At 38.4% G+C, this 72,089-nt stretch overlaps 1 protein-coding gene across 1 annotated transcript; it reads left to right on the top strand.

Moving 5' to 3' along the window:
- Positions 1–40,289: 40,289 nt before the first annotated feature.
- LOC139737032 (mediator of RNA polymerase II transcription subunit 24-like) lies at positions 40,290–63,257 on the top strand. Its single transcript, XM_071647711.1, has 23 exons — positions 40,290–40,428; positions 42,028–42,110; positions 42,917–43,035; positions 44,262–44,689; positions 44,750–44,806; positions 45,222–45,317; positions 45,912–46,029; positions 47,171–47,342; positions 47,795–47,908; positions 48,698–48,915; positions 51,055–51,154; positions 52,021–52,151; positions 53,384–53,504; positions 54,500–54,663; positions 55,621–55,720; positions 56,355–56,536; positions 57,368–57,666; positions 58,776–58,967; positions 59,676–59,749; positions 60,321–60,414; positions 60,960–61,046; positions 61,882–62,027; positions 63,132–63,257. Exons 1-23 carry the CDS (start codon positions 40,290–40,292, stop codon positions 63,255–63,257), a joined length of 3,360 nt encoding a protein of 1,119 aa, XP_071503812.1.
- The last annotated feature ends 8,832 nt before the right edge of the window (positions 63,258–72,089 follow it).

The raw sequence follows: 72,089 nt of genomic DNA, 5'->3' as shown, positions 1-72,089 counted from the left end.
GAAAGTTCTAATTTATTGTTTAGAGAAATTAAATACCATAGAAAAAAGAAAAAACAGCAAAAGGAATATTTTTTATGAGGCATTGAAATAATGATACGTATGGGACAAATGCGTTACGTATGGGACATCCTCATACATAATGCATGTGAATGCATGTAGCTAGCTGGGAAGGTCTCTCAGTACACAAATGGTCAATCATCCTGAAGAAAGCATCCCATTATTGCAACTACTTTTTGAGTTATAGACACTTTAAACAATACATGTACTTGACTGAACAATTTTCAGAAAGGGGGAGTGGAAAATGGCAAAATACACAATGAAAAATCAGCATTAAAGGGATGGTATAGTTTTTTTGTAGAAACAGGGATTCAGTTTTCAACATTTAATGAGATGACTGGAAACCAATAATATGAATTACTAAAGAGCATACAATCCTAAGACAAGAGGAATTCAAAGTTTAGTGATGGAGATCCAATTTGAAATGGTTGTGATATAAATATTAAAAAAAAATATAAAGTAAAACTATCTTTTTTTAAATTGCAAGTGATACAAAAATTGTCCTTATTCAGGTTTCAATAATAGCCACGACAAAATTTGTGGGTATACATACTGAGGTGTGACTCGAATCAATGACCTGACTGCTAGACAGACATCATATATCTACTCGATCACTGAGGTTCCACGCAGCAGGTATTGCTTATTTATAAAAATTAATATTTCTTGTGTCAAGTTGTTTTTTATTGAAACGAAATGGCAAACTGCCCATCATCAATGGAAGTAAACACTTTAAACTATTCAATTTTTCAGTATTAACTATCCTGATAGAAATAGGGCATACACGTGTACATACTCCGGTTGGTCATAAAAATATAGAATAATGATTAAATATGATTATGATGGTAAATATTTGGGGAATATTGTTCCCTTGTCAATCTGAATCAGTATTTGAGTAGTTTCAACTGATTCCATTTCAATAATTATGCAAAAAGATTTTATATGGGTATTTTGCAAAATTATTTTGCAAAATACCCATAAACATGTCTCTCCACACACTAAACGAATGGGGGACAAAGGGCATGCATACTCAGGTTGGTCATAAAAGTATAAAAATATGATTGAATATGATTAGGATGGTGAATATTTGGGGAATATTGTTTCCTTGACACTCTGGATCAGTATTTGAGTAGTTTCAACTGATTTTACTTCAATAATTATGCAAAATACCCATAAACATGGTTCTTCACACACTAAATGAATGGGGGACAAACTGTCCCATACGTAACTGTCCCATACGTAACACGTCATGTCTGTCTTTAATTAGAACATGTAATTAGAGCTTTTTACCTAATGACACGAAACTTACCTGTGATAATCTTGAGTGTTGTGACTTTCATCACAGTGAGTTACAAGTTGTAGAATGAAATACTTTCAGAGAGTTTTGAGGTTGAAAAAAATGTTCAAAAAAACAAAATTTTTCTGGTCCCATACGTAACGGCACTTATTTTCTCTTCTAGAATATAATTGTGAAGGTCATTTTTCTCCATTTTTTGCATGATTATACTTCTCCTAGATATCAATCACCATGATAAAGTTTAATATGATCAAAAGCCATTAACACTATTTTTCAGGTCATAAAAGTCTCTGAATGTCCCATACGTAACGCGCGTGTTATCTTGGACTTGCCCCTATTCTAAATGACAAGCACAATATGTACCCCACTACAGCATAAAAATCGTATAAGAATCTATATTCCAGGCAGCACCACAAAAAGCGAAAAAATCAATCATGACCTATAGACCTCATCCCAAATGACATGCACAATGCAACCCATTTCAGCATGTGTGACAAAATGATACTACATGTAAATAATAGAACATGCTGCAGACATGTTTTACTTTAGATGCATTACATCACAGATGAACAAATCAGCTGTCAAAGTGTACCAAATGAAAAAGATTACCCGAAAGAGATGGACACATGCATATCATATTACTTGTACAATATATCTCTTTGTGGTGTACAGCAGCAACAGCTACCAGGCAATAAATCACTCTTCACTCTGGAGGACCTTCTTACTTTGACACACACATGTCATACTGGTGCTCATCCCATGCTTTCTACCTCCCATCATTCCCGAGATAAGAATCTAAATATCCCAAGCAGCTTTGCACACGAGTAATCCAATAATCAGCACCAAACACAGGTAGCACAAAAAAAAAAAAAAATAGATTAATCATGATCAGCAGACCACATCCCAAATGACACACAAAATGCACCCCATTTCAGCATTAAATTACAAGATGATGTCACTAAATAATAGAAAATGCTGTAGACATGTTTTACTATATATAGTTTAATATACAGATGAACAAATCAGTTGTCAAAATTGCATGCGTGGTGCACAAAATAAGAAGGACTACATAGAAGAAAAGGACACATACATTTGTACATACGTGTATGCATATATATTACAATATCACTTTGTGGTGTACAGCAGCTACCCGGTAATAAATCACTCTCTACTCTGGAGGACCTTCTTGCTTCGACACACACATGTCATACTGGTGCTCATCCCATGCTTTCTACCTGCCATTAGTCCTTGGATATATCTCACCATCACACACACACACACGTACTACGGTACAAGTACGAGCTACTCAAACACTCTGACAGACTGAAATGATCGTAGCATGTGAAGCATTTTACAGCAGCAAAACTAGGTACACCATGTAGGAGAGAAGCAGGAAGGAGACAGAGGATTGCTATCAGAACCACAGTCAGTCTTGTTTACACTGTTCAGCCCACACCCATCTGATTTTAAATATCATAATTTTTTTCCTCACCATCATTCTCCAAACATAGCCTCGCTTCGTAAAGTCTCTTTAAACAACAAAGGATATTTAAACAGTTCTAATGCAGCGATGTCAGTACAAATTTGCAGTTTTAATCATTAAGATCAAATTCATTGACATTTCGAGCCCATTAAAGCCACAAAAATATTTTCAAAAAATGGTGATGTTGCCAAAAATAAGATTTTGTTCATTGTCAAATGTTAACAATGCAAAACTTTTATTTTGATTAAAGGTACTGTTTCCCATTGGGAACAGTGATTTCAAAAATTTTCAAGTTATCACATATGATGAATGTGTAGGTCAGTTGTACAGTTATCACAAAACATCCTCCCATAATATTTGTAATAAAGCCTAAAATATAAGGAGATTGTATCACTATTTTCTCAATATAAACGAGGTGTAGACGGTTAAGTCGAGACACAACGTTATTATAACTATTGCTCACATTTTTAACATTTTTTTACTTTCTTTTTAGGCTGTCCCAGGTACACATGTATGTTGTTGTTTGTTTTTTTTTTTCATTTCCACTGCCATCAAATTTGTTAAAACTTCTGGCAGCAGTATTATGTTACACTGTATAAGGCTGCTCTGCTTCACGTGTGAGTGTAGCACTGGCTCACTGATGAAATTTTATGGCAGCATGAATATTAAGATGAAAATAAGATGAAAAGATGAAAAAAACAAAACAAAGACAAAATAAAACTAAATGTCTCTGACGACATTTCACAGCAAAGCATTACGAAAAATGTTGTTGGCTTAAATACAGAATGTTGGCTTGCATAATGTACATCTTCAATCCTACAGTTGTGTATCTTTACCTTCACTGTGCTTTGTTAGTCAACTGGCAGAGGGACACTACAGTGCATTCTTCACTGATTTGCTGGATTCCAAGACTGTCAATTAATAAAGATTTACATATTACCTACAATGTACCCCCCAATCACTACCACGGCACTACATAGTCTTCCTGCTGAACTGAGGCACACTTCTACAGTATGCCCGAGTAAGCTTGCTAACTTTCAAAACCACATCGAGTTAAGATGCATGACCAGTATTGCATCTGATGAAAGGCTTGGCAAGTAATCCTACAGAAAGTGCCTTTGCACATGTAATGGGCTTAACCAAGCTTTTGAAAGCGTTTCCACACTACTGTATTCACCACATCAATAAGATGCAAAATAAGTGCAATTTTCAAAAATTGAGGCACAAGGCCACAACAATCTTCACACTGCCAATTTTAACTATAAGTGCGCAGATTCTGCCTAGACCCTCCATTATAAATACAGTATTGGTACATGATTTTGAATGCACTACATGCACAACTAATGCATACTGGTACCAGTAATTACACCTACAGTGTAGCACAAGTGCACTTTTAGGGAACACCGAGGCCGAAGGCCTAGCTATTAAAAGTAGAATTGCATGAGGGCTAATTATGAATTTAGAGTGTACTAAATACCTACAATTGTATCCTTGCAGAGTTTTGGATGGATGAGCGTGAATTGCATTAATACCAGAAGTTCATCAAGTGTACAACCTTAAACTCGATGAGGAGGATCGAGTCCTCAGTATACTCCGGCAGGTGGCTATGAAAACTGAGTGTCGTAACAAAATCAGTCTGTCCTCATAGGGTTAATTATTGATTTCTATTAAACATACATGCATACCAGTACTGTTGATGCGATACTCACATAGGATTCCTTGTACAAGCATAAAAAAGTGTGGTTCATCTCCAATCTGAACTGTAACAAAATCAATGAATGTCACTCACTTGATTACAACTGAAGCTATCACCAATCGTGAAGTAGGTGTACCGTGGATACTATATGATGAACAACACATTACACATCGTATGCAATGGTACCAGTACCCTCTGAGGGTCTTTTGGCATAAAATCATGTCCTGATCTAAATCTTCACACAATTATGTATTTTAAATAAACTTTAAACTCATAACATTCCAGCATTTATCACTTGCAGACATGTTTTATAACATGGTTGATTCCATAAAACATGCAAAAGGCCTGCTTAGATCTCATTTCAATCACAAACTTTACAATCACATGCCTTAATACAGGAACACACTTTGTACATTCCATACCAGCCTAACTCATATTCATCGTAAATATCAGAATTGCTTGCTATGCAAAATTTCAATACTTTTCTTTTTCACTCATTTTGTGGGTTTGTCTTTTTGATGCATGTCATCATCTCTTTGGCATTCTCATACTAGTGAGGGGTAAACAGAAAGAACTGCATGCAACCCTCACGCATTGTTTGAACAGCTCTCACTCAGCCGATGTGTTGACACAACATTTGCATGACAGTCGTTGCCCAGTCTGATGTGTCTGCATTCTCTTCCATGCAGTCTCAACATTTGTCACTGGACTGTTACCTCCTTCAGTTACACCAAGGAAGTTTTATACATTGTACATGGAGTTCCAACTGGCTGTTATTATTCAAACAGTAGTCAGATTTCTATTGATGTACAAAAGAATTCCACAGGTGCACTTATGGGTCATTTCACGTTAAGTGTACACTTTTTTCTCACGGGGGGGTCAAAAATGAAAGTTGTTGTTCGGGGAAAAAACATACAGATTCTAAAACCTTAGGGTATATTCCATCTATATCTAAAATTAAAGAGCGTCAAGTCCATGTTTACATCTTTAAATAGTTTCCTAAAATATAGTCACAAAAACAGGCGTCTGGAGAGGACATTTTGTTTAACAAGAAACACATCAGCTTTATCAAGCCTGTAACTGCCACAAAAATGGTTCTCTGTGTATCTACATGTTGTATATGTATCTGTATTACTGATCCAATGTCAATGTACTCATTTAAACTTCAGTCTAGCCATATTTTGCCACAAAACTGATGTATCATGTGGCAAACTGAGATATGGAGGGGTAAATTGTATTTAGTGACATAAAAAAATTATAATTTTTCTTCGTATATAACTTCAAATTTGATGCACAGTGTTTTATTTAAGTCTAAATTATTTGTTGTTGTGTATAATGATTAAGTAATTGCAAGAACCAATCAGCTGTGAGCTTATAAACCTTAGTATATTCAGGGGTGTTGGAGAGGACAATTATTTAACAACAACCTCTACAATTATGAACACCAACTATATGAGCTCAGTGAATTTATACGATGCATCAATCAGTTTTAACATTTCTGCATAAATACTCCAGATGTTATTGCAATGCTCAAGAGCCAAATCACATTAAACAGTAAAATACTTCAGAGTGGACACCCAAGTACAGCTCCAATTACTTATAAGAAAATATTGCCTGAAAATTTTGAAGTTAACGCACAATAACACGTTTATTACGCAATGTTTTATTATAAAAGGAATGCTGTTGTTGTTCATTGATACATCATTGTTAATATTGTGGTCTTATTATCTACCCAATGGGAACTCTCAAAGAATGAATAACTGATAAGTTCTGGAGAGGACATTTTGTTTAACACTAAAATTTGGAAGCAAGACTGCTGAAAGACCATGAAACTTGTTTGATCTCTCTATGGTCTTTCAGTGCACTTCTCTGAGGTCTTTCACAATTCCTGATTGATCTGTCAGGGGTCTTTGTGGTCTCCAAAATTTCTTGAAATGGTTCAAAGCAGTCTTTTAGTAGTCATTCACGAAAATGGTCTGCTGGTGATTTGTCAGGGATCTCTCAATTAAATTGCAAAGGTGTTATTATTGTCTCTCCATGATCTTGTGACAGTCTCTCTTTTCTTTTCTTTTTTTTTTTTGTTTTGTTGTTGAGATCATTGAAAGACTGCTGAGAGATCATTGAGAAATCATTGGAAGACCAGTGAAAGTCCATAGAAACCAGTGATAGACATGCATGGAGATTGCGAAAAGATCTTTTTTGAATCCAAGATCCCTTAAAGACTGTTTAAAGACTGTTGTAGGACTAGTGTAAGTTCCGCAAGACAACAAATATCGTCATAAACATAAATGCACTGCAATATTCCGATTCATATTACAGGGATTTGTTATCTTGTTCTTTCACAATTCTTGCAGTAGTCTCAGTCTTTCTATTAGAATTCTCTCCGTGGTCTGCGGCAGTGCTTTAGATATCTTGATTGATCTTTCAAAGATCTCTGGCACTGTAAGATATCTCTCAATAGTCTTATTGGTCTCGATAAACTTTTAGCTGTCTGCAAGATCGGAGCAGGGATCTTGCTGGAAAAGTTGTTTTTGGTCTTTTGATGGTCTTGCAGGGGTTTCAGGAACCACTCCAAAGAGACAGCAAATTTCACTGATCCTGAAGCATTACTGAAACAGCTTGGCAATTTTCAGTCTTTCAGTGGTCTTTCAATGGTTTCCATTCTGTGGAACAGGGGCTAATGGCAGTCTTGACTTTCGATTTTCATGTAAAGTTATTATTAGGCAAGACAAATCTGGCTTTGCTTTTTCTGCTGTTGTTTAAAACTCAGTCAATACATTTCAGAACTAATGCTGGTAGCATAGTTAGCATCCAAGAATATTAACCCATTGAAAACAAACATGAAACACTAGACTGGGTAGCCTGTAATAAGAGGTTATACTGATTAGAGTTCTCTGTCAAATCACAAATGAAAAAGACAAATTCGAAGCTGAGATTTTTAAATTTCACAAATGTAACAGAATGCTTTAAACCATTATGTACATGATATTGTGAATTAGAATGTTTCAAGTGATATGACACTGTAAACAACAAATTTTGAATGACACACATGGCGTGCAATTGATGGACCAAGAAATTCATGCCACGGGGAATCACCATGTACTTGCATAATTATATATACCTGCACATAAAGGCCTTCAAGAGAAAGGAAAGGAAATCAAACCGAAGGTGCAAATCAGGAAAGCATGGGTAGCAGGGGTAGCATGGGTAGCAGGGGTAGCATGGGTAGCAGGGTAGCATGGAGGAGAGCCATCAAGGAAATACATACTGTCTCATCCTACAATAACACTGGCAGAAAATGGTCTTTAAATGATGAATACCCCATCAATTTGTTGCAAAACTCTCTTAAGGGAGCATACTTCTAAGTGGAGTACAGCATATTAAAAAAAAATGAATAGGCCAACTTATTTTGTACACAAAATGAAAATGGGGAGTGAAACAGTGATGTATAGTGTTCCGGATTCGATTACCTGCACAAAAATCATTTATCTCTTGATTAAAGTGACCAAATTGTAAATGCAATCATGTGTTCAAATATGTGTCCTCTCCAGAACAACATGAAGGCATGCAGTATATTGTTTTCCAGGCTAGTAAATAATTGCCATGATCAGTAGATTTTGTCAGTTACACAGTTACAAACAGTATCACATTAATTTTTCTTGACTATCAAAATATGGTGTGAGAGTATTGCCGCCACTGACTTCCGATATTGCTCAATTACATAGATGAACTAATGAAAATCAATTCTAGAATAAAATTCTAGCAGTTGAAATGTTAGTTTATGATTTCTGTTACAGTATGCAACAACAGACCATTATTTTCTTACATAAAAGAAGGAGTTTTTCTGTTAAAATTTTTGTTTCTGTACATTGTTAAAAGATGAACTACCTTTGTTCTGGAGAGGACATGCTGTTTAACGCTGCATTAATGTACATTGTAAGATACTGACCATCTATAAGAATTTAGACAGAAAATCATATTTCATTATGTTGAATTGAAGTACACAATTATTTCTATACCAGAATAATAGATATCAAAATCCTTTATAGTGCTTCAAAATATGAAAAATGTACCTGTTCTGCAGAGGACACACTTTTAACGGAAAATTTATATATCAAAATAACCAAGCAGTAAAATAAATCCAACACATTATGTTCATTGATGTGTCATATGTTTTCACTTACAAACATTCTGAAGATTAAATCAGCAGCATTTTGGCACATCTTTATCGCTTTCATTCACTGCTAGTGACTTATATGTTCAGAGACTCCAACTCTCCCGTTTTCGACGGGAGATCTCCCGCCGAAAACCCATTTTTTGCAAAATCTCCCGTTCTCCCGTTTGAGATTTAATTTCTCCCGCCCTGGCTCTTTGTCTCCCGTTGGAAAGGATTTCTTACATATTTCTATCGTATGTTGAAAAAATAAGCCTTAGATAGCACCAGAGAGCATCTAGAACCCTGGGAATTTCGCGCTTCGCACATATCAACTTTGAGTCTCCCGTTTGCTAGGGGTTTCAGGCGGGAGAATCTCCGGATCAGAAGGTACTTTGGGTTGGAGTCTCTGTATGTTCTGGAGAGGACACAATTTTTTTGTTTAACGGAAAAGATACCTTTTACAAAAACATTCATAAGTTCCACATTTATGGGTCAAATTTCATCAAATAAGCTTCAAAATGCTGAATAATGGTTGTACTTATATAATAAGAGGAATATTCAGCACAACTTTCATTAAATTCATTTAAGATATCAATGAACTTTATCAAAAATGTCGAATGAGAATCCATTTTCCGTTAAAAATACACAAAAAATCCAAAATTTAAGAGAAATAATACTTGAACTGTCCTGAAATTGCAACTAGTAAGTAGTAGGTTGGTGTTGATAAGGTCCATCAAACAATACCGCCAGTACAATAATGGAAATTCTAAAAATGGGCCAAAATAGGGAAAAATCAGTTTTTACAAAATTGTACACTTAATGTGAAATAGCCCTTATGTTTTTGATGATCGATGTTCGATGCCGCCACCTTGCTGAGCACTCTGAAGATTCATTTTGAACGTTATCATATAATGCTGGCCATAACATAACGTTTTGTGAGTAACAATATTGAAGGGATTATCAGATTAAACTGAAATTGAACATGCCTAATTAACACAGACACATTCTGTCCATAATCATTGCCAACTTTCAAAGCAGTCACCCTGTCAAGAGTATGAGAGTTGAAAGTGAAGAGTGTGTATGAGGTCTTTAAGAAAAGAAAAGGGGCCTCAACAGAAACACCTAATCACAATATTCTTCCAAAAAAATGTTCGAGATAAACTGCTTAAAAACGCACTTTCCTGCCTGTTTTATGATCCCAAATTTTAGCATAACGTAGAGGAAGACCTGCTCTTTCAGCAAATATGAAAAACTCAATATTGGCCAGGTTGACCCGTTTCGCCTATTTTCAGTCCTCACACAAAATCAGTGTGTGCGACTTTTTGTTCGTTTTGTGATGCACAGTCACATATAATATCCTTTGAAAGTGGCTGGTGATATATATATGCAATGAGAAATGAGTCAATTGTCTTCGTATCTGCACGGCAGATCCTGTTTGGCACATCCTTCAAATATTTTTGAGCAGCAGCTTCGAACATCTAGCAAAGGAAATAAGACGGTTGTGACTCCATTCTCTAGAACCTCCTTGGTTACACAGAAACAAAACCTGTACAGTGTGGGAAATCAAGAAGGCACTGGAGCACCCAGTGCCTTTACTGAATACTTCCTTGGTAGGAAGGGATAAATATAATCAACACAATATTTTCGTGGCATGAGATTTTTGCGAATTGGAGCGGACGGCCTTTTTCGCGGCATGAAATTTTCGCGAGTTACCTCTTACAATCATTCAATGCGTATAGTGCAGACAAGAATTGTATGCATTTTAGTTCCGCGAATCTTGGCTCTGGCAAAATTTGCAAAATTAAAATGCATACGAACATTCCTCATTTTACAGTACTATGTAGGGTGTGTTTAATACAGACACTTTCAGTACAGTTTGTGGAATCAACTGTCTATTTAAAAGGAAATTTTTAGATGACTTGAAAATACACATGAGCTTGCAATTAATACAACCATAATATTCTGGAGTTATAGAGCAATCAGAAGCAAATTTTCAAGTAGACAGCATACTTTACTGAAAAAAAAGGCAGTGCTGCATTTTTGTTATTATACATATCATGTACCACTGCACGCAATAATTTTGTTGATTTTTGGGGGGAGCAGTGATGCGAAGCAAACGCATTTAAGCAGCTGCACTGAGATGAGCAATGCATTGCGAAATCTGAGTACAGTACTCTACATTGCATCATAGACAAGTACAATGTATTCAATGGCACTCCCATTGAATCCGAATCCGCATAGAGCGTATCGATGAATGGTTTGCCCTCTGGCACAGTGTCATGCTTGGCTCTTAAAGACTAATTTTATTTTTCGACTGTGAGATTCTTTGTGTCTGCAATGTCATGGACGCTTTCTGCGATGACAATGAAAGGGCACCGGTGATTCTCCGATAACGAATACCCCACCAATACACACTGTCATTCCCTGCAAAATATGACTGCATACAATGAAGCACAGGTGGCCTACAGGGTTGTACATGCATGACTCAGCACATCAACTCTGGCGTACTCTGCCCTAGTTTACGTACAGTACACGTGTACGTAGGTGATAATGGAATGAAACCAACAAATTGCCATCGGAATTAATTGAAAGAATTCATTGAATATGGTGGACCTCATACATGTACATGCAGAACAAAAGGTGGTTTCCTTTTATTCGATCAATTGCACTTTTATCTTCACAGTTGCCAAAAGGTCAAGTTCTGTGCGTATTCTTGTTCTTCTTTTATTACAGATATATTGTATATTTGTTGAAAATGATGATAATTGTTGAAAGTATTTATACTATTACTACTGTTATTTTGTACTACGTTAATGAAACTGCAGGAAATTGATGTATTCAAATGAATGGCATACACACAATAAATCAAATCAAATCAAATCAAATCAAATCAAACATTTCAACAGTGATCTTCTTCCTCTTGTTTTGCAAGTAATCAGTTAAATTTATGCAAGATCTACATAATCTGCATACATCAATCACAGTTTCATTTCTTAAAAGATGTTTATGACAGCATTTCTCTCTAGAATGGATCATTCTCATAGAAACAGAGCTCTGATGGTTATGAGGAAGCAGGATTCTTGTCACTTTTTATCGCTGTGACATTGGCCATTACAGCAAGAGTTGGAGTTACAGCAACTTCCTGTGAAATGGAGCCCAGAATGGACAATTGACAAAAGGAGTGTCACAAGTCTGGGAGAGAAGACTACAAGAAATTTTCTCGCGACAATTAAAGGGGTCGTACAGTTTTCGCTGAGACCTAAATTCAGGTTTCTAACATTTTTTGGCGAGATAATGATAAACCTCTTACGAAATATAAAAAAGAGCATGTAATTCTAAAAGGAATTCAATGTTTACTTGATAAAAATTGGTTTTGAAATGGCTGAGATATCCAAGAAAGAGTGATTCCAATAAAGTGTGGGACCTACACTTTATAACAATTGCTTTGTTTTTCTTAGTTATTGGATGTTTCAGTCATTCTAAACCCGATTTTCATCAAATAAACTTTCAATCCCTCTTAAAATGGTATGCTCTGTACCATATCATACAAGTTGTAAGTGTTTTCTTGGCTCTCGCAAAAAGTTTAAAGCCCAATTCTCATCTCCACCACCAATACTGTTTGTCTGTACCATCCCTTTAAAGCTGCCATGTACAAAGTGTGTCTCTGAATTGAAAACACAAGTTTTCTGTGGTTTTTAATTTATCTGTCTTTAAATAGCAATGACAGCTCATTATGCACAAACATGTTTATAAAAAGCAGAGGTGTATCCTATACATAATATGTAGGTTATTTGTATGCTCTTGAGCTGACACCTTCAGTGGCGTAGTATTGAAATCTCTCTGGATTCATAAAAGCTCTACAAACTTCACACAATCTGATCTGGGTCTACAGTATACATGTATATTCACTATAAACTCTCTTTGCACACAGTTAGTGCATCTCCACACACACATACCGACAGCAACTTCAAAAGCACCTACAGTGTATTGTTAAATCCAAAGGGGGGATTAAACCTGTCATTCCTGAGCCAGGTGGATCCAAAGCAGAGAAAACTGGGGAAAGTTTCTCACATGAACAAGCTGAGGGGTTTAGAACCATGCAAAACAGAGAATCATTAGCCCCGGTCAGACTGGCAAAAGATCAACAACAGACCCTGGGGTCATGCGCTCACCTGAGTATCGCAATTGCACCTTCCCATGCATTCTTGCACACTCTTACCTGAGAACATTGGAAACTTACCGGTCTGCATTTATGGCAGCCCTGGATCTGCAATGAACAAACTTGGAACTAAAGTCATCAGTGTACAAACTCATGGTACAGTATTATTAAACTTTGCTTTATCATTTCTGGTTCTAGAGTAGAAGATTTTAAATATTTCTTAATGTGGGGGGGGGGGGGGGGGGTTGGGCCCCCTAGGGGCCCCCAAGAGGGAAATGGTGCCCATTTAAAGGAATTGAGATTCTATTCCCCTAGGGATGCTATCTGCTAAGTTTGGTCAAAATTCATCATGAGGTTTTCAAAAAAAAGAAGATGAACATGTACAATTCAGGCTCGCAATAGCTCACTTAAAGGGGATGGCTAGTAACTGATCAGTGGGAATCGGTGGGAATGCTGGAGGATGATTGTTCCAGTCCTTGTGGGATTCATTTAAGAGTACATTATATATCTACTGTTGTGTGAAAATTATTTGCTTCAGAATGGTCTCATATTCACGTAATGTGCAGTTTAATGTTTCCAGCTTAGCGTGCCTGGTCAGTGACGGGGCATTAATCTGCACATTACTTGAATATGAGACCGTTCTGAAGCAAATAATTTTCACACAACAGTAGATATATAATGTACTCTTAAATGAATCCCAAAAGGATTGGAACAATCATCCCTCAGCATTCCCACTGATTCCCACTGATCGGTTACTAGCCATCCCCTGTAAGCCTTCGGCTCAGGTGAGCTACATGTAAAAAGCTAGGCAGGGGTGGGGAAATATCTGTGGTTGGAGTGGGAAGTTTTGAGAGAAGTTTGCGGTCACACTGGCAAAACTTCGAGATTTTAAAGATCACAATCTTAAACTTCTTGATGTTTTTGCTTATCTGTGATCGTGCATGACTATTGTGATATCAGAGCAACAACAGCAGCAAAATGAAACTGAAGTTTTATTCATAAAAGGCACTATCAAGGCTGGACATAATGTGGATAAAATCAGCTTAACCTGCCACAACCTACACGTACACTAACAATATGACAACATAATTTTGTAAATTCAATATCTAGTATTCCTGTGGGAATGGAAAACTGGCGTCTTACTCTGATTCTAATCATTCATATTCCATTGATATGATCAGTCAATACTGAAAGGTCACAATCTAATTTTGCCTCACAAAGCAACAGCCAGGTGAATCTTGCATCCAGTTTCAAAAGATCTATAAAGAGACACAGGGCTGTCACACTATGAGTGTCCAACATGCAGCAACTTTAAAATGTCAATTCTCTCTACTCGTTTTCTCTCTGGAATGTTCAGCTAGCAATAGTGTATACACAGTATATTTTGCGAGGTTTTTATTTTTGTGAATCTAACCACAAAAAAAAAAAATGCATAATCGTGAAACTCACAAAATTGTTGGGAAGTCCTGATTCACAGAAAAAATCTAGACCTACACCAGTACAATCAAATTTCATTTCCATCCCCCTCCCCCCCCCCCCCCCCCCCCACATGTACACGTACAATTTTGTACATCTCATTTTCATGACTAGTATCATCAAAGTCAAGACGGAATGGCGCCTCAGTTTTCAGTCCTGGCAGAATCTTTGTCAGAAGCAAGAATCAGCAAGAGATGCTTTGCGCCACACTTGAATAAATTGCCTTTAACCAATGATTGATGGTAGTGGAGTGTGCATTCACTACTATCTAAAAAAAAAAAAAAAAAAAAAAACTCCCTCCTAGTATTTAGGCAGCCACCTATTGCTGAGAAGAAAAGTACAGTCTTGCTCTGTGCATGGAATTAATTCTTGTTATTACCTCACCAGATCATCAAAATTCTTGTTATTCTCTCCAAGACTGAAAAAAAGGTACAACTTGTGTAAAGCAAGATAAAAAGAAGTCATTCAAACAGTTGGCAAAGACTCAAGCTCTTCTTTATACCTCTTTTTTTTTCCCCTGGGCTCATCCAGGGGTCTATTATGCCGTGTATGTTGTAGTCAGAGCATGCAGACAAGCAGCCACACTCATAAGGGTATTAACAGCCAGTTTGAGTTAGCTCACGGGCAAAACGGTATAAATGACAGTATTTTTCTTTTCCATTTTTTTCTCAGGTCCGGTTAGGGGCACTTCACTACAATCAGAACGACATAATGCATCAAAGCTTTACATGACAATTTATTGGCTTCATCAATCCTGTTCAAACAAAAAATTAACTGGAAGTATAATTTGCTGGGCACTTCTATACCCCATGTCTTGACTTTCTTGTTTTGTATTGCTTTATTTTGTTTACTTGTCTGTTGGTTGGTTGGTTGTTTGGTTGGTTGGTTGGTTGGTTGGTTGGTTGGATGGTTAACAGTTGATCATTGGTGTTTGGTTTTGTTTTTTGTTGTTTTTTTAAGAGAAGGAGTTGAGGGGAAGATGATCTCATTACAAACTGAAAACTTCTGAACTGAAAAACAGCCAAAATGGGGCTGACTTGAAAAATCGCATAGCACCTCTTGGGGCTCTAAGCACAATTCATGCAGCTACACTTTCCATACTGCACACTGCCAGAGATCCCCAAAAATCTGTGGTGTCACCCATTACAAACACCCATCAACATCTCTTTATGGAAGTCTGCCTGGTGACGTACAATTGTATTACACATGACAGAAGAGAGTCTTTATTACGCAGTCCAGCAAGAAATGACAAAAGGTTTTAGCCACGGGGTACCCTTCGAGGGAAAGTGGAAGGATAATTTATAATGGGCTTTCACTGGGTCTGAATACTCTGCAAGCCGATCAGACCTTCCAAGATTTGCTTACCCGACTGCTTCTTCAATAGGTAAATTGTCAGTCCTCTTAATATCCACAAGGATAGCAGATTCCATTATTTGAGCCCCCTCAAGCTCTGGTTAGATCTGATTTTAAACATTGCATTTGGTACCACCATAGACATGGTTCATGGTACCACAAAGGGACGTTTACAACTTTTATAGCAAATTCTTGTCTGTTTTTGAAAGTGGCATTGCTTGCTACAGTTGTACTGGTATATTAAAGATTGGGTCACTTCCTGTTATTAGCTTGTTTATTTTCATGCCAGCCTTTTTCTGTATTTTTAACCCACCACCGGATACATGTACACTGTATGGGTCTTAATAGCCTTTACAAAATGGTGTATCATTGTAGTCTATGACTATCCAATCAGCGGATTGAACCAATGAGTTACCATACAATGTAGGCTACAATGAACTATCAAATTTGTTAATAACCCATTGAGGACGAGTTACGAGTACACTCGGGCAGGTGTCTATGGGAAATGCGTGTTGTAGCAAAGTCAAGCTGCATGTCCTCAACGGGTTATAAAGGACTGTCAGTCAATACTGTTCAGTCAAACCTCTGCAGGGGATATAATGTTTGAGGGGCAAGTGTGATGAACCATATAAACTGTCAAATCAAACTCAACAAACTACTTAGCACAAAGTTCTTCGGTGCTTAGTGGTATATATGCAAAGCATTTCCCATGAAATGACCCAGTCTATAACAGCCTCCTGTCTACAGCAGCTATGTTTTTTTTGTCTCCCTTGGGTGGCCACTATGGACAGGTTTGACAGGACTACAATGTACAGTTTCCAGTCTGCTCTGTTACTTCTTCTATTTGAAGTAAAATAACCATAATTCTAGGATCATACAGTTTGTAGTTCTGACATTACAATTTGTTTTTCTCCTGAAGTTGTTTATCAATATTAAAAATATCACAGTTATCAAATGATGTCTCTGGTGACGCTTAGGCCCGAATTCACAAAGGTTGTACAAATGAAACCATGGTGTCAACCATGGACAAAACCATGGAGCGCCAAGTGTCGCACCGAATATTTCGTTATAAAATTGGTCATTTCGTCGACAAAATAACCGTTTCGTTAACGAAGTTATCATTTCGTGGACGAAATGTTCATTTAGTTTTAAAAAATGTCATTTCGTTACAAAATAATCATTTCATCGACATCAATGACTGATTTCGTAACAAAATATTCCATGTGGCACTTGGCGCTCCATGGTTTTTGTCCATGGTTTAAACCATGGTTTCATTTGTACCACCTTCGTGAATTCGGGCCTTAGTGGGGGAGGCACAAAAACTTTGCACTCCAATCCTTGAAGTTCAAATTTGAACTGTTTATCGAGCTTGAAAAGTGCCCTGTATTAGCATGTAACTGAACAGTGTATTTTTGCAAGATATCTTTACAAATGCTGGGATTACTATGCAGGGTGCAAATGTCAATAAAAGTCTTTCCACAAGGTACAATTCAATCATGCGAGCACATCAAATATCATAGTTGTGGCTTCCCAGAACAATCACTTTGGATTTCAAAGAAGAAGCAAAATGTACGAACAGAGGTCAACCATTATGCACAGTCTTCCCGCACACAACACATTATGGCTTTTCAAAACAAGCACTCTGGACCAAATACAAGTTTAGTGTATCTAAACTAAGTTTTGGTTCATTTGACATATCATGTGACCACTCAGCTCAAAACCCATAAAAAGTCATGCAAATCAGAATATTTTATAATGGACCTGAAAATGTCATGTGGGCTGACACACTCAAGTTTTTTAAGGCTGTCTTGAAAACCAGAGGGAGGAATATCATTTTCAACAATAACTAGAGAGGGGCCGTCAAAGGCGGCAGACCCACGCCTAAGTACAAAGTCGGGGTAAACATAATGTGCATTCGGTCATCTACCAGAATTCGGCCACTTAATTGCCAGTGTGCTTTATCACCAGCCAGTGAGTTCTACCAAAGATCGTACACTGAAGTGTACGATCTTTGGTTCTACAGTCACATCACACGCAAATCACATCATTACACATACGGTATTAACACTCATTCACGTACAGGAAAGTCCTTAAGTCTCCTCCAAAAATCCATCGAAAATCCCAAATTCCACCGTCAAAAGTGCAGAATCGGAACTTTTCCAAGCGCGCGCGAATTAAGTCCAGTTTTAAGAGTATTGTCTACGCGACGGGTCGCGGAAAAAGCGCTAAAAATCGAGAAATACGCCGTTTTCTTGCGGGATATTTTGATTATAGCAAGCCGAGAGTGTGATGATATCAAAGGTCGTATGAGTGTACGATCTTTGATGGTATCCACAAAAGCAAAAAAGAAAAACAAAATTTACGTACCCACTAGGCAATTACCCCTATGATTAGTGTCTACGGGAATTATTCAATGCAAGGGTTGAATGCAAATGTCTACTGCACCAGTATTCGGCCACCAACGAGCGCCGCAACGTCCCCGGTGCAATTTTGCACCAACAGTGTAGAGCGCGATGCATTTTCAGCGGCCTTGCACACGCATTGACATTGAGCACGCATATCGTGCAGTGTGACTGCGACCGAGCAAAATGCTCCTCCAACGAAAAAAACAATCAATGTTAATTTGAAAAATCATCAAATATCAAAGGTCGTATGAGTGTACGATCTTTGATGGTATCCACAAAAGCAAAAAAGAAAAACAAAATTTACGTACCCCCTAGGCAATTACCCCTATGATTAGTGTCTACGGGAATTATTCAATGCATGGGTTGAATGCAAATGTCTACTGCACCAGTATTCGGCCACCAACGAGCGCCGCAACGTCCCCGGTGCAATTTTGCACCAACAGTGTAGAGCGCGATGCATTTTCAGCGGCCTTGCACACGCATTGATATTGAGCACGCATATCGTGCAGTGTGACTGCGACCGAGCAAAATGCTCCTCCAACGAAAAAAACAATCAATGTTACTTTGAAAAATCATCAAAATACGGGCCAGTTTGTGATGACGGAGAACGAACTTTCATAAATCTAGAAGGACATAGTCCCTCAAATAGGCCTAAACGTAAATTTCGGAATTCTTACGAACATTTGAGCAGCGAAGTCGGATCGTTGGGGAGTTTATGTGTTCGTATGGTAGCGGAAAATCGCAAAGTGAGAAACGGGAAATTTTCGGAATGGTCACTATACCATGGGGTCAAAACTTCAAGGTCACACAGAATTTGCAAGGGTCAACCGATTATCACCAAAATCTAATCGATTCTTTCCTGTCATTATCCAAACATTCCCTGAACATTTCGTGCAAATCCGTTTACCCGTTCTCTTGTTATCTTGTACACAAACAAACAAACAAACAAACAAACAAACAAAAAAACAAACAAACAAACAAACAAACAAACAAACAAACAAACATACGGAACCCTTTACATAACCCCCTGCCGATTTTCATCGGCGTGGGTAATTATCTACATTAACCTGTAATAATTTGGTGGCTTAAAGCAAGAACACAATTTAGATGTTAGCAGTTTTTTTCTGAACCATATTTTTTTAGGCAGGTTGCAGTGAGACATATAAAGATAATTACAAATAGTGTATCTTACAGGAAACCGAAACTCAAAGAGAATGTGGAGTGAGTGAAAGCAGCAACATTAGTAGAACACATCAGTGAAAGTTTTGGGGAAATCAGACAATTGATGCAAAAGTTGTGAATTTTTAAAGTTTTGGTGTTGGAACCACTGGATGAGGAGACTACCAGAGGTTATGACATCATGTGTGGACAACAATATAAACAAAATATAAAGGGAATTCAACAAAACAAAACAAAAAAATCACTTTTCATGAAAATTACACATTCCATCAACTTGATACTGACATATGTTTTAATAAGGGTACAATGTACATGTACATTGTAGTAATTATTCCCCCTGTTTTCTGAAAGCGGTTAGTCAAGTGCTCTTTGTACTATGCCAGAAAAGTGAAAGCATGCTGAATTTTCTTCATATTTTCTTTATAATTGTTGTCCAAACATGATACATCGTAAACTCAAGTAGTCTCCTCATCCAGTGATTCCAACACCAAAACTTTAAAAATCCATAACATTTGCATTGATTGTCCGATTTGCCTCAAACTTTCACTAATGTGTTCTACTAATGTTGCTGCTTTCACTCAATCCACAGACCTCTCTTGGTTCTGGTTTCCCTAATAACCTGTTAATAAAGACTCCATTGTAGTCCCAAGTACTGTAAAACGAGAAATTTTCGCGTGCATTTTAATTTCGCGAATTTTGCGAGCGCCAAAATTCGCGAAATTAAAATGCACGCGAAAGTTTTTGTCTACACTACATGCATTGAACGCCAGTGGCAATTCGCGAAAATTTCATGCCGCGAAAAAGGCTGTCAGCTCCAATTCGCGAAAATTTCATGCCGCGAATATTTCATGTTTTACAGTATACTTGGGCAGGAGTATGGGAAATGACTGTTGTATCAAAATCAGCTTGTCCTCAACAGGTTTAAAACTGATACTTCTACACAGCACACCTGAGTGACTCTCATCTTTAAACCCTCTTTTCTTCCTTTCCTTCAAAACTGCATCTCCTATTACTCTCTATCTGATTTTGATCACTTTTTGATATAGGCTAGGATGGTCCATCAAAAAGTTAAATACATTACATAACTTTGGGAATTCAGTTTGGCTAACCTTTGGAAGGGTTTTGAGCTGGGCAGGTCACAGATTACACATCTAAAGAAGATCTATACACCTTGAAACACACTATCCTGCTAAACTCTATAATGGGTAATACAGAGAAAACAATAATATAATACAACACAATATTTGCAATATTATGCTTTAGAGAAAACTGTCAACTCACTTTATATGGCATTCAGCAAGATAATGAGGTCTGTTTGCTGTTTTCCCTTGCCAGTACATTTGGTTCCTTCTCCTTCACACACTCGTGATCAAATGACAAATTCTTGCAAATACCTCTTGCAGACGTTTTGTACAAATTTGTGCACCCATAACAGAGGTCGTGAAAGGTTGCGTGCCACACTTCTAAGGCAGCCTGAATAAACACAACAGTGTGCTAGTTTCTCAAGGTAAAGTGATCGTCATACAGAGGGAGAGGAAGCTTTTGAATACTTGCAATGACATCACAAAGAAAACCAACAGAATATTCAAAGCATATTTGTCATCATCTCACTACACGTGTCATACAGTGGGGCTGACAGACTAAAAGACTTTCTGGGCCGGTGGGGCATAATCACTTCCTGGCATTTCGCAATTCCCTGATGCAATGGTTCACCCACTTTTGATGCATGAATGGATAATTCTAATAGCACACCACCACACTGAACCTGAGCCCTGAATGTTTACACACACTTATTTTACTACTGGTACACAGGTATTTCATAATGCATAAACTTGAAAATAGGTCACAACTATTTACTGCTTGTATGACTGAAATGACCAAAAATGGGTCTCTCTATCAGCATGACCTCATATTGTTACAATAAAGAAGTAACCAATGACATTCTCAGTGTAAAGCAAAATTCTACCACCATTTCATATTGCTGTCCTCTATTTAACTCTTTATGTGCCATGGTGGAAACCCCCTATGTGCCATATTATTCTGACATATCCAACATTGTCATGCTTTGGGAAAACATTCTGTCTTTCAAGTCCATGTAACCTTTACATGTATAGATTTCTGTTTAGCTGTACACGTAGTGAGCAAAGTTGTAAAGAAAATGCCAAGCTCTGTTTTGATGTAAATTGTATGACAAATCTGTTATTACTTTTCTTTCAAATGACATGGAACTACATTTTTGTAAAAACGCATGATTTCTGCACACAAAATAGTGACAAAAACTTAGAATTTACACACAAATTATTCAAGTAGGGAACACTGCTTGCTAGTCAATCACCACATGAAATGCAAGGTACATGTGAGAGGAAGGAAATCGCAAGAAATGCTTTCATTGTACTTTGGCATAACCACGGTGATATATCAATCAGTTTGGGCTGGTTTGTGCCTTTGAGCAGAATATGCGAAGTTGGCACACCATCGACTGAGTCAGGCCTGTGAACATGGCACATAAAGAGTTAAAAAGGGGACAAAATAAACTCCTCAAACAAGTCCTGCAATCCTAGTATGATGTATCATTTCTCTTAAAACTACATCATTTAATTCAAATGTAACATCATAAGGAGAGCATGATTCCTTTTCGTTACTACAGCAACTTACTTGTTTACATTACCGGTATGCATTCTGGGAATACACAGTATGACTGAGTATGAGGAAAGGTCAAATGTGAAATGTTGAGCAAAAACATGTTTGTTACACAGTAAAAATCCTCATTTGGTTTTTCTTTTCAGGAAAGGCATACAATTTGTAATATGCTTTAAAAGAATGCATCAGAGATTATCACTAGATTCCACGCTTCATCCATGAATTAAAAACTGCAGTAGTTATCTGCAGATTAGAATTAAACATACAACGTGTAAAGGTTGGCCAAATAATCATAAAATGTTTAGGAAATGAGTGTCATAAAGTGCTCACATTTCAACATTGCTTCTTGTAGTGGCATTTTTCATTGACGCAATACATTATCGATATCAAGCAGAATTGTCACGACTTTTCACTTTTGATCTGTCCCCATGCTCAGCCATTTTGCACATTCTAGGAACACCCAATCATAGCAAGTGAGATGTCATTTTAAAGATAATCTATCAGGCTTTCTTATTCATATGATGTCATATTTAATGAAGATTATGTCAGAATATTCAAAGAGAAACATGATATATCACACCTTAATTGCAGAACTTATTTTGAGGGGAACCTGTAATGTGGCAATATAAGTATTACTACAAACACTTGTCTTCCTATCCTTCTTTTAGGGGTGTATCAGTTTATACTTCACTTCTATTCTGTGTTTTATTTTGTTACGGAGATCTCTATGCCTTGGAAGTAGCCATCTAGGGGTACATTCTATATTGTCCAATACCGAAGGCAAGTGGGACAGCTGTAGCAGTTCCTCGGTGAAGCTGTTGGGCCCGTGGATCCTGGATGTATCAAAGCCTACCAGTAATAGTATTTTATAACAAAGGGCTGTCCTCAAGCTTTGGGCAGATTGGGGTGGATTTTAGGCAATGATTCAAGTCATGCTATTTCCTTTTTTTCCTCTGTGATTAAAAACCAAAAATAATCACTACAAAATGTCAGTGCTGCAGCTCTCTTCATTACCTCAGTGTACAGCAAGCGGCTGCATTTCAGCTCTTGCCTGTACAATGCACGTCCCATTTGATGTTGTACATTGCATTACTTGTCCTTTTTTCCAGCTCATGCACGGATAGCCTTCCCTTACCTACAGGGTAATGGCAGATTGTATGTGTTTAAATACAGTGTAAATCACCTCCAGAAAATAGATCACTGCATTGTAGAGCTACTCGGGACTGAGGGCTATTCATTGTGTGTGCTGCCATACTGTGGCTAGAACCACTGTGGAAGCTGGCCACTGTTTCATGACTAGGAATGTTCCAAATTGAATCTTTTGCTACCCTGTTCAGGTTTCAAAGTCCATTGATCCCCTAGATACTTTTATTTGACATGTGGTACATGTATATCTGCATGGTAAGCTATACCGCATAATATCATGTTTTTTACACGGTTTATTTCAATGTGAAGTATTTCTGTTTGTGAATAATAAAGTTTTCATCCAAATACTTCTCGTTACATAGTTTGCACATACATTTTTGTATGCTTGCTCAGTTGAGCAACTGAATTGCGAATTAACTTGTAAAACAAATATCCACATGCCCATAATTGAGAAAGAGAAAGAGAGAGAGAGAGAGAGAGAGAAAAAAAGAAGACCTTTAATATGGTACACTGTTTACCTGTCCTTCATTGTGTACATTGTCTAGGGCATGAAATTAAGGAGGTTCAAGAGAATGGAGTCACAACTGTCGTATTTCCTTTGAAGTCACGTTCGATGCCGCTACTCGAAAGTATTTAAAGCATGTGGCAAACTGGACCTGCCCCGCAGATAGGAAGACAATTGACTCATGTCTCATTGCGTAATCATCAGCCACTTTCTATTAAAGGAAGATACAACATCTTTGTGATGGTAATTACTTTTCGCCATCCCTACTTATGAAAGATAGGTGATACAATCTAGCAAAGACATGGGAATGCATGAATAGAAATTGAGAAATAGAGAAAGAGATTATTCCATATTAGTTTTATATGTCGGAATTAAGTGGAAAAGTGATTAAACCAGATTTCCAGGAGGGTACAGTTTTATAAACACTTTCACATGATACAGCTCTGATTTACACTTTTGCACATTACAGTATTTCTGGAAGGGATTGACCTTTGTTTAATGTGCTTTATCATTAAGTGAGATTTAGTTTTATTAAATAGATAAACAAGCAAAATATAGCCAACATTAAGTTAACATTCAAAAATGAATCTTCAGATTGCTCAGCAAGACGGCAGCATCAAACCCCATCGTCGAAGGAGCAGATGCACCTGTGGAATTCTTTTGTACACAATAGAAAAGTGACAACTGTTTGAATAATTACAGCCAATTGGAACTCTATCTATTAAACCTCCTTGATGAAATCAAGTGCATTTGTAGCACCCTGCATTCTCCTTCTTGTCATATTTTATGGTACATATCACAGAATGCTTTGATGTGTCAATTCATGAAATGGTGCATTATTGGAAGAAACACTTGCCCATCTTTTCTGGTTCTTTCTTGTTTGTTTGTTTGTTTGTTTGTTTGTTTGTTTGTTTGTTTGTTCATTTTCATATTCATAAGAGTAACAATACCTTACAAACTGTAGTTACATTTTCAGAGCATGCATGCTCAATACTATAATGTTAATAATATGCTGATAACTTTGACAGTCATTAATTTAAATGTGTCATAATTTGCCCAATATGTAAAAAAAAAATTTAAAAAATTAACATTTTACATATGAATGAAATCAACTGGAAATTGCAAATTTGCAAATTTGAATTCTTCATACACTTGTATTTGTCTTTTTCCTTTTTTTTTTTTTTTTTTTTGTTGCTGTTGCATAGTCCTTGATTGCACATGTATGTCTATAATCAAACACAGAATTACAGGTCTGTGAAATGAATTTGATCCTTCATTTTTATCAGTTTGAAATGGGAGTAATGAGAGTGTTCCTGAAAGATTTATGGTCACTGTTTCATTTATCCTACAAGTTATGAACCTATTAATCAAAATGGATTTAGAAATAAAAGGGAATACGACTTTATTTCAATCCAACTGAACTTAACAGTAGATTGAAAAAAAAAGAACTTTACAACTCCTTCAAGACCATTAAAAAACTAACTAAATAAATGAATAACCAGAATGATTTGAAACAAATCAAAAGGTTCTATTTTTAGCCTTTCTGGATTTATCACCTTTTAATCTAACAAAAGTTACACTGTACATGTAATTCTTAAACATGATCATCTGGTCACTAACCTCAGATGGGGGTAGGTTTAAAAGTTGACCAAATAGATTTAGATTTTAAATCCTTATAATCTAAAGACATACATAGTACAAAAATGTTACAGTCTCATATCCATCAAACACACTTTGTCATCTAGTGGACCATCAAATTATTGTTCATTAAGTCTAGAGTTTTTGTCTGCAGATCATACAGGTATAAAGCTATTTAACTGTAGGCAAAACAACAAATATAACATGATGTACATGTATTTTTAGTACATGACAGACATGAAAGATACAGATTGTACAGGGGTTCTGTTGTTGTTGTTGTGTGTGCATGCTTGTGCATGTACCGGTACTGTATGTTTTTTGTTCTGTAGCAGACATCCATATTACGAATTATACTGTAAAAGTGGAAATTTTCACGTTGTTGAAATTTTAGAACATTTTGCGCACCCAGAAACTATTATAAAAATATTAGCACACAAATACTTTTGTTTGCCATATTACGTTCAAGAAGTTGATGTCCAGTTTCCACAGAATTAAAAACAAGCGAAACTCTTCTCACCCAGCTGAGCTCAAATTATAAGTCACGCAGAAATATACCCAATACTTGATCACAGCACTTTACAGAATAAGATCTAGCCATCAAAAGGCCTAAAGGATCAGACATTGTGTTAATCACACCCATGGCAACCAGACCTTCTCATTACACCAAACCCTTTCACTGGTGGAAAGAGTAAATATTAGCATGGCTCATGCCACATTGTCTGCCTCTTATCACACTCTCGCCCAAGTGGTCAGCATGCAAATTATCTCACATGCGCAGCATGAAAACTGGCCATCATCATTATACATAGATGGAAGGAATGGCTGAAGAAGGTTGAAAAGGACAAGAACAATACAAAGAAAGAGGAAGAAGTAGAGGGAGGAAGATGCGAGGAAGAGAAGATATCCATCGAATAGAGTAGCTACTCCACTACAAATTTGGTGGATGATGTACAGGCAACTCCAGAAGGGGTCTGATCTTTGGGTGTTGTGCATTACAGTTGCTATGAATGGACTGTGCCTCGTCAAAAGAAAACCACAATGCACTTCTGACAATCAATGATGAATGACAAAAGAATACTGCGGAGGGGTCATTATTGAGGCAAGACCTTTTATGGACAGTCACTCTGTGCTACAACTGCACACTTGTACCGTTATAAATATTTGTACAGAACCTTTTGATTTATAAATTTAGAAGCACAATGTGCTCTGGTTTGGGTCATAAATTGCATTTAATCATTCATGTTTCATACTCATCCAAATGAATATCACTTGTGTCAATTCACACACACACACACACACACACACACACTCACAAATGTCCAAGAAACTGTCTTTGAAGTTGTATGAATGGAGAACAGGCTACATACTATTTATTAAAACTAATTATAGTGCTTCTTTTCAATGTCCAAGACAGCAAAGATAACCCTATTGGTGAAGTGAAATTCCTTTGTTTGGCGAGACAACCAAAAAGTTGTCCCTCTTCCAAACACACTTGGCACATATGTGTTGAACGCCACACAAGTTGTCATTTAGCACAATTTATAGATCCACAAGAAAGGTTTGGAATAGTATCCTATTTGCTACATCACACATACAAAATATTTACAAATGTAATAAAATTATGGAATAAAAAAGTTTCATGCATTCACCAAATACTTACATGTACTCTAGTATAGTACCGTAGTAACCTTGTCTGAAACCATCTATAGCTATACGTTTGGTAGGTGAACTCGGTGAACTCCTTCATTGATTTAGTGCATACAAGTCAAACATCAATGAATAAAAGTGAGTTCTTGGTTGAAGATTTCACAAAACAACAATTACCCCTTGATGTCATTGTGGTATCATAAAACAACAAATATTTGATCCCAAGGATGCAAATTTTGTGTATATTTTCAAAATTTCAAATATGCACATAAATGCACACTGAGTATGTATGTAGTTAAAAACTTGTTTATGTACGTGTACATAATCACTCAGCATGATTCAATAGAGTTAATACTTAAAGACTATGTAGGTACATAGCTCTTTAAAAAAGATAATTTCAAACAATCTCAAAAGTAAAAACTGCAATTTTGTTGCTCATGATTATAATCATACTGTAATTTAGTACTAGGGCGTGTAAAAAAAATTAGTGTATACTGTATATATATATTTTTTTTTTTTGCTTTCCATAAAGATTGCATCAATTGCTGAGATGTTACATTTCAACACTTATCATGCTTGAATATTTTTTCTCAATTCTACAAGGTATCTACCATTAGAACCTCAACGATTGTATCTTTTACCTCAAGACTACACGTAAATTACATATGTCATGTTATGTTATCAAAACCTAATCTAACACTAACAGCGCGTTTACCTGTACATTCGTCGTCTGCACAACATTGCACATAGAATATGCATCAATTTGTAGATCTATCTATTCTACTTTGTGTTACTTAATATACCTTGGAAATATACCTTGGAAGTAGGCATTTAAAGTTAATAACTTATTTGCCTCTCGTTGACGTTATCATCAGGACGAAGAATCCACATTAGGACACAAGTCTAGTGGCGCTGTACAGCAGTTGATGAACTTCTGTGCCACTGTGGAATTTTTTTAATTTCGTTACCACTGACATGTAAACCGTAGCATCCAGAGAAAATGACTGAACTTGTGTAGATCAAAATACTTCATCGACGAATATAAACACAGGTTTAGACAAAAATACTTGAGTCGAGCACACGACATACTGTACGTTACCCGCTACGTGCATAGCAACGGGAAAACCGCATCATCGCCCGCTGCGCTGGCTGCTACATCCGAAGACGGAGCGACGTATGAACGCCGCCGGGCCGTGCCGCCTCGCCGGTACGTAGAAGAAGGGAAAGGAAATCTCGCGCTTTATCGGCACGGCTCTTCTTCGTGGCTAAACATGCCCCGGGCCCCGCGTGATGATTAACATAAGCATTCTATTTTATTTCAAACTGATACTTACAAAATATCCTGGTCCAGCACTGGGGAATCAGCACTGTCCACTGCAAAGACGTTCGGGATGGGAATTTATTGTCCACCTTTTCGTATGAGTTTTTCGATCACTTTCACGTTCCGGTTTTTCACTGCTTCCACGCGCAAGAAAACCTCACTCACCATGAAGAAATAATGCACACAGCTAACAGCATGATATGCATAACATGCACAGCCAGCTGATCTACTGATCATCCATCCAATCAAAGCTCGCATAGGTCCGACAACACACCGCCGACACACAAAAAACACATCGTACCATCAAGTGAAAAGACCGGTATCGATCACTATGCAAGTCAACATTGCGTAACATGCACGCCATATAATGATTCATCAAACCCATTAATTTTGTCTATCTGAAGGAAGTGGTGCGGAGACATGATACAGTATATTCTGCTTTGTGTTTTAAAGATTAAACGAAAGAAGTGTTTCGTACTGCGAAAAACACAACGAGAAATTGCATCACTTGACTACTGTACTAATGCTTATCTGATGACGTCAGAGCAGGGAGGTGGGAAGAGATTAACTTGGTTTGTAATCCCTATTAATAAACAAGGGCCGGATTTTTTTCTTTTCTTTTCAGAAATTCCCTCCTAAATGTTGGTATCGTCGTTGATAGATACCTTTCCTTTTGTATACAAAAGGTAGAATCATTTTCTCTTATTTCAATATCTTGTAAAATTTGTCAAAACTTTGTGACGTCCCTACGCTACAGAAATTGTGAGATGTAAGATTTCGTACAACTTGAAAGTTGACAGAAATTCTCGAAGAGAGTACCGGATTATGCCAGGAAAACCAAAATGAATGCACTAATCCTATTATTTGTAGAGATACAAGTGGTACTTTTTATTATGAAGAAGTGCCCGGAGGGGAGACTAGTGACCTCGTCCCGAAGCTGGAGTGGTAATTTTTTGTGATTCATTAAGTGCTTTACAGGCTATTAATTCAAATAAACCGGAATGTTTTGTAAGTGAAATTGTTATAAGATGTACGGAATTGAAATATAGAGGAATAAATGTAAATTTTGAATGGATACCCAGTCATTGTGGAATTAATGGAAATGAGGTTGCGGACAGAGAGGCAAAAGCTGCTTTACGTCGAAATGTTATTGATATTGAAAATGGTCTGAATATGGCAGAATGTAAACATTTGCTTAGAGAGTATTTTATGGGAAAATGGCAGAAACGATGGGAAGAAGCAGAATCTCCACTGAAGTTGATACAAAAAAACAGTTAAGAAAACTTTTCAATGTTCGGTAGGCAACTGGAAAGAACAATCCATTATGCATAAATTGAGAATGGGAAATATTTCTTTAAATTATGATTTGTTTAGATTGAATATGCATGAAAATGGAATTTGTCCGAACTGTCCACAAATGTTTGAAACAATCACCCATTTTTTATGTGAATGTCCAAAGTATATAATAGAAAGAAGTATGTTATTAGCAGAAATAGATACTAGTATCACTGATGTGCGCCATATTTTGCAGTTTGTAGGAAGTACTAACTTAAAACATATGCGTGCTTTCGTTCAGTATGTCCAGAGGACAAGAAGATTCACTCTAACACAAAATTTTGTTAGATATTAAGTACTAGTATATGATGTTTGATTTAATCATTCTGCACATTGCACACAGCCCAGATGTTTGCTTTATATCTTAGCGTTGTTTTGTTTTTTAATTAATGTAAATTTGTGATAAAATTCGCGTTGAATACTCCCGATTAATCACGAGCATCGGTCGAGCCCCTCTCGTGTATTGGAGTGGCCTATAGGCAGGCGGACAGCCAATCACGGCCCCTCCTTGCTGAGAAGTCTGCTCAAGGTACCGAGCCGGGCTGGCCAGAAAATACGATCGTCGATTGGGCAGCTCGAACCGAGGCCAGTGAGGGAGATTTCATTTTGATATATTTGTGTATTATTTTGAATTAATTATTTTAAAAAAATGAAAATAATTTAGGGTAAAATTTGAAAACTTTAAAGTGATTTTATGAATATTGATTTGGTGTAAATATTCCTTGAGGAATGATAAACGCCAAATAAATCCAAATAACAACAACAACAACAAGCCCCCCACCCCCCCCCCTCTCCACCTCCCGCCAAATGAACTTGAGAAGAAAAAAACTTCTGTGGCCAATGTATAATCCAGTAAATACCATTTTAGAGTATAGCGAATGTCGAAAACATGTAGCCCCTATTGTGAAATATGACTTGATGGATGAAAGAAATAAAAACATTTAAAGAGATAGTACAGTATTGGTGGAGATGAAAATTGGGCTTTTAAATTTTTGCAAGATACCAAGAAAACATTATGATATACTTAGTAGTGCAGAGCATACCATTTTAAGAGGAATTTAAAGTTTATTTGATGAAAATCGGGTTTGGAATGACTGAAACATCCAAAAACAAAGTAAAACAAAGCGATCGTGATAAAGTGTGGGTCCCACACTTTATTAGAATTACTCTATTTTGGATATCTCAGCCATTACAAAACCAATTTTCATCAAATAAACATTGAATTCCTCATAGAATTACATGCTCTTTCATATTTTATAAGAGGTTTCTCATTATCTCACAAAAAAAATGTTAGAAACCTGAAATTAGGTCTCAACCAAAACTGTACGATCCCTTTAAGGAAAAGCGTCAATGACGCCGTATGTACATGTCTAAAATCAGATCATTTTCGATGCTTTTGGAGTGCAGAGCAAGTCAGATGAAGAGCAAGCTCCCCCCCCCCCCCCCTCCCCGTAAATCCACGATGGTCTGTCCAATGATTCATGTTTCCAGCAGAAACAATGAGGGGCATGAGTGTGAGGAGAGACTCCTGTCTGGAGGTATAGTGCTTGGGTTATAGTTCGTTATTCCGAAGGTTCGTTATTCCGAAGGTTCTTTAATAGTCCAAAGTTTCTTTATTCCGAAGGTTCGTTATTCCGTAAATGTGATAAGGTTTGTTATTCCGAAGGTTTATTAATCCGAAAATGAAACAAAGCTCGTCATTCCGAAGGTTCGTCACGGACCCTATTTCATTGTCGGATCAACGAACCTTCGGAATAACGAACCCTATTTCATTTTCGGATAAACAAGCCTTCGGAATAGCGAACCCTATTTCATTTTCGGATTAACGAACCTTCGGAATAACGAACCTTCGGAATAACGCCACAAATGTTCGGATTAACGAACCCTTTTTCATTTTCGGATTAAAGAACCTCTATAGGGAATTTGTGTGTTTCACATTACAAACCTTCGGAATAACGAACAGCTCTCAGCTGTATAGTACTCGTGATGGGATGCTTAGTCACGAGTTCCAGTCGTCAGCCCCTCCCCCCCCCCTCCCCATGTTCGATGGGAAGGGGAAACTCCCACAACTTATTTCTTGTGGATTTGAAAATGTAGTGACATCAAAAGTTTCACGACAGAGATCATGAAGTTAGAAGCTATGAAATTCCTAAATGCGTCTATCGATTTTCTTGTCATGTTTGTAAATATCTGTAAAGATTTTGTTTTTGTTTTTTAACTTGTTCAGTGCTTGTCATTTAGTCAAGTGTATCATTTTACATTGTAAACATACAGTATGTTTGTATATATTCGATGTGTGCATATAGGCCCTATTTATAATGCTTACTATTCGATGTCAATCACGGCCTTGCTGAAAAAACAGCTGTCCAACTGAGTATTATTTATTCCATAGTATATAGAGTAGCCTATTCATGCCATAAGCCCTATACGATTAGCTCTTCCTTTGTTGCCTGCGACAAACTTTTTTGAGTTAAAAAGACAGATCAAAGCAACATGCTAATCAAAGCTCTCTTTTGTATACGTGCTGCATGATCCAGTTAAGGACTCGGCAGGTGTACCTATAGTGCGATAGGCAAAATCCAATATCGTTATTCAAGATGACCTTGAGAGCTATAAAATGAGAAGCATTTACATCAGATCCTCTCAGCTGTAGCTTGATAACCCCCTTTCAATCCTCTATTCGTCTTGACATGCAGCTGAAAAGCAATCATGATATAAACAGCACTGAACAGATAGTCATGTGTCCTTCACCTATATATAGCAAAGTCAAGCCAGCCACTTATTTGGCATAAAAAGGCAATATACAGAACATTGTTACATATCGTTAATTGTTTTGATTTTTTTTTTACTTTTATTCCTGATTATACAAGATGACCTGGCATTCTCAGTTTTGCAATTTTGTTATTGGAATCAAGTTTAAGTTTCGAATTTATTATAGAAACATGCTGAAACACATCATTTATAATGAATAGGGAAGAATTATCATTGCAATTATAGCCGATTACATCTTTATTGTGATGTGTAATTCTGTGTAATTATATGTTCAATAATAACATTTTGATAATTAATATTTGAATGGGTAGTTGACGTAAGTTTTGTTATTCATCCAGGTGTCATTCAACAAGAATTAAATCACTGCAACTAGACTTATTGTTTCATTTCAAGAACGGCTTTACGTTCTGGACGCTTCATCAGCTCGTCTATAGAAGCAACAATTAATTTTTGCCTAAAATTATCCTATATGAATGGTCCTATTTCTACATTTTGATCAATTCAATTCAATCAATCAATCATAGTTTATTTCCAATCATCGAAAATCAAAAAACATAGTACAAAGTATACATGTGATGAAATATTGTTCATACGTTTGCATAAGATTCATGTAATATATATACGAGACATATTATAGAACAACATATAACATGTACAATATTTAGGAAAACACTGTATAAATACTTCGTGGGCGAGCGGAAAATAAATTCGATTATGGAAAATAGTGATCCACTAAAAAGCATAGCTTGTCGGACGTGGATCGCTAGACAAATAATGAGTAAATTATATTCTATTCTATAACAATATACATGTAATTATTTTGAGATACACCGGTTGGGAAAAAATATAGAATACCAATGCTAGTGCCCGGACACTGCTCACTGAACCACGTGTACCGGGAAAATATGACAAGGCCAACACGTTCGTACACACATTCAATTACCCACACGTATACACTGTAAGACGCGAGACAGTACCGAGAGGAGAGAAGACGGTAACAATACAAGTCTACGAAGAACAAGAGACAGGAAAGGAAGAGGAGAGAAGAAAGAAGAGAAGTCTGCACACAGAACACGCCAAGTGCTGCGACATCAGGACAAGTGAAGGCTCAAGCATAAATCAAAACAATTTAAATTATCTAAGATTATAAGTAGAAAGTAAATATTTTCTGAGTTTGTATTTAAATGTAACAAATTTGGGGGAATCTTTTAAACTATTATCTAAATTATTCCAAAGTCTGGGTCCGGTATAAAGAAATGTATTTTGGGCATGTGCGGTTCTCATTAATGGAAGATGAAATTCGTCGGATCGTCGCGTGGGATAGTTATGAACATGACTATTTCGATGAAATGAATCATGGAATATTTTAGGTAAAAAGTTACTGTTGTAATTAAACATAAACTGGCCAAGTTGAAACACATACAAATCATTTACTTTTAATATTTTATGGTCAGAAAACAAAGCATCTGTATGTTCTCGGGTATGTAAATGAAAAACAATTCTAAGCGCTTTCTTTTGCAGTAAAAGAAGTTTATCAAGTAACATCTGACATGTATTACCCCAAGCAAGAATCCCGTAGTTTAAATAAGGTAGTATCAAACTAGAATAAAGAGTTAATAATGCAGATGAAGGAAGATAATATTTTAATCTATTCATTACACCAATGTTACGTGATATAATTTTACATATGTTATCAATATGATTCCTCCATGAAAGCTTGTTATCGACACAAACACCAAGAAATTTAAAGGAAGAAACTTCTTCTAAAGGAGTAATATCAAATGTTATATTGCCTGGGAGGCTATTTAAAGAATTACTAAAAAGCATAACTTTTGTTTTTTTAATATTTAATGACAATTTATTTGCGTATATCCATTGTATAACCTTTTTCAGTTCTTCATTGACTGTTCTTATTAAAATGTTTGGGTCAGGGTGAGAAAAAAAAAAGGTTAGAGTCATCCGCGAATAATATGAATGATAGTTTCTCCGAGGATCTATGAAAATCATTAATATAAATAATGAATAACAATGGGCCTAATAAACTCCCTTGTGGAACACCAGATGCAATTGTTTTACTTTGAGAGTCAAAGCCGTTGACATGTACAAATTGGGATCTTTCTGATAGGTAACTCGTGAACCACTCCAAGGCCTTTCCACGTATTCCATAATGAGACAGTTTGGCGAGAAGTATTCCGTGGTTAATCGTGTCAAAGGCCTTGGAGAAGTCCAAGAAGATACCTATTGTGTGTGAAAGTGTGTCGAGTGCGTGTGTGACTTTGTCGATGAGGGCAAGTAGTGCGTGTGTTGTGCTGTGATTTTCCCTGAATCCAAATTGAAAGTTTGAGAATATGTCGCAGGTTTTAAGAAAACGTACTGTCCTGATATAAACTATTCTTTCAAGAATCTTAGAAATAGAAGATAATAGAGATATGGGTCTATAGTTATTGACATCATCCTTCTCCCCTTTCTTGTAAATAGGAATTACTTTCGCAATTTTCATGCTATTTGGCACATGGCCAGTTGTAAGCGATGAATTGATAATGTGTACTAAGGGATCCACTATTTGAGGAATTATGTTTTTTATCAAATAGTTGTCAATTCCGTCATGGCCAGGACTTTTTCCTTCTTTCAAATTAGCAACAATCTTTATTATTTCTTCTTTATATGTTGGGTCAAAAAATATAGTTTTGGAGTTAGGTGTATCTAAAAAATCATTAAAAGATTTACTAGAAAGAGGAATATTTTGAGAAAAATTTTTCCCAATTGAAGAGAAAAAGTCATTGAATATTTCCGCCATGCCAGCGGGAGTGTTGCTGGAGGCATTACCCCACCGAATTTCAGAAATATTAGATGAATTGTTAGATGTATTCATAGCATTCTTTAATGTTTTCCATGTGTTTTTAATATCATTTTTGTATTTGCTTATCTGATTCACATAAAACATTTTCTTCTGCGTACGTAATAATTTGGTGAGTGTGTTTTTGTATGAAACATATTTTTTCTTATTTTTTTCAGTGGGATTACATCTATATTTATAAAACAACAAAACAAAACCAGTGTAGATGTTGCCTAACCCGCTTTGTCAATTAGACGGAATTTGATGCATGGGTGATGCATAGATCTGATTGTTTGATAATGATAATAATAATAATAATAATAATAATAATAATAATAATAATAATAATTATAATAATGATGATAATAATCATAATGATAATAACAATAATAATAATAATAATAATAATAATAATAATAATAATAATAATAATAATAATAATATTAATAATAATACATAACATTCAGAGTAATGCGCTTGATACAATATTTCATTTCATTAATTCTCTATTTTGGTATATCATTACCATACTTAACAAAATGCATGTCATGAACTAAGGTCACTGAGTGTACATATTACATCAATGTAAAATAACTTTTGATAGAATTGTATTTCATTGTCTACGGCACGCAAGTGCTGGCACATTAAGAAATAACACACGACAACTTCCATGTTTCATTGCAGTCAAATATAAACGGATAACATAAAAAACGCCTGTGCTTCTTTAGGGCCTACACGCTGGTGCAGAAGGGGGGGGGGAGGAGGGAGGTCGACGTGAATGAAAAATAACGTTATCTACCTTTTCATCTGGTCACATTGATTTTCTGAATTGAAATAATTATAATTGAAATATAAGATATACTTAATACGCAAGTTGTTGGTTGTTTAGTTTGGTTTTTGGGGGTGGGGTGATTGACATTGTTATTTTGCGATGTTTTTGTTTTCAATCGATGCTGAAATCCGACACTTTTCTTTTGCACCATACAGAGGAATGCATGAGGTGTCACAACTTTGCCCCCCCCCTTTTTTTTTTACCCCGGAAGTGCGTAAGTGGCACGATAATAGATAGAGACCTTGAAGTGTGAGCGCGGTAGGGCTATGTGTTTGCCCCCTTTTTTTTCATGTCAGGTGAAGAAACTTTTTTTTAATTTGTTTTTTGCTTGTTAGCTCATGAAACCCAGAAGTGTCCCCCCCCCCCCAACTTTTCAAAACGCTTCGCCGGCCCTGCAAGTGATACTAATAACATGATAACTATAGTCTTGCTATGATGTTTGCTATGATTTTCAGTATAAAATCACAACTAAACTTTTAACTCGAATCTAAATACTGTTAGTTCATTGGGCCAGTTATATACGAATGCATTCAACTCTATATCCTCTATCACTCCTCGTCTATCAATGGAACTCCCTCTCATCTTTTCTCCCTGAAATTGACAAACTGAATCACTTGAAAGCCTCCCTCAAAATTTACATTTTTCACCAGGCATTCAATTGCTTACTGTCTTGTAGGAGTCTGATGCGCCTTTGAATTTTTCTATAACAGATATAATGGCGTTATTCAAATGCCGTGGATCATCATCATCATCATCACCATCATCATCATCACCACCACCACCACCACCACCACCACCACCACCACCATCATCATCATCATCATCTGTTGACAATTTTCCGTATCCATGGAACAAAGAAACAAAATCTTTACTTCATCTGTTTATGTAATGTCAATATTATAGACAGCACTAGTTTATATTGTCTCGGTGAAGCAAGTTTTCAGATTGTCGGGAACATTCTTTGTTTTAAAAGGTGTGAACAACAAAAAATAGGGATTAATAGAAAGCGAGAAGTAATGAAAAACCACCAAACACACGCACACACACACAAACACATACACAAGCGGGATAACACTTTATTTTCGACTTTCTTCAAAACCCTTTTTTGTGCCAATTAGTCGAATATGATGAAATTTCACTCATATATCATGGACAGGAAAATTAATTAGTATTGCTGGCAGGTGATTAATGCAAGATTGTATTTTCTTTTGTTTAGTTTGTTTGTGGCGCGAGCGTCGCAGGTAAAGCGATAAAAATTGTCAGATTGCTAGTATAAGGATTACCCCCTCTACGCTGACTGTGCGTACAACAACCGAGACTCGACTGACTGCCACAGAACTCTGCAGCTTGTTGACTGGTGACACTGTCCGTGGGTTGGTCGCGTGTAATGTGCGTAGCCAGCCGTGGATCGAATCCGCGATCCCGTTTCGTTAATCGTAGATTTGTGTGCTTTGTGAAAACTCGTGGGGCTGTATGCTGAATAACACCGAACATCCACAGGTTCAAAAACTTCAAATGTAAGTTGTTCTCATGATCACATACGCATTGTATTATTATTAGTACAAGAATGTGAAAAGATGTCTTATTCAAAGCTGAGTGTGGTCTATTTGAAGCAGGAACACGAACCTTGTCTCGATCTCGTTAGACCCGGCAGAATGTAGACTGGCAAAAACCAGCGCCAAATATAACATGTGGGACTTCACCACGAATACGGGTTGAGGTTCAATTCTATTCAATTTATTCGGCACAAAATAAATAAAAAGTACATTATGCACACAATAAAAACAAAAGCAATGTGTACAAACATACATGCTTATATTATGGAAATTAATGCCGGGACCCCTTTGAAGCATCTGGCACTCTGGTGCTTCTTGTTTGGGCCTAACCCCGTCGCGGGGCGCTGTAACACAGGGGTACGTATTTGTCCGTATGGGGTCGCTGCTGCGGTAAGTTTGGGCCCAGAATCATAATTTAGGTAGCCAGGGACAGGGTGCGCGTGCGTCTAGACTAGGCCTAGAGAATCTAGTAAAGATCTGTATGTCGAGAAGCTAGTCGAAATTAATGCAAACATAGAGTTTGTCGTTTCATTAAACTGTCCCTTTTCATTTTAAATCCAACTTAATTACCCCTGACCTTGAGTGATGTCTAAAAAAGTACTGGAAGTGGAATCTAGAGTCTACTGTCTATCTAGCGTCAATTACCGTATCGTATGGTCGCCACTTGTGTGTAATTCTTGTGCACGTCCGAGCTGGCGAACTAATATCGGCACTGAATTAGTTCGCCGCCCATAGCCTGCAACATATTATTAACGTGTGTGTTATACATACGCTTCAATGAAGGAGGCATTGTCGGTCACCACGTTTGAAAATCTCCCTTAATCTGCCACCTGAAATCCTTTCTAAATCAAAAACATCCTCGCATTAAAAATGGTTTTATCACCTGTTACATATGGTAAAATATATTTTGATTACAATTATTTGTGTTTTTACGGAGGAAAAAGGTGAATTACGAATGTATTTTGAGAGTGATGAAAATCCGTCGCCCAACCTGATCTCCGATCGCGGCGCGCGTTACATGTGATGTGAATGTCTGGCGACCTTACCGCAGTGGCGAACATACCGTAATTGACGTTAACGTTTAATAGACAAGAACAGCGAGACTTGGGCAGTGCAGCAGCAGACAGACAGAAAAAAAAAAAAAAACTTTTCTGAATCAAATTTTGATGCTTTCCTCGATCTGAGTTTCTTGAATTTATGAGCATCAGGATGAAATATCAGGGGCATTTGTAGGGCTCCCAAGCAGAGGGTGGATGGAGCCAGTGACCAGTCAATAAAAAAAAGCAAAACAAAACAGAACAAGATTAGCTTCAAGAAATGAATTTGACTCATTGCCTAAGCCAGCCCATAATTCTACCACAATGGCATCCAAAATTCGACTGCATGCTACTGTACATGTAAAAACCTGTGTGCTTATAGTTGTGCATGGTCGGACCTAGCTGCACCAGCGACCCCAACCCGTACAGAGTCGGGGTCACATTGCAGCCCTATGGCTATTGATGTACCACCTGATATGGCTTTATTTTGGTGACCAGAGACCAAAATACAGGGTTTTACACTGAAATTAGTAGCCATACTGTTAGATAAGATACTTACAATCAGAGGCGCGGAAATCAATTTACAGTATGATCTGTTTTAAGAGCACAGTGAAAGATTTTATCCGAGGTTTTATTCCTTCCGCACTTCGTATCGTAGTACAACTTACACAGCGCATGCGCTAGGTAACAGCCTTGCTGTCGATCAGGTATGGATAAAATGTAGCACATATTATAATACACAATGAATGCGTGCGGAAAAAAAAAAAAAACAGGACGGCTAGCTGAGACCTGGAATGAATATTCATTCGTGCATGCGCAGATCATTTTTTTTTTAACGTGATATGTTCAAAATGGCGACCCACAGATCCCGGAGATGGTCTCAAAGATGATGACGATTAATCTTGTTTTCGGGGGTAATGGTGAGGGATTCATAGACCCCTATAATATTCAACAATATGGTATTACAACATGTGGCTTTTCTTTACGAATCCAAGTGTCGTTTTGAACGATGAGTTGTTTACAGAATTGCAAGCATTGCAGTGAATTGCATACAAGTTGTCGGGGCGCTGTTACTGGTTACAGCGCCCTGCGCCGGGTTGAGGTTAGGCCTTGGCATGGGAGGTCGAACCATGGTGGGGGTGCCGTGTAAAGTAAAATTTAAATCTGTTGAGCCTACCCCAACTGGCAACTGGTGTAAGGGGGCCTAGTGGACAACCAAGAGTGTTGCTTTGGTAGTCTGACTTTCTTGCTTTAGAAATACCAAGAATTATACACTTCTATGTGGTTCCACTTTGACCACAGTCATTTGAAAAGATCAATGTTTGTTAGGTATTTGTTCGTACTGAACACTGGATGTTTAGTTTTTAACTTTCTCTCCACAATAATAGACCCATCCCAGTTAAAAGTACCGCATAGTAATTTTATAGTAAGGTACCTTGGGACTATCCTTTAGTCAAGGAAAGACCGCGGAACACTTGATAAGTTGACCCAGAATGTTTCAAGCGATCAAGTTATGGATTACACCACTATAGGGTATATTTGCATCAATCTGTGACCAGTTCAGTTATAAATACTGTATCTAGAGAAAATATGTATGTGTACCTATATTTTACTTACCCAGGGTAACCATCAAAACATGTATTTACATGCAAATTTGGGTGCAATGGTAACTTGAGGATAGACCAATTCCATTGCATCCAGCCAAGAATGTAAAATCACGTCTCACATACAGGCCTGGTGCTCTCTAGGACCCAGCACTCTCCATGATGGAGGAAGGGAGGCTAGCCACCGTCCAGGCTCTACTGCTGAAGGCCTGGCGAGAGAGATGGGCGGACTTCCAGTGGAGTACCAAGCTCAAGCAGTACCTCGTTCCCAGCTCCCCTGCGGAAGCCAACCAAATAGCCGGTCAGTTCTGCAAAAATCCGCACTATTAAAGTAAAGGACAATGTAGACCTCGCAGCTGACTTTGATATCCACAAAACAGATTTATGGACCCAGAGGGGTGTCAAAGAGAGAGGGTAGTGAGGAAGAAGAAAATAAGATATGGAGACTGTAGAGAAAATACTTGATTAGAGTCAAATGCTTGCGCTAATATCTCTGGAGATGGCTATTGCAATGAGCTTAGAGTTTAAAAAGCCATACACTTACACCTGTGATTCATTATGGGTCAGATATAACTTTTATTTCCTACCTTACCATCTATGATGAAAGGCTGTGCTTCTTTGGTGTTCATACACATAAACCTCATTATTATGTGAATGTTATATACATGTAGTGGGGCAGATATGTGAAAAAGATGCTCACATCCGGCGGAAAGTATGAAATTTTGCATATACGGGTATTTTGGGGCGCTGATTTCAAAAATTGCCGGATCCAAGAGATCTGGCCATGGGGTCGGCCGCCATTTTGAATTCCAATATGGCCGCCGTCAAAGATCCCTATCTTCAGTTCTGAATGACATAAACCATTGGAATTTGATACATAAATGCATTGTGATATGATGACTTCAATACCAGACTTATTAAAGTGTCTGACAAGCTGCAAGGCAGCCAATTTGAATTTTTATACACATGTGTACATACAGTTGCCATGTTGGAGTGTTGAAAATCTCTATCTCAGGTTTGTAAATTAGGCTACCTGATTGAGCGCGCGTTTGTAACTGATTGAGTGCGCGCTGCTTTATTTACATTGTGACGTCAGTGAAAGGTGCATTATGCTTCCTTTTTGCTGCACTTTTTGACATGCTCGTGAATGTTAGTTGTGGTGTTTGTCTTCGTAGCCACATTTGAATTCAAAATAGCAGGCATTGCTCTTGTCAGACACATCACATTAGTTAATACTTTGACTCAGTATATTAAAATACTTGTTTACACCTAATTTCAGCGTCACTCACCACTTAGAAATCGAGATAGGGATTTTGAATATTTCGTCGAGACGGCCATATTGGAATTCAAAATGGCGGCCATTTGATGTTTGTCAGACACTTCAAATCAATCTGTCATCAAATTCAACGTATGTCAAAACACTCATGTGTACCAAATTTTGGTGCCACAGGTCATTCAGAACTGAAGACAGGGATCTTTAAATTTGTTTTGTGATGGCGGCCATATTGGAATTCAAAATGGCGGCCAACCCCGTGGTCAGATCTCTTGGATCCAGCAATATTTGAGATCAGCACCCCAAAATACCCCTATATGCAAAATTTCATACTTTCCGCCGGATGTGAGCATCTCAACCAAATTTTGTTAGATATCTGCCCTACTAATATGTTTTCTAAGAATTGGAACTGTTTAACTAAGCTGAAAAGTTCAGCACAGTGTTCGTTCTCCTTTGTGAATCAGAGTACTTTCAAGAAGGAAAGGAAAAGTTGTGAGCATTCATTATAGTCATATGGTCAGTTCTGGTTGTAAATGGGATGTTAACTCTTTTACTGATGATGAAATTGTATCACAGTAAAGTCTTGTATGAGAGAACTGATTGATGGAATTTCTTCTTCGTCTGCAGAGATGCTGCTGACCCAGACTTTTGTGGGACCATCACCCAGCGGTCTTATCCTGTCCTACCTGAGGCATGCCATCATGTCAGATGTAGGTATCTCATATTCTCACAAACGAATGAATGAATGAATGAATGAATGAATGAATGAATGAATGAACAAAGGATGAATGAATGAATGATGAATGAATATTAAAATGAATACATAGCACCTACATAGTGTGCATAAAAAGATTTTGCAAACACCATGTTGAAGTGTGTAGGTTCAGTGCACCATCTTTTGCACAACGAGAGTCAATATTCATTTTGTGGGGTTTTCTCCTATCCTCCATGAGTGCTATCATTTTATTTTGTATTCATAGATTGGTTGCACTGATTATGAACCCTGATTATATTTCTGTATTACATACATACCTGTGTAAATATCCTGTGTGATGGGCACATTTTGCAGGTTTGAAGGAAACTATCATAAATCTATTATATGCGTGTGTACCATCTCAATGCACAGTATTCCTGCTGCAGTCCATGATTATGAAGACTTACACACTTATATACACCAGGAGCTGATCCAGGAATTATGTTAAGGAGGGCGCAACAAATACTTCTGGTGCCACTTCTGGGTTTCATTTCATTTTTTCCTTTTATTTCTTTTGTTTTTTACGAAAAATAAAGGGGGGGGGGGGGGCGCACCCGGTGCGCAGCCCTCTTGATCCGCCACTGTACACACACATTCACACTATTCCATCACATTTCAGATATTTGCTAGATATATGCATATGGATTGATAGATAAGGACATAGAAACTGATTGATGGATTGGTAGATATATTTTAGAGTAGATAATAGTAGGTGGATACAATAATTAGAAATAAAATGTTCATAACTTTTCTAACCTTCAGGTTGTTTCCCTGACCGGTGTTTTGAGGGCCATGACAAAGTACACCAATGTGGCCGTCACTCGACCGTTCTGTATGCGCAGCTTGCTGGAAATCTTCATGACCTGCATGAACAAATTTGGGTATGTACTGCTGCATGCATCAAGAGGTCACATATGATGAAGAAGGAATGTGTTAAACTATTGCATTTGTTTCGGTGGTATTCTCTGCAACATTTCTTTTTCTGTAGAGAAGTTTTGTTTATGCTAGCACTACCAATCAGGGGTCGCACTTAACTTTTTTTTTTACTAGCCAGGCGGACTACTTAGAATCAATTTTGACACTGAAGCAATATTTTGGCTAGCCAGACGGACTAGTAACTTCAGAATTTTATGATTTTTAGCTAGTCCGATGTGATTTTGGGTGGCCAATGGCCAGCGGACCATCGCCAATTTTGAACCCTGCCAATGGTACTTCAAGCCAAGTCCTATACCCCACCCTCTAGTAGGAAGGAAATTTGCTTTCTCTAGCTTTATGCTGATGTATAGAGAGCATTTTAAAGCCTGCTCTACTAAACTATCTGAATACAGTCTGAAAATGAATTTCCTCAACTACTTTTCTATATGCAGTCATTAAATACTCTCATAGATTTTTTTGTTGTGTGTGTACTAGAAGACTCCTGTTGATATGATGACCTTTGAACTTCAGAATCGCTGTCTGAGCCCAATGAGCTTTGTGGATAGACCTAAGGTGCTGATCAGCAGGAGTATACCACCCTCCTCCCTCAGAAGTTTTTATTTTACACACTGAAACTGATCCAATTCTTTGTGAAAAAAATAAGACAAAGCAAGCAAAGTAAGAGAGCTGGAGTAGATGCTTCCATAGCAGACAGTACATGTATGTGCTTGTTCTGCTATTCACAGTCAATTTAGATTTAGATTATAATTACAGTGCATTCCTGTTTGGATGAACACATATATAATGAAGTTTTTGTTACAACAAAGTAAAAACTCAGGTTCTAAAAGCATTACCTGTATATCTTTACATAATTTTTCCGCTTGTAACAAAATATTGATATAACAAAATAAAACTGCCAGTCCTGAGGACTTTGTTATAATGGGTATCGCCTGTACTTTATTTCCTTCAAGAACAATCCCTGTCCTGGCATAAAGAGAGATAAGAAGATTGATATTATAATGCATTTTCATGTTAGACATTAACCCGTTGAGGACGGGCTGATTTTGCAACAACACGCATTTCCCATAGACACCTGCCCGAGTATACTTGGGACTCGTCCTCAACAGATTAAAGGGAAGAGGAAAATCCCAAGCCATCACTCTGGCTCTGTTTGAACCCCCCTATACCCCAGCATCCGGAGCTCCTTGGAGGAGAGTCTGCAGCTGAGTGTGGCTCTGGTAGAGGTGATACTGTGGCTCCTGAACTCCGTCCGCAAGTCTCTGGAGCATGTGCAGTCGGAGGGACGGGACGTCATCAGCACCCACCGGAACGTGGACATCATCTCCGACCTGCTGCGCAGCATGTGTAACCGCGACAACCTGAAGCTGCTCATCTACATAGGCAGGCTGGAGGACGAGGCGGAGTGCGCGGCCAAGCAGGAGGGCGAGGCGGCCCCGCCCGCGGGAGCGGGAACGGGAGCGGGGGCAGGAACAGGAGCAAGTGGAGGAGGAGGAGGAGGAGGAGTTGGAAGTGTTGCAGGAAGCAGTGCAGGAGCTAGTGGTGGTGTTAGTGGTGGTGGAGGAGGAGGTGGAGGGTCTACACCAGGCCCTGGAGCTGGAGGTACAGCGGGAGGAACTGGAACAGGAGGAGCGGGAGTAGGGGGAGGAGGAGGAGGAGGAGGAGGAGGAGGAGGAGGAGGAACTGGAGCTGAACAGGAAAAAGAGCCCAAGCCAACTAGTAAATGCTGCATTTAACACTTAAACACATTTTGATCAGAAATGATCTCTCGCACTATATATAATTGTATATATGTGATTGCCCAGCTCACAACCCACAAAAAAGTCACAGATTAGGATTCTCAGTTATGGACCAAAATAGTCATTTGGGTTGAAAGACCTAATTTGCATGCCTCCACCCAGAAGTGTTGCTGGAGGGTCATGGGGCGAAAGGTCAAGGGTCAAAGGTCAAGTCCAAAGGCTCATATTCTACTATTCAGTGCTGAAACTACACTATTTCTCCATACCTTGAAAATTACTCAGGGCAGTATAAACTTAAAAGATTGAGTGGAGGGTAAATTATGCTTTCATGTGGAAATGTGCCTGTCATAGATTATGTATCTTATCATCTGGTGGTTTCTGGCAATCCTTTTTAGGTCTCTGGACACAGATTGAGACGGCCATGACGGATCTGACGACCCTTTTGAACAGCGTGCCAACCCAGCAGCCAGTGCCAATGCAGCGGGGACAAGGTGTGTGTTGGTTTTGTTTCTTTCATAAGAAAAAATTATTGTATTGGTAGAGAAATTAGGAAACAAATTGATTTTTTTTTTATAGAATTGATGTAAAGTGAACAAGAAGCAAACCCTACGAAACTGAAGACGTGTTTGGCTAAACCATGTGAGAAAGAAGTGGTATTTCACCTTTTCCTTGATCTTTGCTTTTAGTTTCTGTGTATTTTTCTGGCAAGAACACATTCTTTATCCTCTTTCTGAGATATGATGAGGCAAATATTTTTCTTGCCTTCCAGGAAACTTTGCAGAGAGCTCTTTAGATGTCTGATGAATAGGGATTTTCAATCGATTGATAAGAATTCATTTTACACTTTCTTTATATCATTCTGCTAACTGTGACATTGTAATTTGTCTGCAGAATTTCCGTCTAGAGAAGGTGGCACGTGAGCTCACCCAAAATGTAATAATTTGTCGCTTCTTTGAACAAATTATCTGATTTCCCTTCAAATTTTACTGAGTTGTACAGCAGTCATTCTACATTTGTTTAATTGGAATACGTCTGTTTGGAAACCTTGCCCTTGAATAGAAATTTGTTTGTCGACATCTTTGCAGGGAACCAACTGGAGCAGATACTGAACATGATCAGAGCTCCCCAGCACTCGGCCAAGAAGGACGGCAAGCAGGAGTCGCTGAGGGTGCGGCTGGAAAAAAATCTCGCAGACCTGGCCAGGTGAGATGGTTTCATTTTGATCGAGGAGAAACTTTGGCGTTTTGTGAAAGTTTCAAAAAAATTTCTTGAAGCTATGAAGTATCAAGAGAGTAATGGTTGTGAAGGGAAGCGTCTCTTCTTGGACCGTCATGAACTCCTGTTGATATGATGACCTTTGAACTTCAGAATCGCTGTCTGAGCCGTATGAGCTTTGTGGATAGACCTAAGGTGCTGATCGGCAGGAGTTTAAACAGATGCAACCAGATAAGAGTGCTGTAGGGTGTCAGTCCCTCATGGGACACTCCTACTTTCATTCGGTAGAAGATGGTGGTACCACGCTTCATTCTTTCCCATATAGGCTTAAGGTCTTCATGCTTGCATACCGGGATGTACATTGTGTGCATGCTCTTAATGTCTATCATTTCTGAAAAACCTAATCCTGTGATCATCAACAACAAACAAAAAATGTGTGTGCATACCGTAATGCATCTTTAGAAGGCTAGGTCAACTGAGCGGTGTTTAATCATTGACAGTCAGTGAAATCTACAAAATCACCAGATTTTCTGTAAGCTTTATGCTGCATTACGAAAGGGTCAAAGCTTTTAAGACTGCACCATTTGGACTTGATTTCAACATGCTGACCACATATCCACATCTTGAAGGTCATGTCCAACATGACAGTGGTTTAGGATGGGTTGGATGTTGAGTGAAAGCCTCCCAGGTATTGTATGTGCAGTGAGTGACACTGAGCCTTGAGGCCAATGTGTGAACTTAGTTGTCACTGGTCTACTGTTGCTTTGGTTGTAGTACATCTTCTTTCTTTCTTTTTTCCCTAATCCTGCACCCTATAATCTCTTCATATCTCCTGAGTCAGTGAAACAGACGTAATATTAGAGATAGCAGGTTTCATTTAAACCCCTCCTACATCTTGATTTCGCAAGAAGGTTTTACAGGGACAAATTCAGCTTCTCTTAATCTGTCGAGGATGGGCTGATTTTGCTACAACATGCATTTCCCATAGACACTTGCCCAAGCATACCTGGGACACGTCCTCAACAGGTTAATCCAATCCAATAGTATTCCATGAAAATGAGCTTGTTCAACATGCACATAGCAAAAGTCTCAGATCGGATTGTTGGTATTTTTGTCCTGGGTTGCCTAGGATACCGCTCCAGACGTTGCATCCCCGCCCGATGCACCGATGCGACAACACCCTGAGCCTGAAAGCTCTCTGCTGCAGCGTCAACATCATGACATTCATGGAGGCCGCCCTCAACCTGACCAGCGACATTCAGCTCTTTGTGGACCAGCTGCTGCTCATGGAGAAACTGCAGGTGAACAGGAAAACAAAAAGCTCAAAGCAGAAGGGCATGTCACATCCCCTCAACTTCTTGGGAGGGAGATATGAGGCATGGCTATAGCTGAGATCATAAACATTCATCCACACAAATCCAAAGTAATTGTGCATATATGTTGATTAGAAATGCGTGGATTTACTATTGAAACGTAGTATGCTTTTCAATTGCTTTGCACTCTGTTTTAATGCAATATTCAAGTTGAAGTTATTTGTTTCCTTGTAAGTACTTTGACAAATCCTTCAGAATGAAACATTCTATATTTTTTACTCCCACCTTGGTAATCATCCATGTTAGAGTGGCCTTCCCTCTTTCCCACCCCCCCCCCAACATTTCATACATACAAAAGTATGTGTGTGTGTGCTTTGTGCACATTGTGCTTATTTGCCTGTTGCTTTCACAGTGTGACATTTTGAACTTTTTTTTTCCAGAATCTGCCGCGCAGTGCAGTTTACCGAGAGCTCTTCCATGCCAGCTTCCTGGGGCTTGTGGAGGACAGTGACCCCTCGGAAGAGATCAAGTGGATCGCATTCACCTTCTTGAAGGTAATGAGGATGGACGAGGTGTGCAGGCAGGTAGAGATTAGAGAAATTGTCATGTCCACAGGGCCGTCCTCTTGGTCCATGTATCAAGTGTGAGAGCAGGTGAATGAGATTTGCCAGGGCTTATGAGGACAACTGTCAAGCTCTTTATGTGCAATGACACTCCATCATCAAGTTGACCCTAATTAAATAAATAAGACCCTCAACCTTCAAACGGAGGTCATGAGTTGAGGCCCTACCAACCTTAACGTCCTTGGATGAGATGTTCTTACCCATGGTATCTCTCTCGACCCAGGTGTATATATGGGTATCTGCCATTTTATACATCTTGGTTGAGAGAAACTATTTTTTTTTTAATAAAAAATGAAAATATAGTAAACTTTTTATGCAGTTCAAAGAGAGATTATGGAAATGATGACAATAGTGAGAACACACATTGTAATCACTTTTAGACACCTTTGGTGGTGACTTCTTCAAACCACATATTGTGGGCTCCCACAGGGAGACATTCATTATGAGCTCCCTCGTTGAGACATATATTATTTCATAACAATGTTACCAGTAATGTTTGATTTGTTTAAGATTCATTATGGTCTGATTTGATGTCAGCATTGTTTGGGACAAATTATTTTAATAGGGTCCCATTTCTTTCTCTTTTTTTTCCCCAACACTGTAACAACAACCACATATTGTCTGTTTCTTATCTGGGTAGTATGTGTAGAGACTCCCTCATTAATCTCTGTCTCCTGAATTCTCTCTAGTGTCATTATTTTTTTCACCCTGTGATGCCAGCTCCCGCAGATCGTGCATCGGCTCCAGATGAGCATGAGCGAGGATCCTGGGGCGGGCAAGGCCCTAGTGGAAGGGCTCCACCACCTGCTCCGCTTCCACGTGCTGCTGGACCTGGTGGACACGCGGCAGCGCTGCGACGCCATCGAGCAGCTCCTGACCCAGCTACAGACGAGCGGCGTTCTCAGCAGCACAGAGGTGAAGGATGTCATGACAGCCAGGTATCGTCAGCAATCATGGGGGAAAACAATTTGAAAGGAGAATGAAACCCAGATATATTGTGCAGTGGACTCCCGTTATAATGAAGTCCTCGGGACCGGCAGTTTTCCATGCCGTCAATCCCTCGTTTGAGGCGAGTCCCCAACTGGGGTTCTCCAAAGTGGGGTGCGTATATTTGTCGTTTGGGAGTTGGGAGTCGAAGTACTTGTCCATTGCAAATAAACTTTCTGCTCAGGCGTGACAAACCTGGAGGCCAAGCCAGGGTTTGATGACTCCAGCAGCTGTCGTATTACGTAAGAGTATGATAAGGATATTTGCCTGTGGCAGACCATTCAAAGTGAACTCAATTTTCTCTATCCTTTTTAAAGTTTTCAATTTTATATTCTATTGAGAAATTCTATGGTCATCCATTTTACATTTCGAACGAAAAAAATTGACCCGTAAATAACGAAAATACAGGAATAAGAAGGAGAGCATTGCCAGTTTGCCGGTGCTATTTGGCAGTGAGTTACAACGGGGAGGTGAGACTACTGACTGGATCATTGAGAAAGCAGCTGTCGTATTACGTAAGAGCATGATAAGGATATCTGCCTGTGGCAGACCATTCAAAGTGAACTCAATTTTCTCTATCCTTTCTAAAGTTTTCAATTTTATATTCTATTGAGAAATTCTATGGTCATCCATTTTACATTTCGAACGAAAAAAATTGACCCGTAAATAACGAAAATACAGGAATAAGAAGGAGAGCATTGCCAGTTTGCCGGTGCTGACAATGTGCTATTTGGCAGTGAGTTACAACGGGGAGGTGATACTACCTCCCTGGTTACAATCAGCCTGCTGACTGGATCATTGAGAAAGAGAGAGAGAGGGAGGGGGAGAGAGAGAGAGAGGGAGGGAGAGCGAGGGGGAGAGAGGGAGGGAGAGGGGGGAGAGATGGGGGAGGGAGAAGGGGAGAGCAAAATGGAATGACAATAGTTCCGGTCACTACAGTACAGGCATGCTCTGTCTGCATACGCTGAATGTCTACACTCACACACACACACGTACACACACACACGCACCATGGAGCTACATGGCCCATGCCAAAACCAAAACAATCTCCTCCTCTCGCGGTGCCCCCCCCCCCCCCCCCCCCCTCCTATGGCGCTGTGGCGATGACTGATGCTTAGATTAGGCCAGGGTCAAGAAACAGGTGTTTTATATCTTTGACTTTAAGTCATTGATTGCCAAGATATGCACTGGCATTATTTACTGGGGTGTAGCCTCTTCAAACGAGAGATTTGCGTCATGCTTTCATTATATTGAAATTTTGTTGTATCGAAATTTCGTTATAACCAAACAAATGAACAATAGAAATGCATAGAGTAGATAATGTTGCAGCCTAAATTTTGACGTCATCGTAACCAGAATTTCGTTATTTAACCGTGTTCGTTATAACGGGAGTGCACTGTATGTGGATTGATGGCATGCAACAAATTGCTATATATTACAATATATTCAAGGCATGAAATTTTCACAAATTGGAGCCAACAGCCTTTTTCATGGCATGAATTTTTTGCAAATTGCCTCTGGCATGTGATCCATGTACAATAGTGTAGGCAAGAACTTTTGTGTGCATTTTGATTTTGCGAATCTTGGCTCACGCAAAATTAAAATGCACGTAAACATTCCTCATTTTACAGTAGAACACATCAGTGAAAGTTTTAGGAAAATCAGACAATCTCTTGAAAAGTTACTTACATGAATATTCAAGATTTTGATACTGCCATTGCTGGATGAGAAGACTAAAACATTTTGTGATGTCACACATGGACTATAAAAGAAGAAATAAAGAAAATTCCACATGTATTCACTTTTTAGCATAATGAAAGAGCATGTGACATTACCATACCTGTACCTCTTTCATTGTTTGCTGGAGTTTGTTTGTTTCCCTTCAGCCTTAGCTCCAACTCCCTTCTTCTCTTGATGATTTGTATATAAAGGCTGGTATCTGAGACTAGTCACCTTAAAAAAAAAAAACTCTGTAGTCATACCCACTGCTAGAATGATCATAAATGCATTTCCATATTGCAGACAGAATATCCCATACACCAGCTTGTTTGCTCTTGTGATCTGCAGTACCCTTTTATGTGTGTTTGCAGAACAAATACGACCAAACTCACGAGACCGACAGAGTCGCAGCAGCCTGTATCCCTGGTTGTCATGGTAACCCGAGCAGAGTCACTAATCAAATTCATCAAGGTAAGACATTTGCCTGTGAATACATCCAGAGTCATTTATTTAAATGCCCTTAATTGTTTGATCAGCATTTATCCAGAGATGTTTGAATTCTTGATTAAACGCTTGTAGCAGTGCATGTTAACTGAAAGGAGAAAAAGAAAATCTATGATAAATGGTACTGTGATATTATGAATTTGAGTAATAAGTGATTATTCTAAGTTTAGAACCATTAATAATGGTAGGATGTCTATGCTTGTAAAGTACATTGTACTATGATTGATGGCCTATCCCAGGCTAGTTGTGCATATTTGTGCCAAGAAATACCTCATGAAGAAGGAAAAAAAAAACCACATTGTTTTTGTTATCATTATCAGTATGGCTGTTTCTTATTATATTCCCCTGCCCATGTACTGGAATATACTTTAGATTTAGTGAGTGTTTTGCCTCGGCGGTATCACATTTATGTGAGGAATACTGGCCACATTGACGGATTTTCTTCAAATTTGGTATGGAGGTATATCATTTAAAAAACCTTCTGCCCTGTAGCTTTTGGTATCCAATCTCTTATACACAAAAAGGTTAATTTGTGAGGGTTGGCTTGTGCGTGCTGTACTAGCTACATTTCTTGAAGGAATCTCTTTGTATTCTGTACAGATGTTTATCACAGTCAAACCAGGTTATACTTTATGGAAGAGATTTCGCAACAACACAGGGGATATACAATTTCTGTTGCGTGACAAGGGATGTTTCTAATTTTTTTCTCCTCCATAGCTGGTGCTGTGATTGTTTTGTGGTTCTTTTATTGATGATATTTTTGCTGCTACTGTTACTATTTGTTATTTGCTGTTTCTTGTTCCTTATTGTTGCATTCTCTTTGCTGGTTGCAGGGAGATGTGAAGAATCAGGACGACATGCTTGGGTTGCTTGGCCACATGAAGGCCGGCAAGAGCTTTGACTACATGGTCGGGGCGGCGGCAGCCAGCAACAAGCTGCGGAAATTCTCCGCCAAACTCATCAAGTGAGTTCTCAACCTGCCTCTAAGGCAAGAGAATACGTGCAGGCAATAGAGCCAGGAATTTGATCACCTGTAGAAGGTGGTGAGGTGACTCTGTCAGCAGTGCTGCCTGCCATGCATTCGTTTAAAGGACAAGTTCACCTTCATAGACATGTGGGTTGAGTGAATGCAGCAACAATAGTAGAACACATCAGTGAGAGTTTGAGCAAAATCAGACAATCCGTTCAAAAGTTATGAATTTTTGAAGTTTCTGCTCAGTCACGGCTGGATGAGAAGATTACTATACCTTGTGATGTCACATGTGTACAACGATATAAAGAAAGAATAAAGAAAATTCAACATATTTTCACTTTTCTCGCATAACAAAAGAATACTCAACTTCTCTCTATCAGAAGGCAGGGGAAATAATATTACCCTTAACATACGTCAGAAACAAGTCAAAGAAATGTGCACTTTATTTAAAAAGTAAAGTTTTGTGAAATTCTTTGTTTATTTTCTTTATATCGTTGTACGCATGTGACATCATACACTGTAGTAGTCTTCTCATCCAGCAGTGACTGCGCATTCATTTTAAGAATTCATAACTTTTTAACGGATTGTCCGATTTTCCCCAAACTTTCACTGATGTGTCCTACTAATATTATTGCATTCACTCAATCCACATGTATATGAAGGTGGACTTGTCCTTTAATGGTTTGGGTTCAAGTCCATGGGAGTCTTACTGAGCAGTGTATTTGTGTGTCATCGTGCCATCTCATGGATTAAAGAGAGAAACACTTTGTACCATAGATAGGACATAGGATAGACATCTCTCATGTCAGACAAGTGAGGCTTTCTTTGTGGACAAAGCTACGTCCCAGTCAGCGCCAAGACGAATAATTTGAGGTATTGCAGTCACAACGTATTGCCACCTTAGACACTGAAAGGGTCACAAGTTTTGTAACATTGCTCCAAATTTCTCAAAGTTTGGTGTCTGATCTCGATTGAGTGATTTCATACTCAAATTTACATACTCTCGGTGAGGTCATAAAATCATCCTTTGTGATTTCATTCACCAGCATTGAAAAGTTTCCACTGTTTGTACCATAAAAAAAAAGTGTTTCATGTGTGACAAAAAAAAAGAGAGAAAATATTTAGATTTGCATTTGCTTTCATTGGAGTCAGAAATATTCAATATTCAACTACAAAGAAATTCTGTGTTTCATTTGTGTGTTTGTTTTTATTTTTCTCGACAGGATAAACGAGATCGCTAAGCAGTCCAGTGGAGAGACGGCCAAAGCCTCTCACGTTCGAGCTGTGATCTTTGACCTCACCTTTCTCATGCTGTGTCGCATCGCACAGCTCTATGGGGCAGAGGTGAGCCCATTGTTGCATTTCACAGTGCAAAAATGAACATTTTTTCGCATGAGCAATTTTTTGTGGTCAAGAATACTAAAGAAGGTGTACTTCTGGTCAGAGTTCTTTTTTAGGTAAATACTAAAGTCCTCTCTCAGTTATATGAGAGTTGTTAGGCTGGTATCATATACTGTGTATGCCGAATATTTCGCGAGGATTTTAATTTCGCGAATTTTGCGAGTCGCGTGCTTTTTGCGACATTAAAGACACGCAAAAAATTGACTGTAATCTAGATATTAATGTGATGTATTGGTATGCACATTTCTTCATTCAGTTCAATACTCCACGATCGTGAATTTAACCACTTGCGAAATCGTCGGGAAGTCCCAATTCGAGAAAATTTAGACTCGCTAATTATAATATATGGCGTATGTTTATTGTCTACAAAATGATAGTTTGCTTTAATCATTCAAAAAGGATATTCATTCTGGTAAAACGATTTAGCATTTATGATGTAATGATATAATGATAATGATTTATTTAATGTATATCACATTTTCCATAAATGTTCAAATATGCTTTACAATGAAATAACTCATGGAGCAAGTGAATTTTTGGATGCTTTTGGAAGACGTTGAGGGAGTTGTGGTTGTAGAAAGTATGAGGTATTGAGTCCAAAATTTGAATTGATTAAACCAGACAAAAAAAAAAATTATTATGCACACAAAAGAATTCAAACCAATTATCTTCTGTTAATGCAATTTGTTATGGCCTTTAATGAGATGCAGACAGCAAAAATCAAATCAAAGTATATCAGAATCAGAATCAAAATCAAAATCATAATCATAATCATAATCATAATCATAATCATAATCATAATCATAATCATAATCATAATCATAATCATAATCATAATCATAATCATAATCATAATCATAATCATAATCATAATCATAATCATAATCATAATCATACAAAGTCTAGAGCAATATGGATGCCCCTTGCCCCTCCCACAGATGGTGGTGTCCAGTACGGGGGAGTCCTTCTTTGAGACCTGGGTCCAGCACTGTATGCCAGACGAGACGGGGACCAAGCCACAGAGCGGAATGCAGGCTGCTGACCCCAACAAGATTGACATGCTCCTCAACCAATACCACACCGGCATGGAGTTCAAGACTACGTGAGCGTACAAATTGGTGTTCCTTTATACCTTACCCAATGTTCCTTGGCCCTATTTTATGAAGAGTTAAAATTGATTATATAGTTGATTTCAACTGTAAGTCTATGGCAGCTTGTTTGGTAAGGAAATTTAAAATCGATTCTATCTTTTGATAAAAAGGGGCCCTGATGTCGTAGGAACGTTTCTCCTTGATGACCTTTTCAGGAAAGAAGAAGCAGTACCAGCCCTTTTTTTTTTTTTTTTTTTTGTATTTGGTACTTTGTTTGTTTGTTTGTTTGTTTGTTTGTTTGTTGATATTTGTTTGGTTTTTTTTTACCAAAGATACAGCAGAGTCTCATGGAAAATACTGTTTTTCCCCCAAAGTATATGTATGGATTGCATTAGTGCAGCAATATGAGCAGAACACATCAGTGGAGTTTGAAGAAAATCAGACAGTCCGTTCAAAAGTTACGAATTTTTGAGGTTTCTGTGCAGGATATCATGGGATGAAAAAAAAAAAACTGCAATAGGTCATGACGTCACACATGGACAATGATATCATAAAGAAAGTATAAAGAGAATTCCACAAAATTTTTAATGAAAATTGCACATTCCTCTCTGTACACAGACATATATTAAGGGTAACAAAATTCCCGTTTTCTGAAAGAGGTACATCTAAGTCAGGTTCTTTCTCATTATGCTAAAAAAAATGAACCATGTTGAAATGTCTTAATTTTTTCTTTATAGCACTTTCCATACCTGATATCACAAATGATTGTAGTCTTCTCATTCAGCATTGGCAGCACTGACATTTGACAAACTCATGATTTTTTAGAGCAATGCCCAATTTTTCTCAAACTTCACCTGTATGTTCTATCAATATTAAGCACTGCATTCACTCAGTCTACTACGTATGTTTGGGTTTTATTGTCCTTTATAATTTTCTTGCTTCTATCACATCTCTGCTGCCCTCTTCAGCCAGGTGAGGTGGAGTGAGGTCTGCCTGGCGATCCCCTATGCCATCCAGCAGCTTCTGCATGCCTGGGAGTACGGGGCAGTCACCGAGGATCACGTATCGGTGAGTGTCTAGACGCTGTCCCAAGCAAATTACAATCTGCTCGGCATGTTAGAAATACCACCAAGAAACATGTGTGACTTCCCGTTGAATGGTTTATAGGCATGATCTGAAGACCCGCGTCAATAATGAGTATTTGTATGGGAGAATGAAACACAAACTAATCTCACTGATGTATCTCATTTAGTCAATCACACATATTCGGCGGTACCAAAACTAAGATTTTATAACTTTTGAACATATGATCCAATTTTCCTGGACCTTCACTAAACTGATGTGTTCTAATATTTCTGCATTTACTTAATCCACACATATTGTTGGGTTTCATTCCCTTTAAAGATACTGGGATGCGTCCCCAAACACCATGAAAATGTGGCTCACCTCTCCGTGGTGGCGTGACTGTAGTCTCGTGTAAAGACCCTCTGCTTGCTTTGCTTACAATTAATACAGCAAGAGGGCCTTTGACACAGACTAGTGCTCTCCATGCAAGATTCTGAGCGCTCCCATTTCAACTTTATTTACCAATGTACGATTTTGTAAGTAGGTTTAAGTAAGCGTAATTCTCAAATCAAGTCATGAAAATGTAAGAGGGTGTAATCTGAACTGGTTTATGTCTTCTTTTTTTCGTTTGGAGCAGAAATTGGTGGATAACCTGAAGGGGCGTGTGTGCTGCCTCCCCATCTGCTGTGTAGCCTGGCTGTGTAGTCACATCACCTCGCTGTCATCAAACGAGCGGAGCATCGCCCAGAAGCTGCTGCAGATGATGATGACCTCCGTACCCAACAGCCCCACCTCGCTGCAGATGTACGACAACGAGAGGTCAGTGTCAGTGTCAGGTGTTTGGTGTTGGCATTGGTGTCAGTGTTGGTGTCAGTGTTAGTTATTCCAGTGTCAGTTTCAGGTATCCTTCTTAGTGCCAGTGCTTGCTTTTCAGAGCAGATGTCAATGTTGATGTCTATTCCAGATTTTCAGTGCTAGTGCCAGTTTTTGTTGTTCATTTCAGTTTTTCAGTGTCAGTTTCAGGTTGGGTTTTGTTATTTTTTTATTTGATGTTTGTGTTTGTTTTCAAAGTAGGTGTCAATGTTTGAGTGTCGGTGTCTGTGTCAAATTTCAGTGCTAATGTCAGATTGTTATTGTTAGTTTCAGTTTTCAGTGTTAGATTGATCTTATCGGTGCCTATGAGGTTTCCACCTCACAACATTGTAGCTTCAATCAGCATGTATGTACATTTATCAATTTGATCGGCAATGGCATTGTAAACGGAACTTTTTAACAGCGCTCAGCTTGGCCAATCTGCCCATCACTGTTTGCATCGACCTTTTTTTTAGGTAAATTATACTTATGGATAAATTTGTACCAGTGCTTGTGTAGTTACGCCAAGGCTTTTCAGTGGGAAGCAGGAACTGCTTTGCTGCCGAAGAAAGCAAAGTCCTCAACTCCACCTTGATGACTGTGACTGTCAGCTGTAGTGGTAAAGATTCCTTGTCTGAATTCACAGCCCAGATGGTGTTTGCTCATGAACTTGCTCACAGCATACATGTATGCTGTGCTCTGTCCCAACTGTGTCTGTAGAGCACAGTTCAAAGTCTGGTGAAAGAAGCTAATGCCAAAGATTCCATAACATCAGGATCCTGTGCCCTCCTATTCCAGAAATAGCCTCATGACCACGATCGTCAAGAAGATGTCGCTGTCCGTGCTCGGCAGCGACGCCCGCACCCATCGGGATGCCTCGTCCGGCCCACCACTCCCGGTCGCGGTGGAGCCCAACACCCCGTCGCTGCAGACCCTGGAGGCCATCTTCGGTGCCCTGGTGCAGCGGGGCGTGGTGGACAAGAAGAGCCTGGCCACCCTGGAGGCACTGCTGACCTCCGGGGGCACCCTCTGGTTCTGCCGGAGCATCGTCATGGAGGTCACGAGGCTGCATCGGAAGGATGATCTCACAACAGCAGGTGGGTTTGTGGGAGGCAATGTCACATTTGGATGACGAAGCAGTATTAAAATATTGCAAGATTGTACTCTCACCTTACATGGTCTTTGACAAAACAATGATGTGTGATTCTTGAAAATGTGAATCTTTTAAAGATGGCCTTTCCCTTTTGTATTCCTTCCCAAATAGCACAGAACATGATATATTCCACCAGAATGACAAGACTATTGTAAATCTATAACATTTCTGTGATATTTGAAGGTTGTTAGCCGTTAAAGTTAAAATAATGCACCAAACGCTCACTGTAACGTATTCTGTGTACTAGGCACAGCTGCATACATACATCCTCCTGTGGTTGTAATATGATACTTATACTTCGAACAACAGATATGCATGTCAAAGCTGTCAGAAAAGAAGAATTCACTAGCTTCTCTTACTTTGTTATCAATGGCAAATAACAACACACCACTTACATGAACTACACTGTACATGTACAACCAAGTGCATCACACAGGTCTGTAAAACTAGACTAGTATTTAGATTTGTAATTTTAGTAAAGTTCACAAAAATTATTCAAATCTTAACGGTCAATTTAACTAAACAAATAAAGACCCTCTTGAGTTCAAAATTTACAGGAGGTTTCCAAATAGTGTTTTCTTCAATACCTAAGCGTTCTCACCAATTTTTCAAAAATTTGCATACAAAAGGGATTGGCTGTCTTTAAAGGGAAATGCTATCCCAATATTATGTGTTTTGTATGAAAACAGAAAAATCAGAAAAGTAGATAGTGAAAGTTTGGGGAAAAAATTAGACACACAAAGTTATGAACTATTAATGTTTAGAGAGCAAGAAAAATTGGCATCTCTCAGTGAGGTAGATGTTGAGCAGCTCTCATCTCCATTTGTTAGCAAAGTGTCACAAATTTTAATTTTCCTCTTGAGAAAAATATATACTGAGTATTTTCCAAATCCATTTTTCTGAATCCTGGCATACATTTTGAGAGAAATTTCTACCTTTTTGAAAGAGAGCTCTCACCATAAAGAAATATACATACAATTGTTTATCACCCGAGATACACATGGAACTTCATTGTTATCTTCCTATATTTTTGTATTGTCTTCCTAAATGTAGTGGAGATTGCCGTAGCCCTCTTCCAAGTTGACATTGAGCAGATGACGCTGACCCTCCTACGTCGGGTCATCCCACGCCTCCTGGCCGATCTGACCAACACTGACCGGCTTGCCAACCCTCGCGGCAACGCCCTGGCCAAGCTGGTGGTCTGGTGTGTGGCCGCCACACTGACCAGCCAGAGTAGCTATAGAGGTGAGACACTCCCACCAAATTTATTGCAACTGTGCTCCAAAAAACAGACCAATCTATATAAAATGGAATAGTAGATTTCAATTTCTTTTTGGCAACAATCACACCACCAAAGAAATGCCAGTTCTTGCTTAGGGCGTTTTTTAAACTTTTGTTTTGTTTTATTTTATCATTATGATACCACTTTTATCATTTGAATTTGAATGTTTGAATGAGTTCAATTAATTTGAGTCAAATTGATATTCACACTGTTTTCTTCCTTTGTTGTTTTATATCTGTCTGTTTTCATTCCATATAATTTCGGTCAGTTGTGCATCGTAGTATGTGTTTGTGTGTGTGTGTGTGCAGCATGAGTGTCGTTTTATAGGTCTACTGCTAAGTCAGGAAATGTTTTCTCACACACATGCCCTTTCAAATGCATCATATCAAACCCGCCTTTGTTCTCCAGTTCACACAGGCGTGACGTCCCTTTTGTTGAAATTGCAAGCAATCGCTTGCTCAGGGCAAGCACAAGATTTGAGCTCAAACAAAAGGTTATGCATATGGATTTAAGCAATTGCTTCAGCTTGATCTTTGCTTGACAAGCTTGTGCTTCTGATTGAAGCAACTGCTTGCCAGCAATTGCTACATTTTATGCATACTAGCCAATGTCTTCCTAGTCAGTATAAAAGATGATTCTAATCCTTGCACTTGGTCCCCCTTACTCAGCAGATTCAAAGTCCAAGGAGAGTCCGTCAAGAATCCTCAGGGGTCGGAAACGAGGTCGCGGTGAAATGGATAGAGAGGTAAGACACAGTTGAGGCCTATTTAGAGTGGGTTGTCTTTGTTTCTTGTTTATTTCTGTTGTTACAGTAACGAATCAGTGATTATAGTTTATAATGTTGTTGCATACGTCTGTTCCAGTTAAATCACTGTGAACAGGAAAATACAGCAACAAGTAAGAATTTTATCGAGAACTCTAAAAGTGGGAGGTGAGCAATATGTTGGAGCTTCTTTTTTGTATCGCTGTTGCTCTCCAGTCTTGTGAAGATTCGGTGTTTTTTCGTTTCCTTCTTGAGCAAAGTATTTATGCTGAAATGTGGAATTGAATACATGTAATATGATATTTTACCTCATGATAAGACACGTTGAGCACAGTAAAAACCAGGCCAGCCCTAGGCATGAACCCGATATTCCTGCCCTTCCACACACACACACACACACACACACACACACAGAGTAATGTATGAAAATAAGTACTGCTTCTCCTTTCTTTTTAATAGCATTTTGCATGCTGACAATAATGCGAATGTTCATTGACTCAATTAATATGATGTCCATCTTGTCTTGTTCCGTTGAACCGTTCCTTGGCCGTAGGAGTCCACAAGTCTGCGAGAGGACAGCAGACCGTCCAAACTCAGAAAGCTTCTCAGCACGGCTGACGATGAGGGCGCTACAACACCGCTGTCAGGTAACATTCGGGGGAAAAATGTATATACCAATGTGCTGTTTGTTTTCTGTTTTTTGTTACCCTTAATTCTTGTTTACCAGGAGAAGTAGATAAGTATACCATGTAAGAAGTGGAAAATTTACATAGTCTGATTATTTTGCTATTCAGATATGCTGATCTGATCATTTCCTGTAAGGTCAGCAGTTTATTGTAATTATGAAAACATTCTATTCTTCAGCCATTGATTGATCTGTTGAATTAATCTGCTGCCACTTGTTTGTGTTCTGTCATTTTCATATATGTGTATGTTTGTGCATCTATTTGTCCCCTAAGCTCTGTTCGTTTATCTTTTATATCTAGTGAAAACATACAATTGTATCTTTGTCATCTTTTGATACTTCATCATAACGTACAAGTAAGTCAGACTCACATATTCTTTGATATGATTATATGACCTGTCTCTGAAATACTTTGTTGACGTTCTTGTGCCAAAAATATTTAAGTATGGTATAGGTGAGTGTAGTAATATAAAGTACATAATATGTTCTCTTGATGTTATCTTACAGGCAGTGTGAATGTGAGTGCGGCCAGCAGTAGTTTCCTGGTGATGCAAGCCCAGCAGCACTACCCTGAACCTCTCCACATGGCCCTCGGTGAGTCCCACTTCCCTTCTCTTCTCTAGCATGTCCTATCCTTGAGTTCACACGTGTGATCGTGTCATTTGGTTTCCTCATGGTGGTCACTCCTGTGTCATTTGGTGTTCTCATGTCCATTTTTGTAAACGCATCGCATAATTTCTTGCATTTGTACATCAGAACATGTCATTAGAATAATATCCTCATGTTTACACTCGTGAACCCATGATTTGGTTTCTTCATGTCTCCACATGTAAACACCCCAGTTGATTCCACATATTTCCACATCAGTAATTCTCTTGTGTGTACACACCAATTAGAATGAGTGTTGTGAGTAAGTAGCAATGGTATAAGTGTTATTATACATAGTAGCAATTGTTGTTTTAGTAGCAGTAGATGTAGTGGTAGTGATAGAAATAATACCTTTGGGAGCTGAAATGTGGATGCTGTAGCAGAAGGAGAGGTATCACTGGTAGTGGTGGTAGTAGTAGTAGGTAGTAGTAGTAGTAGTAGTAGTAGTAGTAGTAGTAGTAGTAGTAGTAGAAGTCGTAGTAGTAGTAGTAGCAGTCGTAGAAGTAATAGTAGTAGTAGAAGTAGCAGCAGTAGTAATAGTCATAGTAGCAGTCGTAGTAGTAGTAGTGGTGGTAGCAATGTTATTATCACTATTGTTATTGGTAGAATGAAGAGTAGTGGTAGTGATTATAATAGTTGAAGTGATTGTTTTGTATGTATTTCTTGTCAATAATGTTGAGAGGAATAGATGTTTTTGTTTGTTTGTTTGTCTGTTTGTTTGTTTTTAGTGAAAGACAAGATTTGAAATCAAACTCTCTTGGAATCTTCCCTTTCATTCCAGTGTCCGTCATGTGTCTGTTTGCCTCCATCCTTGCTTCGGGGACCATCAGCCCTCGGACCGACTTCATCCATTCCTTCGTCCAAGAGGTGCTCTACTGCGGGGAGACCATCAGCACCAACGTGCTACAGTTCATGCCGGTTACCATGGTAACGAACTCATCCCTCAGTCCCTCAAATCACCATTACTTTCGTCCACCCGATGTTTCCAGACCAAAATCAGTCATGATGAGGACTCTGCATTTCTTGTTGCAGCATGTTATCTAAATGCAGTTGCATTAAAACATCAGAAATGAGAAACAAGCATTGTGATGTAGATTTAAGATACTCTGTGATTATTAGCAATATTTTGTAATTTATACATCATTAGCAGTTCAGATAAGTGCACAAAAATGAACGCCTTGTCCCAAATAATGAAGCAATGAGCATGTCAAATTGTTACGGCATTACAGGATTTTTTCATTTCTGTTAGCACTTTGTGAATGCACAAAGTCAGTGTATATGTGACCCGCTACAACAAAATGATCCGAAAGTCGGGGGAGGGCAATTTTCTGAAAATGGCATGACATTATTCCCTTACTCTTCTACTCAGCCGTCAGGGACTTTAGGATCCTTTTGTTGTAGCGGGTCACATATTGTGACATCAAAGAATTTTTGGAAGCATCTTTCATTTTTGTTTCCACCTTGTAAATGCAAAAGGCCTGTTGCATTTTGAGGTGGTGATATTGAGAAGGGTAACTCCAATCTGCATCTCCTTTGTGGTATTTCTTTTGTCGTACAGTTTCGATGTGACCCAATTCTCATAGGAAGAAATTCAAATATTGCAGGTCCAAACAGCCACTTTATGACACCCTTACCATGATTCAGACACACTTTTTATGCGGTCAAAAGTCCTGAAATCTATGGACTAAATTTGCAGCCAACTTTGTGAATCCCTTTCTGTGGGTCCCCTGTATTTGTAAGTGCATAATCTGGTGGCTGATTTCATGTATACCACACTAAGATGTCATGAGTACCAAACCACCCTTCCCCCATATTACCATTGTCTTACTGCATTCATGTTACACAGTGCAGCTACTGAAACACTTGTGATCTCTATTACATGCCCTTGGTGGGGTTGTGTGTGTGTGTGTGTGTGTGTTTGTGTGTGTGTGCATGTGTGTGTGCATTTTATACTCTTTGTTTTCTTGAAAGCATTTTGTTACTATTTTCTTACTGCCTTTTGTGTTATTTCTCAAACCCTGTACAATTCAGGCCACTCACCTCCTGAACACATTGTCGGGGACATTCATGCAGGACCTTGCGTTGGCCATCGGTCAGCTGGAGGGCTCCACACCAAAGAAGATGTCCGCCAAGGCCCTCTCCCAGACCAGGAGGTAGTGGCTTGTAACTTGCTGCAGTCTTGAGTGGAGACTACCAACACCCCCCCCCCCCCTTTCTTTCCCCCCCCCCTCAACCGTTGGACTCTAGCAGATTGTTCAACAATGTGGACAGAAATTCTCTTCATCCTACCACATGGTATTGAAAGACCTTTTGCATGAATTCCTTGCGATTACCTTCCTTTTGCCAATGTGAATACAATCTAAAGTGGAGACAGCTACGTTTTTTAATTTCCATGGAAGGTTGGAATGCACTCAAGGATGAATGAAGATAATGAAGGAATGATGCAGTCCAGTCTCCCCACCATGTCCTTTCAATGCAGCACTGTGGTCTTGAATAAAGACTAGACAACCATTCCATTCTCTTGTCTCTTCTTCATGCTATGAAGGGTATTTAGCGGTGTATTACTGCCTGGGTATTTTTCATATATTGTGTCCCCAACCTGGTTACTTTGAAAAACAAGGAAGAAAGTGTTGATATGTGCTTGAACACTCACATTTACAGTGTACAATGTGTCTGAAGGCCTCATTTAAGTGTCTATAGACCTGGTAATTCACAACAAATGCTTGGAGTAGGAGATTACAGTTCATCATGATTTCATAACCGAGATTTGGCATTGAGGTGAAAATCGACAGAAGGCCAAGACTGCTCCATTATAAAGGTTCCCTGCTCGCTGCTAGCTGCTGGTTTTGTAAGCTCTGTGTTGGCAACTTGTGTGAGCAAAGTCTGTAGAGGGCAGCATACCATTACTTCAGCTAAAGAAGGAAGAAGAAAGAAAGAATTTATATGTGCATCATATTTTGTGTTCCATGGAACTAAATAGTTCAGTGCAGTGATCCATTTTCAATTACTGGTGTAATCAAGCAGCACAATGTCAAACCTTGAGGTCATGACCTATCATGAGAAAAGTGCTGTTTGGACCTGGGAAGAGGATTGTCTTGAAAATTAAGAGATTGGCACATTAGATACGTTCACTTGGAAGCTAATCATAGATGGTTGCTACAGTGGAAACTCAGTATAATGAGATCCTGGGGACCAGGACGATTTGTCATTTATATCAGATATTGTGTTATATCGGCAGTCAATAAGCAATACCAAACAAAGGAAATAAATTCATTGGGACTGGAGAAATTAGTTTGCTATACCAGGTATTTTCTTACATCCGATCTCTTTATATCATGGAGTTTCCACTGTTATCATCAATGATACTGTAAGATATTGCTCCCTAAACTGCAATGCACGTTCACATGATGCCTGGGGGGCATTTCATGAAGCAGTTTGGTCGGATATTTTTCTGACAAACTGTTACAAGCTACTGAAATCCTTGCCTCTGATTGGCTGAGAGCAAATCGACAACTTTGTCGGACAAAATGCGTCATGAAATGCCCCCCTGATCTTAACCCGTTGAGGACGGACTGATTTTACTACAACACGCATTTCCCATAGATCCGTGCCCGAGTATACTCGGGACTCATTCTCAACGGATTAAAGATTTGACTTTTAAACGAGAGTTGCACTCAATGAAAAAAAAAAAAACACAGAACCGGAAGAAATACGTACGCACAGTGCTAGTGATAAATCCGTTCGTAGTGCAACGATACAGTAGTGTGCAACACACTATGGAGGTTGACCCAGAAGCTGAGGGGCAATAGTGTTCCGGGAAAGGTCACGCTAACTTTTGAGTTTATAGATTATTGTGTCCAAATAATGCTAAACTATGAGTGGTGAACCCACAGCTTGTGGATAGAGCATAAGACCTGAGAAGTCTTGTGGTTCTAATCATCACATAATCTTTAGGATGGCTAACTTTCTTGAGCGTTTACGCTGTACTAAACTACAAGTTAATTATCGAAGTTTCAAACTTCAAGCTAAACTCAAAGTTTAGGAATGTTGTGTGTACGTAACTATTGTATTTTAGAGGCATCGGATGAATAGAGAGGGTTTTCATGTTTGTTTGATAAGGAAACAAAGAAACAAGCAAGCTGCAGAAACATTCATTGATTTTTTTTAAATCGTTTTTTTTTTTAATAATATAGGCAAACATTCCCCTAAATTATGAATACTGGAATGTCAGAACATCATGTATGTGGTATGATTTTGGCACCTCAAGGTACACTTGTGAATGTAATGATGATAATGTAGCTTTGGTTTTACATAATGCTACGACAGCTTTGTCAGTCATGAACTTGCTGTGGCAAATATTTTCCAAATCCTGAGCCGTGATGTAGTTGTTATCATGACTCTGTATTTCAGATCTGTTGATGTTGGCAAACATCCACAAATGTCAGAGAAAAAGAGAGAGAGAGAGAGAGAGAGAGAAAAAAAAAATGGGATGCAGAAGTTGCGCCAGAAAGTGATATCGTGAAATATGAAGTATTGATGAAAGGAGGGCAGCATCTCCATGTTTCGGATGCCGTTGAGACGTGAGGTGATGCCACTCTAACAAATTAATGTGATTTATGATATCCACATGAGTGCACGTTTCTGTGTTTTCTTCTTAGAGACATTCAAGGGTTTTCCACGGGTTATCAGGATTGTCTGCTGGTTTAGACTCTTCCAGTCTAGGGGTGGAAAGTTCAACAACAATACAATAATTCACCATTCTCAGTCTGTAGTGTTATCTGTCCCATTTTCATCACATCATTGTGTGTAGTGTTGTTGTGTGTTGCACTGAGAAGACTTTCACACTAAAAAAATGAAGTCGCATGTTCAGAAATAGTATTTGGTCCTATTTGAGGTTTTTCACGTAAATACAGTGCACTCCCGCTATATCAATCACATTTATAACAAAATTCTTGTTGCAACGAAATCCAATTGCCAGTCCCAAAATTATCATGTGTATGATATGTTTATATGCCATACTGTTCACTTAATAACAAAATTTTGATGTAACAAAAGAAACTTGCAGGTCCCAAGGACTTCGTGATGATAGGAGTACGCTGTATGCAAAATCAGAGTGGAATCATGTTTCAGCCAAACATGCATTGCAAAACGAGTTTCTGATCTGTCTGGGTCACGAGGTGTTTTCCAATTGTATTATGCCCAGTCAGTGCGAGCTTCTGATCAGCAGGGTTCAATTCAATTCAATTCAATTCAATTTATTTCACATCTTTAAGAAAAAACACACACAATGATAGACATACATATATGTATAAAATGTACAGAACAGAACACAGAAATATACACAAAACAAAGCATCAGTACAAGGACAGTTACAATGAAGTATAAACGCAGTAAAAACAGTAAGACCTGCAGCAGATGTGTGGGAATGACAAAAGGCCATTGGCCTGTCAAAGGTCAAACCCTTGATGGACTGCATCTTACAATGTTGCATTTTAAAAATTGTGTTTAAATCACAGAACATAAACGGAGACAAAAAGAAAGACAGTAGAGAACATGGCAAGAATAAGATAGAGAGAAGCAATGACAAGATTTACATGAACTAAACTCAAAAGACAAATACAAACAAGCTAATGAGCTACAACAACAATAACAAACAATTATGAACAAACAACAGGCAATCAATAAAACATAAAGATACCTCATAATATATTACATATTATTTTTTCTCTAATAAATAAAATTTATACTTCCTTTTAAAATCACTTAAAGTGGAACACTGTTTGAACTTATCTAACATATTATTCCATAGTACAGGACCTTTATAAGAAATCACTGTTCTTGAGAATTTATATCTATAAAAAGGAATATACATTTTATGGGAATTTCTAGTAACATACATATTTCACCTGTTTAGAATACAATCAAGGAATTGAATCTCGCCTTGACTTCGGATGCACATCCATCATGGTGTGTGTGTATGCCTGCACACTTTTGCATGTAAATGTATATGTGACTAATAGGCCAGAGAGTATGCAATGTAGTGGTTTCCCTGATTTTTCAGAATGTCAATTGCAGTTCGTGGTTGGCTGGTGGGAAGACTCCTTCTATTGCCTGGAAACACTCAACGTAAACACAAACACACAAAAAGATAACAAGTTAGAAGTATGATTACAGACAAGTTCTCCTGTAAGTCTGAATTCCCCCAAGAATTGCGACAGATCATGTTACGGGGGTTGCATCTGATCAAAGTTTGTGAAAGCACAAGAGGAGATATTGTTTGTGTCATCTATACTGGTCTGGTTTTATTTATACCCATGCTTGTACAGTGTCTTTAATGGTGTCATGTCTGTGGACCTTTTGGTCTGAAGGCATCTTGTAATAAAGCAAATGTTTTGTAAAACAAAATCATATCTTGTTTGCCATAGACTTTTTATGAATATTGACTAAGAGTGCTAATTCGTGTTTTTGGCTGTGTGTGTGTGTGTATGTGTGTGTGCGTGTGTGTGTGTGTGTGAGTGTGCACTTGTGGGTATGTTTGTTGTTAGTTTTTGTTGATGTTTTGTGTATATATGGGTGTGTGTGTTGAGGGAAAGTTACCAGGAAGGGGGGGGGGGGTATGTTAGTGGGGAAATAAGTGGGGATGGTCGGGGGTTAGGTAGATGTCGTATCCGGGCACTTACCCCCTGGGCAACTACCCTCCGGATAACTACCACCCGGATAATTACCCCCCAGGTCTATTCCCCCCTAGGGCAACTACCCCCCGGACAACTACCCTCCTAGGGCAATCACCCTCCAGGGCCATTACCCCCTAGGACAACTACCACCCGGTCATCTACCCTCCTAGGGCAACTACCCCCAAGGGCAATTACCCCTAGGACATTTACCCCCGGGATAACTACCCCCTGGGTAACTACCCCCTGGATGACTACCCCCCGGATAACTACCCCCAGAAAACTACCACCCGGATAACTACCCCCTGGATAACTACCCCCCGGAGAACTACCCCCCAGTTAACTACCCCCGGATAACTACCCCCTGGATAACTACCCCCCGGAGAACTACCCCCTGGGTAACTACCCCCCGGATATCTACCCCCAGGATAACTACCACCCGGATAACTACCCCCCGGATAACTACCCCCAGGATAACTACCACCCGGATTACCACCCCGAGATACCCCCCCCCCCCCATAACCATACCCCGAACCGCCCCCCCCCGCCCCCTCCTGATACTTACCTACTGGACAACCCTCCCTCTCCCCCCCCCCCGAAAGTTACCATACACCCGTTGTAATTTTTCCATAAGTTCATAACACCATACCAGCAGACTAAGCTCATGTAGGCCCTACATTAATGCACCTTTCTCTTACACTGTCATCATTTACTCTTTTGGCTTGTCATTTTCTACCATTATAACACATTATACGATAAACATAAGAAAAGGAGAGTTGGTTTCACTGCATTTCATATTCTCTTAACATTAGCGAGGGACCCTTCGATATAAAGCCATAGTTTCTGATAGGATCCGGGCACGGTTTTATGAAAGTTATCAGTCCTGACAAGCTGTCAGTTCCACATAATTACCAAAGCAGGTCCATGGTAACAAGTCAGTGACTCGAGCTTATCAATCAAGCAGAACCCATGGTTTTTTTTGAAATTATTAGAGACTAACAAGATGTCATAACTGGCGATTTTTATCAAACGGTGCCCTAATCTGTCATTTGAGTAAAATTACAGCTTATTTTACATACAAGTAGAATTGTGCTAGTTTTCAAATTAAATGTTGTCGATACTTTAAGGGGAAATCCAGTTCAAATATAAGCTAGTCTGATTAGAAAGAGTAAAATATTACGAGTTTAACGGTATTTTTTTTTTTTTACAAAACACCCCTAGTTGTTAACGAAGTCTTTTGTCCTGCATCCTCTTTTTGAATAGATCTAGAGAGTTGTAGTTGACAGAATCCTTTTTACATAGGGCTGCTCTCTTTTATCCCGGCCATTTTAAGACTATTTTTTCACAAAAACTTGAATCCTTCTTGGAATAACATGCTCTTTAAAGGGAAGATAAACCCCAAGAACAATGTGGATTGAGTGAAAGCAGCAACATTAGTAGAACACATCAGTGAAAGTTTGAAGAAATCGGACAATCGATGCAAAAGTTATGAATTTTTAAAGTTTTGGTGTTGGAACCGCTGGATGAGGAGACTACTAGAGGTTATGACGTATGAGTGGACAACAATACCAAGAAAATATAAAGAAAATACTACAAAAATCCATTTTTCATGAAAATTACAAATTCCATCAACTTGATATTGACATATGTTAAGGGTAGCAATTATTCCCCCTGCTTTCTGAAAACGGTTGGTCCACTGCTCTTTCATAATTCTAGAAAAGTTAATTTTTGTTGAATTTCCTTTATATTTTCTTTGTATTGTCGTCCACTCATACGTCATATCCTCTAGTAGTCTCCTCATCCAGCGGTTCCAACACCAAAACTTTAAAAATTCATAACTTTTGCATCGATTGTCCGATTTTCCTCAAACTTTCACTGATGTGTTCTACTAATGTTGCTGCTTTCACTCAATCCACATTGCTCTTTGGGTTTACCTTCCCTTTAATATTTCGTAAGGGGTTTCTAATTATCTCACCCAAAAAAAATGTTAAAAACCTGAAGTTAGGTCTCGACCAAAACCAATTCAAATAGCAAACGTTGTTCGAAAATGACAATGAGAGACGTAGTTTTTTTTTTGTTTTTTTTTTGTTTTGTTTTGTTTTTTTTTTTTTTTTTTGGGGGGGGGGTGAGTTATTGCAAGAGGGCTGATTGTTTGGAGCCTAATTCTAATAAGGAGTAATTGTCAAGGGAAGTAATGTTCTGCGGTGATCATACCAAGGATGTGACAATCTCTTCCCGCATCCTTGATATACTAGTTGTTAATGCCCAATGATGCAGTAGGGCAATTCTGAAATGAGCGTTAACGGTATAGTAAAACAGTTACAAAATTGATGAAACAATGCAAAGAAAGCAAATTAAGACAGAGACGAAGTACACAAATAAAGATACAGTGTACTCCCGTTACAACGAACACGGTTAATAAGTACAGCATTTGTAATGCGCCTTCGATCTAGTATCCTATTCTGAGGCGCAGAGGGACGTAATTATGAAAAGAATAGCATACATCATAGTCATAATTGTACATAAGAAGGTTGAAAAAGAAGAAATGAAGAAACGGTTATAACGAAATTTCGTTATAACGAAGCAAAACTTCTGGTCCCAAAATTATCGCCATTAAAGTCTATGGTACAAAATTCGCTTGCGATAAACGAAGACGATTATAACAAAATTTTCGTTACCACAAAGTCTTTTCTGAGCGCCACTGACAAAGAAAAACAAAAGAAATGTGCTCCGTTACAACGAAATGCGGATCGCATTCGAAAATGCGTAGCGGAACAAGCACTTTTATAGCGTCTCTGCATGCATGAGCGAACGCTTCACATCATAATGTTCACTCCGTGTTTCACGCACAGTTTCCGAGGGGAACTTGCGTTATTGTAATACAATAATCTGAATTCAGATAAGGTTTGTTTCATTGTTCCGAAGTCCTTTAATACAAAACACACAGATTCTGATGCAACTAAATGTCCGTAATAGTTCGGAAATGAAATATTACGCACATTTTGGCGTTATTCCAAAGGTTCGTTAATCCGATGATAAAACATGGTTCTTATTCTTATTCTTATACGGTTCGTTAGTCCGAAATTGATAGGAATTCAAAACGTTCGTTAATCGGAACATTACAAAAAGAATCGTTAATCCATGGTGGAAAAAGGTGAGTACACTAACAAAACTTAAGAATTGCAATCCTTATAATCGTCTAAAGAAAAATAAATCTTCGAAATAACTAACCTTTCTCACTTTTTTTTTTATTAACAAACTTTCTTCGGAATAACGAACCTTATTTCATTTTCGGATGAAAAAGCCTTCTGAACAACGAACTTTCTGAATAGTGAACCTTTCTCATTTTTTTTTTTTTTTGATTTATGATTAACCTTCAGAATGACGAACCTCATTTCATTTTCAGATCAACGAACCTTCGGAAAATGAACAATATATTATTTTAATTTGAATTATGAACTTTCGGAATAATGATTCTTCGGAAATGCGAACCTTCAGATAAACAAACCATCGGAATCCCGGGAATGGCGAAACTTAGGAATGGAGCCTTCGGAGTAACGTAGTTAAGTAAGAAAAGAACTTTTGGAATAGCGAACTGTAACCAAATCCTACACCGTCATTTTCTACACATGTGTGACAACACAGACAACTTTATGCTCTTTTTAAAATGTAATATTTAAACGAAATTAAAAAGGTACTCTCCCATTTCACATAGCTTTCCAGCGTATGATGAGGATTCAATAAACAGAAATTTATTTTTATGCGTGGTTTCCTTCTTTTCGTTCTTCATTGCATATTATATTTGTTCGGTTATAACGAAATTTCGTTAAAACGAAAAAAAAAACAAAACAAAAAAAAAAACTGCCGGTTCTGGGCATTTCGTTCTAACGGGAGTGCACTGCACATGAACACACACGAGATAGATCCCTTGTAATGAGAGAAAGAGGAAAGGTGAGTAATGAATGACAGGAATAAACTACCTTCACGGTACATGGACAGAGAAAAGCGAGAGGGAAGAGGAAGATGATGGGTCAAAACCAGGGCACGTGAGGCATGAGATATAAGCTCCTCAAAATAAAGAAGTGTTACATGGAGTTGTGGTAAACGATAGACGATTGTGGTTAAAAAAATATTGCAAAAAGTGAAGTGTAACATTTCTTCAAAATGTCTTTAGTTCAATGGTAAAGGCATTCAAACTTAAAACTTCTTTTATACTACTATAAAGAGAAATTCGAAATTTCGGAACAGTAAAAGAAAATACAGATTTAGCTAAAATAGTTTTGGTTAAAGGCATTGACATTTACTGGATTACCGGGTA

Source organism: Diadema antillarum, unplaced genomic scaffold (genome assembly GCF_040938485.1).
Source record: "Diadema antillarum isolate AM-2024a unplaced genomic scaffold, OU_Dant_1.0 seq00000676_RagTag, whole genome shotgun sequence".
Classification (NCBI taxonomy): domain Eukaryota; kingdom Metazoa; phylum Echinodermata; class Echinoidea; order Diadematoida; family Diadematidae; genus Diadema; species Diadema antillarum.
This window is presented reverse-complemented; position numbering and strand designations above follow the sequence as displayed.

What these genes read in the sequence shown, in the direction of transcription:
- LOC139737032 (XM_071647711.1), top strand. Translation starts at nt 40,290, where the DNA reads ATGGAGGAAGGGAGGCTAGCCACCGTCCAGGCTCTACTGCTGAAGGCC. An exon ending in GCGGTGAAATGGATAGAGAG is followed by an intron (nt 59,750 to 60,320) that starts GTAAGACACAGT and finishes CCTTGGCCGTAG; the next exon opens with GAGTCCACAAGTCTGCGAGA. An exon ending in ACCTCTCCACATGGCCCTCG is followed by an intron (nt 61,047 to 61,881) that starts GTGAGTCCCACT and finishes CTTTCATTCCAG; the next exon opens with TGTCCGTCATGTGTCTGTTT.